We start from the raw sequence: 72,089 nt of genomic DNA, 5'->3' as shown, positions 1-72,089 counted from the left end.
ATGACCAAAATACCCCTGAACGGAGCATTGCAACCTTCACTCAATGCTATAATGCAAAGCTATAAGGCACTAAGCTCATATACAAGGCAGTGTCACAACGGTACCATTAGCATTGCAACGCTGCAAAGATTAACGGAATGCAAATGCATCCGCGCGTGCGCTCGCTGCAAGTAAGCTTCACACCTAGCATTGTGCCTCTACCCCAACGCTCAAGGGCTAGATCAAAAAGAGCGTCGCAATGCTCCTACTAGCCTTGCAAGACTGCAACTTCAATATAAATTGTTTATTTCTAAATTAGGTAAAAGGGAGAGGAGAGTTAGACTGTCTTAGAGAGTATGTTGCTCGGTTTTGGCTATCTTAGGCCAAAACTCATGAGATTTCCTTTATTTTTTAGTTGTAATTGTAAATCTTGACATCGTGAGTCGGATTTGATGAATGATTGAAGGCCACAACGTCAGCTTGTTAGATTAATAAGGATTTTCTTGAATTTTATGACATTTGTTATGGATTTTTTATTGGATCTTTATGTTTCTTTACGATTTTCATTCTTTGATTCAATATCTAGCATAAGCATATAAGATTGATGAATTGATGACTCAAATTTCTTATATGTTTGTATTTGTTATGTGTGTTTTTTATGTCCGTAATTGCATTGAAAGCATGCTTAATTAAGTGGCAAAAGTTTTTAATTTGAATTATGGCATGATTTTTAGGCTATCTAGGATCATCTAATTGATAATAAAACCCAAAGATTGGAAATACATTATGATAGAATTGGCCATTCTTGTTAAATTTCTTAATCAATCGAACAACGTAATACAATTAATTAAGTAAATTGCCTTTATAACGAGTTTAGTCAAATTAGGGATTAACGGCATGTTGATTCTCATTAGGGAGTTTGTATGGGTTGTCCCTACATTTGTTTAGACTTGAGAAATAGTTAATTCGTGATTGTTTTTTTAATTAATTGATTATTTGATTCATAGAAATCCCTATGATCTCTAAACTAATGAAGGTAATCTTGTGTTCGATCTCTCTCTTTTTCAGCCTATCTTACTTTGCTGCATTTAGTTTTCCTGTCAATCAAACCAAAACCCCCGTTTTTACTGCTTTCTATAGTCAAATTTAGCATAGGAGATACCTAATTCTTGGCCTTTATGTGGTTTGACCCCGTGCTTGCCATTTGTGCTACCTAGTAGTATAAGTAGTGCTTCGGTGATTTTATAAATTTATTTGTTTGGATTTGGGTTTATTGACGACATAAATCTGGCCTGACAAAATGAAAAAGAAAGAAGAACCAAATTGAAGTGAGTGGCAGCCTACCCACCACCTCGTGCACGAGAACGTTTACAGGGGAGTTTTTTTGTTCCCTTGTCTTTTTTTTTTTTTTTTTCATAGATCATAGAGTAAAGATACATTGAGGCAATGTATCAACTTAAGTTGGGGGTGGGGTACCCATTGGGTAGTGTTTATATATTAGCTTGGGGACCTTGAGTGTTGTGCTCGGACAATGTTGTGAGCTTAATTGTTTTCTTACTCTGTTGCTTAGTTTGTTATGATGATGGTTTATGATGCACTTTTCCTATGATAAATTTGTTGGGATTGGTGTCCTAATTCTCCTGGAGTTTCGTAGTTTGTAAACTTTACACATTGTTATGAATAAAATAAGAGTTATTTTACTTGGCATTTACTCATATCCAATAAACAAAGCTCCAAAGTTATTATATGAATACTTAAGCATATATGAGATATACAAGTGGATCATGCCTTAAGTGATAACCTAAACAGGTCTGTAGTATAAGGATTAAAGTGGGATACCTGATCCTTGTGACACTACGGATACGACCCGTTTTATAGAGGTTTGCAAGTGTTGCAAACTACTATAAATGGTAGATCCTGACCATTCATGTGGAGACATGCGAGTAGGGGTGTCCTATACAAAGAGTTTGCATAAGACCGGACCACGAGATGACTAGTCTTTATATATAACACCGTTGATACTGGAGACTTACATCTCACCTAAACGACCATAGGTGACATGATCTCAATCCTTAGTGTTTTGGGAACTTCTGCCTTTGAGGGCGGTCTTTTGATTAGTATGGGTGAGAGTGGCCAAATTGCCAACTCAACATACCTACCTTTTTGGGCACTTGTCTGATTTGGGAGTTGGAAACTCAGTTACACAAGATAGAATTCACTCCATCCCCGAAGCAGGGGTAAATAGATAGATTGCTCCTTTAAGGGCTGATTCCGGGTCTTGAACATAGTGGCCACAACTTTTCTTTGGAAGAGAGGACAGTCATAGTAGGACTATGACTTATGTTCATTAGAGGGATCAGTGGTACTTAAGAAGTTAGATGTAACTACAGGGGCATAACGGTTATTGGCTCAGCTGTACTTACGAGCGATCTATGAAGGGTTATCGCACTGCTGATTGGTTGATATGGACACATAATATGTAACGCCCTGAAATCTAGGTAAGATTTGAATTAATCTGTGCAATTGATCGTTTCTTTTATTTAAAGGGAAAAGTTTAGGTTTTTCTTAATATTTTAGTAGTGGTTGGAGTTTTTGGCAAAAGAAGTTGGGGGTTATATTTATCTATTTAGTTGTTTATATCTATTTACTTTTGGGTTGTTTTACCTTTTCCTAAAAGAAGTAGGGTTAAGGGTTTGTATTTTTTTAAATAGGGTGCCTCAGAAAGCGTGTAGTAGAGAAAAAAAAAAGAATTTTCTTCTTCTTCTTCTCTTCCTCCCAGTAGTTGCCGCCTCTCCAAATTTTTCTTTTCTTCCCAGCCGATCTTCTTAGTCCAGCTGCACGAGGAGTCCACCGCAAGTCCAGCCACTCGCAGTCGCGCTTCGTTTCGTCCGACATACGCCACAAGTCTAACTGCTCGCAGTCGCACCTCCTTTCGTTCGACGACCATCGCGCGTCAGGAAACTCCTTCTTTTTAATTTCGTGCATCCCGCTGTAGGTTTGAGCTGCTTGGCCGCTTAGGACAGCGCTGCTCGCACTCAGCTTCCATCTTCTCCAGTCGCGCCCTGCCAAGTTCGCCAACCGCCAGCCCAGTCCAAGCGTCATCCGCCTGTCCTAACACAGACAGTTCCAGTTGTCGTCGAATCGGGGTTGGTTCTGCCCGACCTTCTAGTTTGGGTTTGAGTTTCGGATTCTTTTGGTAGCCCTTTGTCATCGGTTGTTTTGGGCCAAAGCTATCCTTACCCCTAAACTTTTTCTTCTTTTGATGGTTGATTTCAGAATCTAGTAGTGGTGAAGGTGGCTACTAGGCAAAGTGAAAGTCCGTTCGGACAGTTCGGTATCCTTAGGTAAGTGGATGCAGTTTCAAAGCTTTTGAAGGTTGGGTTATGCTATTGTGTTTTGTGTCAAACTGTTGTTTTATTTGTGTGGCCAGGTTGGACGATTTTTTTTTTTGGTGTTGGGAGATTGTTCGAGTGTGTGGGTTTTGTTGCTTTTGTTCTTGCATTGAATTGCTCGTTGGGTCAAACTTAGGTAAGTGGTTTACTACCAGTTTTCCCTCAATCCCAAGCATGTGTTACTTATTGGTTCCTTAGTTGAAATAAAATATTTTGATATGCCTGTTGGTCAGATGAAAATTTTAAAAGCTTACGCTTATGTCACAGTATGTCAATGTTGTATGTCGCTGCAAAGTTTGATGGATGGATAAATTGTGAACTATTGGATGATCTTGGCATGATTTATGACCTTGTTTTCATGCTTATGTCTGTTTGAGATTTCAGTGACTGTTAGTGTTGCCATTGGGCTATGCACATCGCATGTTGTGAGCCTTCAGGCCACACCCTATGCTTATGTACGGTGTCCTTTTGGGATCACCACTTATGTTTATGTTTGTGACCTCTGGGGTCACTACTTATGAAAGCGTGCCTTCGGGTTCGCCCCTTATGCCTTTGCCTATGCCTACGCCTATGATGCCCTTGTGCACTTTGGTCCAATGGAAAGACTAACAGATCACTAGTGAGCCCAGTAGTAGGCCACCTCAGCCTTTTCTTTTCATTTTTTTCAGGTAAGGGTAACCATAGATTGGCGCATGACAAGAGAGATCTGTGACCTGGCCATTTGGACTGTTTACTGCTTCCGCACTTAGGTTTCATGTACTAGAGTCTAGTTTAGGAGTTAGGCATTTTAAAATCTTATGAAATATTCATTGATTTTATTTATTGATTTATTTAATTGTTATTCATTTTAAAGTTGGGTTAGGGGTACCCCAAACGGTATAATTTTTTTTAGGATTTCTTACGTTTGCTTATTTGAGCATTATTTAATTAAATAAAAATTGTATCTCTTTTATTTTATTATTCTTTAAAAAAATGTTTTGCCAAACCTATGCATGCATAAAGTAGCATACTAGAAACATATTAGAAATTTGGGTCGTTACAGTAATATATCTGTAGTAAGGAGAGTTCAGCTGTCGGTCTTTAGTGGAGTGTCTAGCAGTTCATGGATGGTAGATCTCGTGACTAAAGAGTTTAGTCAGTTATTCACGTACCGTTGGAGCTTCGAGCTACAAGTCCATAAGGTCCCCTTGGTGGCTCAATAGATTCAAGTTGAGAATCAGTTCTTGGTGTTGATTTGAAATGTTCAAAGTGACAAGAGGTAATTCAATTATATATGATATGATCGATGTGATGTATGAGATACATCAAGTGGAGGATTAATGTAAATGAGATTTACATTAAGTACCATAAAATAGAAAAAGAGTTATGGTTTATATGTTTCATGAGATGAAATATTAAAACTATAGGTTATAAATATACTATGGTAAGTTGGTTATCATATATATTTATAATAATATTAATTATTGGATAATTATCTCTTTTCTTTAATAACCAATTAAGTGGGAGGTTATTGGTAGTTTCATAATAACCGTGAGATAAAAGAAAAAATATTTTCCTAAATTTAGTAGTTGTTGTGAGAGTTTCCATTCTCGGATAGACTCACGATATCGTTGTCAAGTGAATAGGATTCACTAAACGATAGCTGAAGAGAGACTAAACGATCGTGGAATGACACTACACGATAGTTCACTCAGTTGACCATTTTCTAAACGATCGCAGAGCATTTGTTAAATGATTGGGCATTCGTCTATACGAGAGACCTTGTCATCTCCCACTTGCTCAATCGTTTATACGATTGTTATTTCTCCGACCTCTTCCTCTAACCAAGTCCATACAGAGCCCACACTTCTGGATTCTCACACTGAGAATACCAAGGTAGCCATTATGGCGGTGTCGTACTCAACTCAACTAAGTTGAGGTTTTTGGAGGTCGTTCGCTGTGTTCGTGATCTTGGAGATCACTGTGTTCGAGTTCGCTGTTAATCGTGCTGTGTTCGAGCGTTCATGTGTTGCTGGCTTGGAGTCGTAACGAGTGTTCATGATCAAGGGAGTTTGAAGATGAGTCTTCAAAGGTATGATACTTTATCCCTTGATCTTATTGAAAGCATGCTGTAATTTCGTATTGTGCATGATCAATTAGTTTCCGTTTGTGACCGTAATTGTTTATGTTCAAATACGAATGTAATTTGGAACGATCATTTCGCTGCTCATGGAAATCTTCATGTCTGATTTCCTTCAAATTTTGCATGAAATAATGTTAGGAGAGCATAATCATGATTTTTAGCCCAATTTTTTTATCATGCATTTTTAAGTTATTGCTCTTGCAAAATTGTGCTTAGAATTGTATTATCTGGTTTATATTTCTGTTGTCACCCCGAAAGGCTCACCTTTGACTTTGGAGTAATTCTACTTGTTTTAGAGCAAAACAAAATAAAGTAGATAAAAAAGAGCCTAGTGTGAATAAAAAAAAGAGAGAAAGTGCAAATTAGTTGCTGAAAAAAATATAAAAATATATATAAAAAAAATGAGGCAATCGCTAGCTTGTCTGCAAAAAAATATATAGCGAGTGTGTGTGCATGGATAGAGGTGAAAAGAACTACCTTCGTCATATCTAGTTAGAGCCCAGCGAGAAAAGAGTGGATAGATTCTCTACAGTTTAGTGTGAAAGCTAGTCCTCTAGGTAAAACAAATGTCTTCTATGTTTTGTGTGTGAGAGTTTAGGCATCATTATCTTAGTGTTGCCCTTTTTTGCAAGTTTGGCATGTCCAAGGTTGATAATCGAACCAGAATAGGGAGAAAACGAATTGAAAACCTTATAAAATCTTTCCGGGTTGTGCGAGCCTAACTAGCAAAGCTTTAGGTTCACTCATGAATGAATAGATTTAGAATCATTCTTAAAAATGTGCTTCATTGATTGGTTGTAATCGAATTTCATTCTTGATTGCAAATTTTATTCTAATTGAATGTTGAGACTATAGTAACAACCTTAGCAATTTGAGCAAGCATGTTTTTGTGAGAATGAATATATTTGCTTGAATGTATGCTTTTACCTTGCTCGGGATGAGCAAGAATTAAGTTGGGGGTGTTTGTTAGAGCTATAAAAGTACTATTTTCCTAAGCTTAATTTAGGCTCGTTAAATGATTTTACATGTTAATTATGCTATTTTGTAAGTATTGAGCAACAAAGAGGTATAATCGAGCTTAAGATATCAAACGGGGTTAATTTAAAACAATTTTGAGGTGATTTGAGCATTAGGGCTTCAAAGGAGAAGAAATGATCAAAATACCCCTGACTGGAGCGTTGCGAGCGTTGCAACCCTCACTCGATGTTATAACGCAACATTGTAAGGTAATAGGCTCGTACACAAAGTAGCGTCGCAACACTACTCTTAAAGTTGCAACGCTGCGAAGATTAACAGAACGCCAACGCATTCGCGCACGTGCACTCTCGCTACAAGCAAGTGTCACACACAACGTCATGCCTCTACCCCAATGCTCGAGGGCTGGATGGACAAAAGCATCACGACGCTTCTAATAGCATTGCAATGCTGCAACTGTAATATAAATTGTTTCTTTCCAAATTAGGTAAGGGAGAGAGAAGAGTTAGACCATCTTATAAAGCATGTTGCTCGGTTTTTGTCATTCTAGGCCAAAACCCATGAGATTTCCTTTAATTTTGAGTTGTAATTATTAAATCTTGGCATCCTGAGTCAGATTTGATGAACGATTGAAGGCCATGACATCAATTTTTTAGGTTTGTAAGGATTTCTTGAATTCTATGAGATTTGTTATGGATTTTTTTATTGAATCTTTCTATTTCTTTAGGATTTCTACTCTTTGATTCAATTTATAGCACAAGCATATAGGATTGATGAATTGATGACTCAAATTTCTTATATGTTTGTCTTTGCTATGTGTGTTTTTTATGTCCATAATTGCATTGAAAGTATGCTTAATTCAGTGGCAATAGGTTTTAGTTTGAATCATTCCATGATTTCTAAGCTATCTAGAATCACATAATTTGTAACAAACCTAAAGATTGAGAATGCATTAGGATAGAATTGGTAATTAATCAATCCAAGAACGTAATACAATTAACTAAGTAAATTACTTTTGTAACGAGCTTAGTTAACTTAGGGATTAACGGTATGTTGATTCTCATTAGGGAGTTTGTATGGGTTGTCCCTATATTCAATTAGGCTTAAGAAATAATTAGTTCATGATTATTTTCATAATTAATCAATTATTAGATTCATAGAAAATTCTACGATCTCTAAACTGATGAAAGTAATCTTGTGTTCGATCTCTCTTTTTCTCAATCTATCTTACTTTTCCGCATTTAGTTTTCCTGTCAACCAACAAAAAAAACCTCATTTTTATCGCTTTCACAGTCAAATTAAGCTTATCAGAGATTTAATTCTTGATCTTTCTATGCTAGATAAGATTTGCTCTTGAGTGTTGGTTTTGACTCCTTGTGGGCTGCAAGTTTGTTCCATTTATTTTAGTTTAGAAAAGTCAGGTCAATTTAATTGTTATTTGAATTCTGAATCTGTTGGAGATAAAACCCAAACACAAACCCACTTACCCATTCAATTTTCCTTCAAACTCAAATCCCCACTACTTTTTATTTCATGCCTTTTTCTATTATATTTGTTGGTGTATTAGAAACTCTTGAGCTAGATGTAATGATTTTGAACCTTACAATCAAATCATCAGGCCAACCTGACATTATTCTTCCAATTCTTGAGAGTAGGAATCCTTAAAGGTCTCTGGTTTTCTTTTTCATTTTGTTAAAGATAAGATGCCATTTTATTTGAAATATGATATACTTAAATAAATCGTTTGTGTTGTGCTTTAGTTTAGATGTGTTTTGCACTGAGGTTCTCTTTCTTTTCCTTTTCATTTTTCCCTGTCAACTTCTGGAATCTAGTATGATTTATTAAGTTAGTTGTAGTAGCACATTCGTGTATGCATAACTTGATGCATCAAACTACTGTTGGGTCTAGTTCTTTTCATCTCTAGTTTTAAACCTTTTTATGGTGTTGTCTTGATTTAAATTTGTTCTTACATGGGATAACTTGATGCAGCAAACTATGTCGCTCTTGCAAGTTAAGGATCCACTAGGATAGGAGTGTCTAGATCGACTCATTTTACAATTGATGGTATCTCTACCTACTTCCTCACATTTTTTTCTCACATGAACGGGTTATAGCTTGTCTCATACCTCTATTTACTGTTGTATGACCAGTGGATAAAGTCAAATTATGTAAGAAAATTTATTTACTACTTTATTTAGTTCATTGGCTAATCTATTATGTTGGAGTTAGATCATGATGATTTAAAAAGCTATTTTATTTTTATTTTTTGTTAGGTGATTGAAATGACGACAAAGATTGGAGCTACATTCATATTTTGTGGGAAAATTTTCGTATCACTATACTGTAAACATCTCTTTCGATTATTATATCAACTTTTTGGGATTATATATGTACTCATTTTATTTTGGATTAATAATTTGCAACTTGTTCTATTAGGTAAGACTTTTGTTAGAACCTATTTCTGGTGATTTTATCAAACCTTTTGGATGAATATAGTGCTTTATTTATTTTTTATTTTTTTTTTGCATGCTAGAATGTTATTTATAATTATGATTGTAGATTGGACGAAATGTTATTGATTACATCTTTCTTCGTCTAAATAAATATATGGCCGAGCGACATCTATATATATATATATATATATATTTATAATTTGATTTTACAATAATATTTGAAACTAATGGTAAAATCAAGAAAAAAAATAGTGACATTAAAAGTGCTATTAAAGATCAATTATAGCATTTTTTTTACTACTAAAATTCTATAGAAAGTTCAAGAACATTAGAATTATGCAATAGAACATGGGGTATTTATAACATTTTTCTATTACGGTAAAAAAATGCTATTAAAAAGTTAAGGACTTTCAATAACACGTCTAAAATGTTATAGAAAGTTTTTTACAACGTTCTTTTGTTAGTATAAAAAATTTCGATAGCATCTTTTCTAACACTATGAAACGTTTTCATAACAAAATTAAAGCTATCGAATATCAACTTTCTATAACGTTATTTATAGCCGTAAAAAAAAGCTATGGAAAGTCGAGGGCTTTCAATAACATCGGCTATGACAACGTCTCTAAAATGCTATGAAAACACTTTTGTAGCTTTTTTACAACTCTTTAAAAAATGTTATTGAAAGTATTTTATCGCGTTTTTGTGCAGCTATCAAAATCGTTGTAAAAGACTTTCTATAGCGTTTTTTTCTTCACGCAATGAAAAGTTCTCATAATAGTAATTTTGTGTTACCGAAAATGGACTTTTTATAGTATTTTTTTTATAGCGGTGAAAAAACGCTATGTAAAGTCAAAAACTTTCAATAACATGGGTTGTGGTCGCGTTTCAAAAACGTTATGGAAAGTCTACGATAGCGTTTTTTAATACTATCGTAAGGAATATTTGTTGTAGTGTTTGAAGCATTACAGGATGACATCTCCAAAAAATCATAGAATTAATTCAACGTACATAACCAAAAAATAAAAATAAATAAATAAACCAAAATATGGAAAAAAAAAAAACACACAAATATATGACCCCGATTTCTTAAATATCTAAGACAACTTCTCAAAACCTTAACAAACATTAAATTAAAACTAAATGATTTAATTAAACGGAAGAAATAGTGAAATTTCTCTACAAAACGAGGCTTAAGGATGTAGATAACCGTGTTAAGAATGCAAATAATAGGGAGATGAGCTAAATGTGAAAGTGAGTGAAGTGAGAACTCGAGAGAAGTAAGGACATAAATGGTTTCCATAAAGATGAAGGGTTTTTTCAATCAGGGATATTTTTGTCATTTCACAAGATTGCATCATTTGAATTCCTAACTTCAAAATAAAATCTCAGGCTCGATCTCACTCAAGAAGGTCCGAGAAAAATCCTTAAACGACTTTACCAAAAGTATGTTATATTGGCAATATGAAAACTTAAGGGGGTTATTTTGGACAATTTTCCTAAATTTTAACCATGGTATAATAATAACAATAATTATCCTCAAATAAAGGCTAGCATAGTGTATGAAATTTCCTTTCAAATTTTTTGTTTTGGTCCAATTTTAACAAATGTCTTATTTATTTTATTTTTTAGTACAATAAATGAAGTTATAAGGATTTGAACCTCTTATGTTGACGAAAAGAGTGTAATTTATGTATGTAATTTATCATTGAGTTATGCTCACTCTAACTCTAAAAAGTTTTCCTTTTTAAAAAGGTATTAGAAAGTTTCTTATAAGTATTAAAACTTTCAATTTTGTATTTAAGAAAACTTTAAAAGTGTATAATAAGTATTTAAATTTTCAATATCATGTTTAATACGTAGTTAACTTTTGATTTCATATCTAATATGTCCTTCATAAAATTCACTAACCTATTGGATACAAAAATGAAAGCTTAGTATTCTATTAGATACAAAATTATATTTTATGTCTAATAGATTTGTTAAAAAAAAAAAAAAAAAAACCGAATATGTTAGGGTTTATTAAACAAAAAATTAAAATTTTATGGATCTATGATTAGCTTATAAATTATTTAAATTTCAAAACGACACAAAATGATAATCGTTAGATTTTTTTATTTTTTTTTTTTGTTAACTTGCAAACACCATTCCTATCTATTGACCATTCCTATCTATTGATTTTTTTTATTTGTTATCGCATTTTATAAATATTTTCGGAATTCAAGAGCTAGTTCTTGTTTTCTTGAATTTTGTTATGAATTTTTCTAATATTTACCAATGAAAGATTGAAAACTATTTTTAAAATTGTGACAAAACAACTCCAAAAAATAAATAAAAACCACAATAATTACCAAAAGTAGCTTTAGAATAAGGGGTTAATAATTGAAAATTTTGATTTTTCAATCACAAACCATCACTTTTCACGTGTTGGGAAAAAAAAAAACATTTTTCACGTGTCCTTGCCACCTCTTACACGTGTCTAGTTTCTCACAAAAACAAAAATAACTAAATTTGATTTTTTTTTCCCTCCCTCTTATTCTTAAATTATAATTTGCAGTATAGTATAAATTTATAATAATGTTAAGGTTAACTTTAGGATATTATTTCAAATTCTTGATCATAGTAAAGTATAAACATTTTAGTATTTTTTTAAAAAAAAATTACTCCGAAATATATACTTTTTCCTTTGCTAGGAATTACTTTCATATTCAATAATTTAAAGTATTTAGTGTAAAAAGCCAAAAGTATTTACACTACTCTACAAGTACTCTTAACTTTTTAACTAAACTTTGTGAAAATCAAGAACAAACAATGCAAATTATTTGTTATTAATAAGAACTTCTAACCCCTAAAAAATAGAAATTCTTTTAAAATCTGTTTACCTCATCAAAGTATATGTATGTTTTTAAGAAAAAAATTACTTTTAACTCTAGCCAATTCAATTTAAAAAATAGTTAAATATAACAAATTTAAACCATTTTGAAGTACTTTCAAATCAAAGCATTTATGAAACTCACTTTACAAATTACATTCTGACCCAACACTTTAGAGAAGTTTTTAGACAAATGAATCTAATGAAGAAGGAGGTTTACATTATATCTTTTCAAATCATGTTTATTTTATTGGATTATTTTTAAATACAGAAAAATAAACTAAAATATTTATAAAATATAGTAAAATTTTAGAATTATCAATGATAAATGATAATATCAATGTCTATCATTGATAGTTCTAAAATTTTCCTATATCTTGTAAATTCACCAGTTTTACCATTTGAAATAATTTCTCTATTTTAAAGTTATAAAAAATATATATATTATGAGAAATGCTGACCAATATTTTAAAAAATGAAGAGCATAGCTCAACTAACACAAAGCTTGTTCTATCAAACTTGAGATTAGATGTTTGATCTCCCACTCCACATATTGTAAAGAAATAAAAATAAATAATAATAATAATAATTGTATCAATTTAAATCATAAATTTGCGTAAATGTACCGGTATATATATATATATATATATTCATTTTCATTTGAAAAGCATATGTGAGACTTGTAATTATATCAATTCAACTCTTAAATATAACTATGTAGATCGATACAAAGACTAAATCGTTATATAATAAATTTTGACATTTAATATTAATGAACTTTTACATAATATGAATTAAATTGTTGCAAAAATTAAAATAAAAAATTAAATTATTATTTATTTAAAATGACTAAATCGTTAGATTTGAATGTATAAATATCAAATAGTTAACAAAAAAATTGTGACCTTTACTAAAGTTTAAGGCAAAAAGTTGTTTTTTAAAAATATTAGTTATTTATTACCGATTCATGGGCTTTCAGCCTATTTATTTGTTTTGGGCCCAACAAAGGCCCAATTCCCACGTGCTAAAAGACTTTGGAGAACATGAGGCAAGTGGTCCGTACTGCCATACATAATTTAGATACGTAATTTGGATGTGTTAATTTTTTTTTATTATTATTATTATTACTAGTGATAGAGATCAAATTTTTTACTAAAAAAAAGTATATGTTATTTATATGCTCACTTTGGCAATTAATATGTACTATTACTATATTTTATGCGAAATTTTTTCTATAATAATTAACTTGTCATGTTTAACGAAAGGTTTGTCTAATTTGCTATCAAAATTGTAAATAAAAAGTATTATAATATTTTTCACATATTTGTTATTTGAGTTTCTACATCTAGACTCAAAAGTATAATACGATAAAAATATGAAAAATAATACAAGAACAAGATTGTGAAATTTGAAATTTGTCTTAGAAAATTGCAAATGGCAAGAATAAAATATAAACAATAAATTTAGCTCAGTCAAAATAATGGAAGAATTTTTAATTAGTTCAAGCCATGGTCAACGGTCAATGCCATACCATTTCAAACTCTTGAGGGCATCTAAAGCAAAATATTATTTATTTTATATTCAAATATATATATATGTGTGTGTGTGGCTCTTTGACCATAATCACATGAATCATGAAGTATCAATTAAATGTATGAATGAATCATATGTCAAGTGATCTACCAACCCTTAAATTTTTGGCCTTTTTCAAAAATCATTATATATATTCAAATAAATAATAAATTATAGATATTATAGGATTTTCCATTCCCATTTGTCAAAAAAAAAAGGAGGAAAAAAGAGAGAGAGAGAGACATGCAATTGGTGTATTTTACATTTCATATTATTAAGTAAACCAAAGTTACACTCTCAATTTTAGGTAATAAAGTTTGTTTTTTTTCTTTATTTATTTTTTTGTTTCTAATCATTCCATTTTTATTGCCAAAAAACTAATATCTATCCATTTGGCAAATTTCTTCTTATTCGTTCAAAAGTATAACTTTAAAAAGATTATTTACCTAAAAGTATTTTTTAAAAAAATAAAATATTCACAATTATAATGTTATATTAATTATTTCTAGCAGTTTTATGTGAGTTATATATATATTTATATTTACAACGCTCCTCTTTTAGATATCTATTATATGTAAAATAGATATGCCTCCATAAAAAATTTATTGAAAACTTTTAATGGAAAAAGATTCTAGTGAATAAAAAATAGTACATTATTTTATATATATTAAAGATTATTTTGTTAAGAACCCTACTACGAAAACTTAGTAGGAAAAACCATTAAAAGGAAAAAAGTGCAATACTCTCCTCTTGAGATTTCTGAATCATCAAATTTTAGTATTGTGTACTAACTTTTCAAATGTTGAATCTATTTAATGTTGAATTACTATTCTTATAATATTTTGTCAAACCCAATCTTTCTCCTTAAAAAATAGTTAACAATCCTTAAGTATAAATTAATGTCAATGTGACATTTATCTCCCCTACAAGGATGGGCTACTATTCCCAAGTCTTGCAATATCTCAACTTGGTCAATCAAAGTTTTTAATGTCGATGTCAACAGAAGTATTGTGGTTTCAATTTTATGAAAATGTCGATGAAAATATCTCTGGAATTTCAATATCGATGAATATTTGTGAAAAATAATCTTAAATTTAAAAAATTCATGAAAATAACTAAATTAAACATTAAACATTTCCCCTTTTCTAAATAAGTATACATTTTTATTATTAGTACTAGTCCTAGATCCACATTAAAGATACTTTAATGATATTTTAATTATACCTTATTGATTTTTCTATGATATATCTGGATATACCAATTTACATATCCTGTCGATCTAGGAGGTGTTTAAGCCCTCAACTTCAAGTGGATGGAGTAGACTATTATAATCTACCCCATGTTCGAGACTCCAATTATAATAGTTGGTGTTTCCAACTATTATAACCTACCATTAACTACAATATTACTATTTCAATTTATTATAATTCAAACTAAAATAATTCGTATTCTAAATATAGACTATTATAACTAATAGACATTATAATTTATAGACTATAATAATCAACTTAGTTATTCAAATGCCGATGCTCAACTAAATTGGAATTATTTAAAAGAGATAGACCACATTTAAAGATGATGGTCAAATCATGAAATAGTGACGTAGGTAGTTAGTAATAATAATTATTATCCTAAAATAAAGGCTACCAAATGAAATGCCCTTAAACTATGTGTTCGAGAAAGTTTTTTTTTTTTTTTTTTTTTGCTAATTTTTCCTATATAAATAAAAAAAGAAATCCAAACTTTAAAAAAATGGAGAATTTTTTTAATCTATTTTTCTCATGTTTCTTTTTTTATCACAATCAACACACAAATTAAAGTTATTTAATCAAAATAAGTATATTATATTATCAATCTCGAAATTAGAGATTTGTATTTTTCTTGTTTCACATATTGTCAAACGAAAAAATAGGCTAATAATTTATAAGGTTTAAAAAAATTAAAAGTAGCAAATTTGCTAGTGTAGGTGAAAGAGGCTTTTTTTTTTTAGACAAATGACACTTTTAAAATGATAGCTCATAAGCATATAATTTAAACCAACCCAAGTTTAGAAATCATTTCATATAGTTTGATTAACCTTAAATAAATTAACTTCCCTCTTTTATTTCTATGATCAATTAAACTTTAGTCCATAAGCTATCAAATAACAAGTGAAGTAACACATAAATATTAAATAAAGGTTAAATCATAAGTTTCGTCCCTCAGTTTTTAGATTGATATGTCCATTTTTAAAATATTTAAATAGGTCATTAACTTTTCAATTTTGTGTCTAGTTGATCTCTAAACTTTAAGAATATCTAATAGGTAGGTCTTAATATATTTCAATTTCAATTTTGTATCTAGTATGGGTGTTCAAATAACCTGACAACTCAAACAACTTAGATTATTCAACCCAAACCAACGATTGTTTTAGCGTTAGTTTTGATATCGAGTTTAGTTGGGTTAATTTTTTCTATTTTGTCGAATTGAGTTAGGTTGGCTTTCGGGTTGAATAGATTTTTTTTCTTTTTGTTAACCCAACTCAAGCAAAATTATATATAAGATTAATTTTCAAGTTTGGCTTTCAATTGAATTTTAATGTTTTTTTAAGGATTATTACAATATTTATCTTTGTCTAAAATTTGTAATTAGATATCGTAGATATTTGGTATTTAACATTTGAGTTTCTTGAGATTTTCGTTATTAGTCATGTGTTGTAGATAAAGTTAAGTATTTTAAATTATAAGAAAATAATAATAATCCAACAACCCAACCCGGTTTGAATTTTAAGGGTTTGATTGGAAACTTTGTTCGGGTCTTTCAGGCAGCACCTAACCTGACCAACTCGAAAAAAGGAACCCCTAACTTAATCCATGTACACTCCTATCAAGTAGATTCATATTTTTTTTTAACAAAATGTGGATTAGAAAAATCGAACCTCTAACATTAAGATCAATAGTACAAATGCTCATATCAGCGGTGTGCGGTCGTTTGAATGATAATATTATAGGGAAAAAAATATAAAATAGTGAAATTAAATAGTGAAGGAAAACGACAGCGGAAGAAAGGGGTAATCTTAAAAACAACTAACCGAACTGAACGGCGAACGCCAACAAGGAATTCAAGTAAATATAACAAAGTTTGTTTGAAATTTCTTACGTTGTACATTTACTATTTTGCCCTTCTTTTACCAACCCTCTAATGCGTCCAAACCGAACAATTTTGCTGTCCGGTTCGGTCCAACCGGCTACCCACCTTCACCTACTTTTTTTTTTTCTTAAAAAGAAAATATGTTTTTTTTTATATAGCAAATCAATTTTTGTAAGCTAAAGGATTATTAAAATTAGATACTATTTGATAATCTTCCAAGATTTTAGTTGGTGTTCATTTTTTATATTTTTTTAAAAAATAAAACATTAATGATTGATTGTGACTTGTGAGGTGTAACTCTTAAAAATTGATCATCGATTTGGACAGTTTTATTTTTTATTTTTATTGAATTTTCACATTATTAATTAATCAATCAATAATTTTGAAATTTTCTACTTCAAATATATTATTAGATTGGTGGGAATAGTTTTTGAATTTAAGAATCAATGATATGAATTAATACTATTACAAAACAGTATTACATGATGTTTGCAACTTTAAATTACTTGATGTTTTTATGAAAAGCAATGTCAAATAATAGATAATTTTAAAGAAAAAAAGTCAAGAAAATGTAAAAAAAAAAAAAAAAAAATCAAAGTTTGGTGGATTTTTTCGGATTTTTTTCAATCGACACGATACTTGATATTGAAAAAACGTCAAGTGTAATTTTTGTTTTCTTTTCATTTTTAAAACGTTAAGTAATTTATGTTTTTTTAGTTTTCAATATGATTACTTAAATTCCTTCGTCGCGTGTGTTTCACCTTTTACGGACCCAAAACCCTTCTACGCGTAAATCAATCATCTTCTTCTCCCACATCCATAGCATGAGTGGTTAAAGCAAGTTAATGATTTGAAATTCGAGTTATTTCACGAAATAACACTCATATATATTGAGCTTGTAATGGTACCTCGCAATTCAAAAGTCTCTCTACAGCTGAAGAATGAGCGTGTTCTTGGGCCATCATAGAAACATAGATAGGGTCGACGACGGAACGAAGAACTCACTTTCCTACAGCTTTTTCGTACACTTCACTTGCATCACATATACAAGTGCTCTTTGAACCGTGCAATAAGGTCACTCATAACACGGTTCTTCCACTTAAGTTACCTTAGCCCCAACCATGCTTCCCTCTAGGGTTCCTTTCGTGGTTCCTCTTCTTCGTTGTGCCTTTATGATTTTTAATTTCCTCATGTTCTTCTTCTCTCTATGGTTCCTCGCTCTCTTCTTCTTGGTGCCTTCATGCTGCCGTCGGTGGTTCCTCGCTGCCATTGGTGGATTTTCTGTGCAATTTTCAGGCTTTCTCGATCCATCCTTCAGGTATATATTTGCTTTTTCTTCTTCTTCCTCTTCTTTTTGCTGATTGTGAATTTATGAGTACTTTTTACTTAGTTTTTACACTCTCATTTTTGCCTCTTTCTTCTCTTTGTTAGAGTTTATGTCCTAAATCTCATGTATCTTGTGGTTTGTAAAGAAAATTACATATCTAATAAAATAAGAGGTATTTTATTGACGTTTAAACTGCACTAATCAATCCAATAAACTAAGATTCAAGGTTATCTGTTGAAACTTAAACATGTATGTGGAGACATACAAGTGGATCATGTTTAAATGATAACCTAAATGGTCTATAGTATATGGATAAGGTTGAGTACCTTATCCTGATGAAACTACGAATACGATACGCTTTGTAGATGTTACAATTGTTGTAAAGTGCTATAAATGATTTGATCCTAATTATTCATATGGAGGCATGCGAGAGGGTGTATTATATACAAAGAGTTTATATAAGACCGGATCGTGAAATGAATAGTCCCTCTTTATAACATCGTTGCTAGAAGAAACTTACATTTCACTATGATAACTATAGGCGACTTTACCTTGATCTTGAGTGAGTTGTGAACTCTTATCTATGAGGGTGATACTTTGATTTGTATTGGTGAGAGTGGTCAGATTAGCCGACTCAACAAGCCTACTATTTTGGAAATTTGTCCAAGTAGGGAGGTGAGAACACAACTACATAAGATGGAACTGACTTCTTCCCATCTTTAGGGGAAATAGATAAATTGCTCCCTTAATAGCTGATTTTGGGTCTTGAGTATTGACACCTCAACCTCTCACTGGCCCAAGAGGTGTTAGTTTATAGTTGGACTATAAACTATTTGTTCATTAAAGGGATCGGTGATACTTAAGGAGTTAGATATAACTACAGAAGTAAAACGATAATTTGACCTAGCTGTAATTATGAGTGATTTGTGAAGGGTTGACTCACTGTTGAATGGTTATATTCGTGAATATATAAATATATCTACAGTGTGAAGAGTGTAACTATCGACCTTTAGTGGAGTGATTGGTAGTTAATGAATATTGATTAATTTGATTAAAGAAGTTTATCAATTAATCTCATATCATTGGAGCTTCTAATCTGTTGGTCCATAAGGTCCCCTTATTAGCTTACTTAAGGATAGAAATGAGGAATGATTTAAATTGTTCAAATCAAGTGAGAAAATTTTATATTAATGAGATTAATATATAATGGTTAATTATAGATATAATCTATAATCCAAATTATGTAAGAGAGATATTTAAATAAGATTCAAATATTAGATTTATATGAATTGGATTCATAAAGAAATGTATACATATAAATATGTGATATTTATATGTTAATTAACTTCATATTAATATGATATAATATAGTTATTTAATTGATTAATTAATGGTCAATTAATTGATTAAGAAATAATTAAGATTGGATGTTAGTATAAATATATGATATTTATGATAATTATTAAATGTATTTTAAATGAGATTTAATATATGGTTATTTAATTAACGTGCCAATTAATTAAATAAAGGCTATTTAATTAAGGTCATCAAATTAAGGTCATTAATAATAAATAATGAAAAAATATGTGGCCTACTTGGTTTCTAGTTTGGTCTTCCTGGAATGTGGCAGCTATCATGAAATTGTTATGGGTTTTGTTGGTGCGGCCTGGGTCCTTATGGGTTGCTTAGATAGAGGTGTATTTGCTTCGGGGGTGATCTTTATGGGCAATTTGCTCAGAGGTGGAGCGGTCGTGGTGTCTGAGGGCGATATTACGTTGGCTTAAGCAACTAGTCAGGATGCAGGTTGGTAATGGGAGGAGATGTTTTGCTTGGTGTGATCTATGATTGCTTATGGTGTCTATCTAAGAGAATTATGAAGAAGGGGTGGTCTATACTGTTGCGAGCTGTCGTGATGCTAGACTCTCAAATTTCTTATCTGATGATGATTGTTGGCATTGGTCTTTGTTATCTTGGGAATTGTGTGATTTGTGGGGTTTGGTTCAGGATGTGGTTCCGAGGGTGGGTGAGGTAGATAGTTGGGTTTGTGTTCCGAGTGGTAATGATCGTTTAACAGTTGCCAGTGCGTGGAAGAGTTTGCGTCCTAGGGTGGCTTGGGCTTGTTTGCTTTGGTCTGGAGGTAATATTCAAAGACATTCATTTTGTGCCTGGTTGGCGGTGAAGAATAGGTTAAGCACTCGGGATTGGTTGAGGAGATGGGATTAGTCGATGGATAATGCTTGTCTGCTCTGTTTGGGTGAGATTGAGTCTAGGAATCATCTGTTCTTTGACTGTGTGTTTGGGCGTGAAATTTGGGAGGGTTTGGTACGCTTGTTGGGTTCGTCTCATCGTGTTGCTGGGTGGGATGTGAAGTTGAGTTGGGTGTGTCAGGTGGGGTCTGGTAAGGGTGTGAGGAGTAAGTTATTTAGAGTCTTCTGGTGTATTTCGATTTACTATATTTTGCAAGAAAGGAACCTTCGATTACACGACTGTCAGCCGAGATTGATGTCTACTATGTTTTAGTTTATTGTATGTATGGTTTGTGCGCATGCTGCTTCGTGGCAAATAGATCTTCATGGATTTATCTAATTTGTCTGATTTCTTCGTTCTTTGTTTGGATTTTTTTAACCCTGTTTGTCTAGTTTCTGAGGTCCCCGAATTGTGGGGTGTTTTTTGTTTTTCTAGATGTTTGGTTATTTGTTTGTATTGGCCTTTTTGTTGGTTCATGGGTGGTGCATCTTTGTAGGTGCTCTCTTTGCGTTGATGCCTTGATCCTGGGCTGTGGAATCCCTCTTGTTGTTGTATAATAATATTCTATTTTTTTTTTAAAAAAAAAAAAAAACTATCTATGATTACGACTCAATAACCTCAACTTCAATTTCTTAATTCTCACACAATTATTGATTGTCTTAACCTTTATAATGGTCAAATGTAACGAAATCAATGAACTATGTATACGTCTTTGTCAACATGAATATAGCCCATCGAAAATTGGTATGTGTATATACTTCGTCTTTTTGAGGTCAAACGTTGAAATCTCTCCGTATCTCACATGTACTTTTAGTTAGTTTTTACTAAAAAAAATTATGAATGTCTTTGCTTATTTCAAAGCCCAAATCGATCATCTCAATCAAGCACCATATAAACATACACAACATACGGTAGTACTAAAGTCTTACAAACATCTCTTCTTCATCCCAACCTAGATCGAAGAATCACATCTCTAATACTCCTCGTTCAAATATAGTCAACAAACTTCTCTATCATACAATTAAATATGAGACTCCACCCTTCTAACACTTAGTCATACAAACAACCAACTAACTCATAAATATCGCTTTCACTCCAATTACAAGTATCCCAACTAATTTTTTATTTATTACTGTATCCCAAAAGTCATTCCCCTTCAATGGTGATCACATCCTTTCACCATCTACAAATCTTATAAGTCTCATTTTCTTAAAAAAATTGAAATGGGATTTCCTTAAATAAAATGAAAATGAGATTATAATTTTTTTTTAAAAAAAATTAAACAAAACTTTTTTGGGGGGAAATACAATTAATAAGTAAATAGCCAACGTGAAGTACAGTGCAGTGCAGGTTGAGGGATGACGTGGCACCTTTTATAAGGCAAACGGTTGAAAAAAGTAGGTGAGATGAGATTCGGTTTTTTTTTTTTTTTGCCGTCGGATCTACACCTTACACGTGGCAGAAGGATTCCATGTCAGAAATTGGATTTAATAATTTTCCTAAAAGAGAAGGTTTTATTATTTACTGAGAGTAAATGTTTTTTCTTTAAGAAAAAAAGTACAGATAGTAAATGAAAGTGCGTGCATGGGTTGTGTTATATCTTGGTACGCTTAAAATGTAAAAAATCTGTTGTTCCAAAACTTTTACTTCGAAGAAAATGACTACAGCCCAGCTGATAAATAATATGGATTAATGGTTGTGTTGGGTGAAAATTTAATTTTCAAAATAAAGAGGAAATTTAACTTTCAAAATAAAGAGGGAATCAACTTTTTTTTTATTGGAGAATCCCATATTAGAAAATTTGGTGTTGAAGTATCCTTTATGTACTCCAATCTTGTGTTTTGAGTTTAGACCCCAAGGGGTACTCATATTTTAGAGGGAATGAGGAGATAGACCAATATGGGTTCGGTGGACATCTCGGGGTGGCACGTGTGTGATTATTTTTAATAAAAAATATTATTTTATTATTATTATTATTTTTAATTGAAAAAAGGGGGAAACGGATCATTCGTCCGCCCATCCCATTCCATTTCATCCGCCATCCGTAAAGTCCGCACACGTTTCGCTCCCTATCGTTCGACCCTGAAAGCCTATAAAAGGTGAGACATTCTACAGTTCGTAAGACACATAATTCATTTTCTTAATTCCCCACTTCATTTTCCTCTCCTCCTCCATCTTAGCTTTCCAAGTAGTTAGTTTAGAAAGGGTGTACGTTCCGATCGGTAATGGTGCATTTTCGATTGATTTTCATTTGGTTATTTTATCCTGGAGACGGTACGCAATTTTCAGACCTGCTTGCACACTTGGGCAGAGCCGCAAAACATCCTAAAGAGAGCGAACTTCGCGACTCAGCCTATAACGAGTTTCTGTTTAGTAAGTTTTGCTCTTCGTTTGACTGTCGTGCCTTGACGGATTACAGTTCGTAGTTCTAAGGGCCCTACCATTTTCAACAGATTGCGAGATTTATAGTTCAAATTTTTTTTTCTCGTATTGTACTAAAAAAAAATCTTTATATTTTGAAAGAAAATAAATGATATTATATTTTAGTCCTTATAATTTGAGTTTCAATCAACTTTAGTTGCGTTATTTTAGTTATTGAAATGTAATTTATATATTTTCAATAAATAATAATATATTAACCGAAATTAATATATGTTTTGGACTTTAATAGTCATTAGTGTTTTTCTATAAATATATATTGGAGAGAAGGGATCATCTCCTATATATATATATATCTGGTTGGTCTTATCCCTTGATTAGTAAGTAAAGTGTAGATCGGATAATCTTGTATCAAAGTTTAACTACATGCATCATAATACTCGAATATGATTAAAAAGTGTTAGTCGTCCTCTTATTAAAAATAAAGAGAACAATTTTCTTTTGCAACATGTCATTCTCATTTTTATTACTGGTTTCAATTTAATAATTTATTTTTAACGTTTTTCAGTTATGAAATTTATTTTATAATGTTACAATTGGCTTAGGGTAGTTGGGCAAACTATACTTAAAGAAAATTTTCAACATAAACGTGTTTGGGAAACAAAAAAATCATTATTAAAGAAATTTTTATTTCATTTCAAGAAAAATAAATTTAAAACATTTTTCATGAACATCTTTTAAAGAATAAACGACTTAGAATGATACGAAAAATATTTATCTTTTTTTCGAAAAAAAAATTAAAATGATTTTAAAAACGAGTCAATTTTCATCTCTTTATTTGTTGAGTTGATTTTAGTTTCAAATACTTTGGTTGATCAAATTTACCTTTAAATTTAAATAAAATAATTTTTTTGTTAATTCGATTTAAGGTGAGAATTTAAATCTTTGATTTTTTTTTAATTAAATTGAGTTATATTTAAATTGACAAACTGTTTTTTTAATATTTCTATTTTGTTAGATATTTTTCGCTAGAATTGAGACGTTTTGTTAGATATTTGTAGCTTGATTGAGACATTTTGTTTATGAGTTTAGACATTTTCCTTAATCCGTTTCAATTGATCTTGTCAATAATTGGAGTGTTGTTTTATTATTTTAGTTAAATTACAAGTTTAATTTATGAACTTTGATTTTTGAATTTTTAAAGTAAATAAATATTTAAATTTTTAATTTTGTAATTAATATATTTATACAATTTTGATAATTTTAAAAATTGATTGATCTATTAGATAGAAATTTTAGTTTTATGTTTAATGAAACCATAAATTTTCAATCTTGTGTCTAGTAGATCTATGGATTTAAAAAAATATTAAATTTAAAGACTAAATTTATAAATTTGAAAATTTAAAGACTAAAGAGACCTAAATCTCAAAATTTAAGGACTAAATTTATAATTTAATTTTTTATTATTTTCATAACTTTTTAATGAAAGTTTGAACTAATTATGTTTTTTTCTTTAATTTTTCTTAAAGATTTTACAACTTTTATATTGAAAAAAAAAATAATTATACTCATAAACTTTGGGGTTACATTAATTAAAAATCTAAAATAATAATTGTATCAATTTAGATAACTTTCATAGGTGAATCAATTTAGACCATCTATTGTTGATTTATAACTATTTTCTAGAGATGAGGTATAGGCATTCATCCCCTATGAAATTTTCAGTTTAATTTTGCGATGATCAGAATAGGGATTCCCTAAAAAAATTTGCAGGGTCTGGTTCTCGATCCATGGGAAATTATTTTCTACTTAATTTTTATTTTTCTCGCTATGAATCCTCGTTTAAATTATTAATTATTTTGTATGAATTCTCCTTTAAATAATGGTTAATTTCTTATGAAAATTCTTAAAATAAAATTTCATATTAAATTATTTAATATCCATACATGACACTCTACAAATGGTTAAAACATATTAAATTATTCATAAAGCATCGATATTCATATATAAGAGTTTTAAACGATTCTAACACATACATCTCTTTATATGTGTATATATATTTGAAAAATGATAATAAAAATAAATGGGATGGAAACGAGAAAAATAATGAGAAGAAAGTCACGCATTAACAATCTTAAACCAAAATTCTAAAAGAAAGTCAAAATCGATTCACTTGTGAAAATTTAAACTCATAGATCTGTACTTTATATAATAATCATAATCATCGGTATAAGTTTTATTTATTTTTTTCTTTTTTCTTTTTTAATTACCTACATACCAAACATTGTGCCTTCCAGAATGAGGTATACATAGGTGGAGGAAGTCTAACAAAAAAAAAAGTTATTATTATTATTTAATTTCTGTTGACTTAGTTAGGGACTAAGTTGTGCAATTAATTATTGTATATAAACAAGTGTGACAAATATTTAATATTATTTTTCAAAAATTGCTTAATTTTAAATAACCAATATTTGTAGAACACTTCATGGTGTAGCATGTTTCCTCGTTTATGAAGCGTTTTAGATATTTAATTTGGACCTTTCTCTACCTAACAAATTTATTTGACTATTGAGTTCGTTTTTTTTTTCTTTTAAAATATTTAATTTCAATGATATTAAAAAAAATCATTTGGAGGTGAGAAAAGATTCTAATTAACCTAATTATTATAGCGAATAGAGTGATTTCATGTAAGATTTAAATATATAATTAAAAGATACTCTATAATTTGAAAATACTTAAATTTATAATTTAGTCTCTAATAATTGAATCGTTTTCTAATTTCGTTCATAAGTTTTTAAGAGTTTGATATTCTGTTTTGTGTATTGATTAAATTAATTTTTAATCAAGTTTTTACTGTTTCTTTAATACAATAATTATGGGTGGGGATTAAATCTGCGACCTTTTGAATTGGAGTACACATGCCAATACTACTAAGCTAAACTCACTTTGACAAGTTTTTTTTACCGTTAATGTACATTAGGTTAAAAATCATTAACAATGTAATATTAATTAAAATAGAAATTTTATTTTTTAAAATTGAAGTAAACCAAGTTATGACTCGTGATAACCCTTTTTTTAATATAACAATTGAGGAAATGAAAAATTGAACCTTTGACCTCTAAGAAGGAGGAAGGTCATGCTAAATATCATTGAACCTTGTTCATTTTGATTGACTGAGATAGATTCTTTATACAGGAAATGAACAAGTAAAAATAAGATAAAATATCATTTTCATCCCTATATTTTTTGTAGCTTATTCAACTTTAAGTCTTTGTACTCTCAAATGTTTAGTTTCACCCTTGTACTTTCGATAAATCTTAAATTTGTACTTATTTATTGTTATTTTCATCCCTTGTACTTTCGATTAAATCTTAAATTTAGACATACTGCTTATTTATTGTTATTTTTTTCCAAAAAAATTATCTATTAAAAGTTTCAAGTATAAATTTTGAAAACAAATTCATATATAATTGCATAAAAAATATTATTATTATTTAGCTTAATTTCTATAAAAATTAACGTTGAGAGACTGAATTTAAGATTTATTAAAAGTATAGAGACTAAAATTGAACAAATGTTAAAGTATAAGGACCAAAATGGTATTTTATAACTAATTAAAAAAAATCTAAACTTTTTACCTCTGTTTCAAAAATATATCTATGATTTCAAAAGTTTTCGTATAATCCTTGATATTTTATAAATGTTTCATTATTGCTTTGAAATAGAAATCTATTAGAATGTTGGACGAAAACTAAAATCTTTTTGTGTGAAGTGACTTAGAATGGAAATTGAGTCTCAAATATCTACGATTATGTTCTAGGTTAGTGTTCCACATACCCATTCAAGTCCCCGTTTCCTTCCAAAGTTCTAACATATTTATATTCCAAAGGTAATTTTGTAACATTAATGAAAATAAAGGGTATTAATGTAATTTTTTTTGTTTTTTTGTAACGTAGCCTAAAAACACTATAGGTTCAATTACAGTTTCATCCCTGCACTTTGAGTTTTTGTATCGATTTGGTTCTTGAACTTTTAGATGTGTCAAATAAGTCTTTGGACTTTCGATTTTGTGTCTAATAAGTCCCTAAAAGAATTCAATATTTTTTAAAGTTAAATTTTTATATATTAGGCATTAAATTATGAATTTATGTCTAGAACTCTAACCCTTTAATATGTCTACTAAATCTCTTAATTTTAAAAAATTCAAGCTGCACCGGATAAATTTTTAATTTTAAAAATCTAGAGATTAAATATACATAAATTTTAAAATTTAGAGTAAATGTGTAACTTAACTTAAATATATTTTTCGATAACGATAACGTTTATGATAAATTAAATACTGCTACATTGACAACCTTGCAAAAGGAATACTCTTTTTTAGTTTACAAAGTTCTTGTAGTGGCAGACATGATTTGATTGGAAAAAATGTTTACACAAAAATAAAAATACAAATATTAATACTATAAAACATTATGGAAAAAGAAGAAAATAATGAATAAACAGTAAGGTTTGACATTATATCTAAGATTGAAATACCTTTTATTCTTGTATTTTTAGTTTTTTTTTTAAATTTAGTTTATATATTTTTCATTTAATTTTAGTTTTTATACTTTAGATAGACCTTCAAATTAGTTTTTGTATTTTTAATAAATTTTAAATTTAATTTTTTTCGAATTTTGTTTAACGATAATAATAATAATTTTGATTTAAAAAGTTAATGTGTGAAAAGACATATATAAATACAATCTCAACTTTTATAAAGGACACTTTCATAAAGACTATTTTTTATTAAAAGAGAGGGAAAACAAAATAATGACAATAATTAGTTTTAATATTTATTGAAAATACATGAACTAGTATTAAAAGTCTAAGACCAAAATGAAACAAAAATACACGAATCAAAATAATATTTTACCTTTTATTTTAAGGAAAATTATTTTAATTTATATTTAAAGTTGGTTTTTAAATATAGAAAAACAAACTATTATATTTATAGAATTTAACAAAATTTTGGAACTATCAATAATAGAAGTTGATAGATACCGATAGATCTATCATTGTCGTCTATCATTGATAGTTTGAAAAATTTGCTATATCTTATAAATATTTTATACAGTTTTATCATTTGAAATAATTTTCCTATATTTAACTAAAATTTGTAAACTTTAAAATAAAGAATCTTAGGTTCCTTTTTCTTTTATCTATCTTTCGAAGAATCAAATTTTATCTTATATATGGAATTTCAAATATTGGAGGATAAATAGTAATTTAATGATTTTTTTAAGTTAATATTAATTTAAATGTTACACTCCGTAATAATAATAAGAAAAATATCTATTTATATTCCTAAACTTTGAGGGTTATATTAATTTAAATCTTAGAGTGATAATTATATCAATTTAAACCTTAAACTTTGGGGTTGTACAAATTTAAACTTCAAACTAATAATTATATCAATTTCAATTCTGAACTTTCATAAGTGTATCTAAATAAAATATGGTGGAGGATTTAAAACAATACAATTATAAAAGTTCAGATTTTTAATTGATACACTTATCACTACAAGAAATCAAACTTTTCCCGACGTCACAATTCGTCGGGAAAGGGTGGAAAATGCGTCGAGAGAGGAACTCTCGACGCATGAAAGGAAGGCGTCGGGAGTTAGTCGAGGAACACCTAACACTGAGAGTTCCTCGACTAACTCCCGATGCCTTGTTCTATGCGTCGGGAGTCCTCAAACTTCCGACGATTTGTTTCATGCGTCGGGAGTGCTCGAACTCCCGACGATTTGTTTTATGCATTGGGAGTTACAGGAACTTCCGACGCAATAATATATGTGTGGGGAGTTCCTTCATTAGTTGAAAATTGTCTTTCAAATATTTTTAATTTACAGTTTGTAATTTTTTAAAATTTGATCTGAATAACCTGTAAAACAAAATTAACCAACTAAACAGATTCACATAATAAATAAAACAACGAAAACGAAGTCCATACTATAACAAATAAATCAAAAATTACAATATCTTAAAATAAAACAAAGTTGATATTAAATAAAAAAAAAATTGTTTTCACAAATACATAGAAGAAATAAAATGAAAACAACATCTAGAACACGTCTAGAACACAACATCTTGAACAATCGTCCAACCTCCTCTTCGAACAGCATTCTACAATAAAACAAAAACATTCAAATGTCATCATCTTTAAACATCCATAACACGTTCAAACTTCATAAACAAAACATCTACAAATACATTAGAACTTCGTAAACATTCATAAACACATAAGAACTCCAAGTTCAATGACAAAACGAGTATAATCAAACTCTACCCACCCCCCACGACAAACATGAAACCTCTCGAACATAAAAAAAAAACATACAAAAACACACAAATTTCATAAACAAGAACGAACACACATAAAACTCAAACTTTGTCCCCAAAATGGTTTAAACCAATCTCAACCCACTCCCCACAATACATTAGAACTTCATAAACATTCATAAGCACACAATAACTCCAAGTTTAACGACAAAACGAGTACAATCAAACTCTACCCACCCCTACGACAAACATGAAGCCTCTCAAACATAAAAAAAATACACAAATTTCATAAACAAGAACGAACACACATAAAACTCAAATGTTGTCCCCAAAATGGTTTAAACCAATCGCAACTCACCCCCACAATACATTAGAACTTCATAAACACACAAGAACTCCAAGTTCAACGACAAAACGAGTATAATCAAACTCTACCCACCCCCACGACAAACATGAAACCTCATGAACATAAAAAAATACACAGAATGAACACACCTAGAACTCAAACTTTGTTCCCAAAATGGTTTAAATCAATCTCAACTCACCCCCACACCACATTAGAACTTCATAAACACATAAGAACTCCAAGTTCAACGAAAAAATGAGTGTAATCAAACTCTACCCACCCCTCACGATAAACATGAAACCTCCCAAACATCAAAAAATACACAAATTTCATAACTGCAAGATAGCACATCAAAAGACACACAAAACAACAAAAAGCACATCAAAATCCAGTTGTTTGGCTACCATAACTGCAGGATAGCCAACAGTTCTTTGCCATAAAACTACTTAAGACATAACTACTTTGCTACCATAACTGTAGGATAGCAACATATTAAACAACAAAATAATGTAGTAATCATACCTAATTCGATGGGTTTCCTCTCTGTGATCGTATCATGTCTTTAATCATTTTTTTCATTTCTTCCATTTGTCTTGCATGATCCTCTTTCATTTGTTTCTAAACATCTTCAAGTTCGTTAATAATAATAATAAAAAAAACCCAATCCATAATAACATGCTAGAAATTAAAATAATGGTTTTAATTAATATACAAAATAAGAGAAAATAAAGGGGGAAGATTACCGGTGGGCGGCGGCTGGACAGAGGTGGCGACAGCTTGAAGGAGACGCATGCGGGTTGAAGTTGGGGAATGGCGGATGTTGAGCGAAACGCGAGGGAGAGGGAGTGATGGCAAGGGAGACCGATGGAGGAGAGGGCGCGGCGAGGAAGAGGGAAAAAATTGGGGGGGGGGGGGGTTAGGTTAAAATTTGGGGAAGAAGGAGAAAAATGAAGAATATCCCATCTCTCGACGGTTAGGGTAAGACGTCAGGAGTTCTTATTCGTTGGGAGTTCCTTGGGAACTTCCGAAGGCTCTTTATCCCGACGATGTTTTACTTCGTCGGGAGACATCTTATCTCCCGACTACCGATTTAGGCATCGGGGGAGCTCATTTTTCTTGTAGTGTATAAAAGTTTAAGGTTTAAATTGATATAATAATTAGTTTAATGTTTAAATTGATACAACCCACAAAATTCATGAGTATAAATTGATATTTACAACAACAACAACAATAATAATAATGTTGCACCTTTGCAAAAAAAAAAAAAGTTAAACCATTTCTTTTTCCTTTTTTAATTTATTTTATTCTAAATTTTAGAAAGTACAGTTTTTAATAAGGAGATTTTCAAAAATAGAAAAATAAACAAAACTATTTACATAAAGTAGTAAAATTTAATTTTCTTTGATAGAGATCGATAGAATCTTATAGAAATCTATAATTGATATTATGTGATAGACGTTGATAGTATTGTGTCTTTCTTTTATTAATTTTGTAAATAGTTTACCACCTTTCTTTTATCCGTAAAAATTTTCCTTTTAATAATTTAAATTTTATTTTGTTTAAACCTCACCTTCTTCTCGTGGTTTTATTTTATTTGATTTGACTAATTCATAAATTATATGTCGAGCTGTTCTCAAAAGATGCAAGTATAATTCATATCCCATTTTCTTTTTTGAGAAAAAAATTCATATCTTATTTAAATATTTCAAATTGTTTGTATTATTAAATATATAACTATAAAGTCCCTTAAAAGATTATATAACTACCCACAAAAATATATTATAAATAACTATAAGGTAATCGTAATGGCACGCATTAAAATACTATTCCAATATAAAATTTCTTTACGTATGTAGGGTGTCTCTCTTCACAAATACTATATCAAATAAAATAAATATCACTCTTCAAAAAAAAAAAAAAAAAAAAAAGCCTTTAAATATTTTTAGATATTTCAATTGATATTTATATAAAACTTTTCCTTCATGTTGCTTTATGTTTAGGCCATGTGACATTAAGTAACGACACAGAGTAATTTTAGAATTATTTTATCATTTTTAAAATAATGTAATTATCAAATATGTTTATAATAATTTAAAATAATTTTATGAAATGAAAATTACATTTAAAGATATAAAATTAAACAGTAAATCAATTTCCAGACATTAAAAGCACGTCAAAATAATTATGGATATGATAAAAGTGATTCTATAAATATCAAAATCACTCTTAAACATGTTTTTTTCTTAACTTTTTCAATAAATTTCTTTTTGTTGATATTTATTATCTAATTTTTAACCATTTTTTTAAACCTTAAGTCGCAATAATTTAACCATCAATTTCGTCACAAAAAATAATCATACAAATCGTCTAAATTATATAAAAGGTATGAAATGTCAACTATAGAGTCAACGTCAATTATACTTCATTATTTTACTGCAAGAAAACTGTGATTTTACTACATTTAGGGTCTGTTTGATAACGTTTCTCCTTCTTTTTTCTTGTTTCTTGTTTCCGTTTCTCATTTTTTAAGAAACTGACCTGATTGATAATCATTCATGTTTTTTGTTCCTAAAATTTTAAAAACGTTCCTAAAAATGGGATCCAAATTCAACTACAAAAATAGTTTCTTATATTTAGTTTCTATTATATAGAAAGTTGTTTTTGAAATAGCCAAGTTGTGAGAAAGCTTGCCCAAAACACTGCTTACCTTTTGGGATCAAATCTCATGTGAGACTTTTTTATTTTATTTTATTTTTCTTTCTTTCTTTTTATTTTATTTTTTTCTATATATTTTTATTTTTCTTTCTTTTATAATTATTTCTTTCTTTTATTTGAATTTATTTTCTTTATTATTTTTTTATATCTATATGTTAATTTAATTTTGAATTTTGAAATTTTCAAACATTTAGATTTATATATTATTTTGATTTTCAAATTTCAAATTCTCAATAGAAATGTTTTCAAATATAGAAAAATGAACCAAAATATTTACAAATATAGCAAATCTAATTTTGAATTTTCAAATTTCAAATTTTAAATAGAGTTGTTTTCAGATATAAGAAAATGAACAAAAAAATATGTACAAATATAACAAAATTTCCTTGTCTATCTACTATAAACCATGACAGACTAGTATTTGTGTCTATCAGTGTCATGATAAACACATATAGTAGTCTATTGCAGATAGAGATAACTATGATATTTTGCTATTATTCGTAAATATTTTCAGCAGTTTTGTCGTTTAAAATAATTTTCCTTTTCAATGTATATATATAAATATATTTTTTAAAATTATGAATTTTAAATTTTGCAATATGATTTTTTTTATATATATTTTTTAATTTATTTATTTTACTTATTTTATTTTTCTTACATATGAAACCAATGATAATTTTACAACATATAAATTTTGTTTACTAAGATATTTATATAGGTTCATTTTAATATTTTTACAACCATGACATTTACATAATAACATAATTGAGTTAGATTTGAGTCTACATCATTTAAAATTTAAAAGAAATGACTTGAGTGAGAAATAATATTGTAAATCAAATTTCAGCAACATATGAATGATAGAAACAATTGTATTATTGTTATTAATTTTACATCGGGATTTATGTGTATTTGATAATTATTTTTTATATTATAATGGCTATATATTTTTTATTTTATATAATTAGATTATATTTTAACTATAAAATATGGAAAAAATGTAAAGAAAAAAATACAAAAAACGGGAAACAAGTATAGTTATCAAACAAGTTTATATTCTTGTTTCCTTTTTCTAAGAAATAGAAAACAAAAATAGTTATCAAATATATTTTTGTTTCTTATTCTAAAAAAAGAGGAAACAACGAACAAGAAATAGGGAAATAGAAAGCAGGAAATGAAAAACAGAAACGTTATCAAACTAGTCTTAAAAAATATCATGTGACAGTTATTTTGAACCATTATATTGCACATTAAAGTAAGGCAATTAATGGCATTTTAGAAAAATGACAATTAACTTTTTAATGACAAATATACTACTGTGAAGGATAAACATTGTTAACTCTCAAATTTCAATTATACTTCATTGTAATTTCTATTACTCTCAATTTTTTTTTTTTGTAGACTTGAATTTTCAAACTAGAACTAAAAAAACACCCAAACTTCTACTTTTCTCACAAGAAAATTGAAAGAAAAAACTTCACTAGCCCTACAATTAAAATCAAATCAAAATTCTAACATCATAGTTGAGCTGTTGATTACAAATTTAAGATTTGATGAAGAAAAGAAAGTACACGAGACTATTAATTTTAGTTAAATATGAATTTGGTCTCTATAATTTAAAAAGTTAAATTAAATTTAGTGCGTACATGTTTTAAAGTTAGAATTTCATCTTGATCGTTAGAGATTTGGTGTTAACAATATTTTTTAAGGATGTTGCGGTAGTTGTCCCCTGAAATGTTTGTCATTTTATCTCATGGATTGTCCTTCAGGTGTATCTACAAAGAGGGTTCCACACAAAATATATTTTTTCCTTATTTAGAAAATTTTGGATAATTTTTCTCAAGGATTTATTTCTTTTTTTGAGGTTTGTAGATTATGGTTTGGGTTTGGTTATCCTTTTCTACTGTGCATATTTAAGTGAATGTTGTACTCTTTTTAGAATTGCTGTTTTTAAGAATATTTGAGCATTGTCTTGTGTTTATGTTGTAAAACACAACTGTGTCAATCCCTGAGATTGTGGAAGTTTGTTGCTGTTGTTGATCTTGAGTGTTTCTCTTGATCTTAATGACTCGTCTACTACAATTTGAGAAGAGATTTTCATACTTAGGGGGAGCTTAAGTTTTTCAAGTGAAGTGGTCTTAATTTAAAGGTGGAAAAATATAAATTCTTGTTGAAAGGGAGCCCCACACTTAAGGGGAGCCTAAATGGTCATTCACTAAGTTAGGCTTATAGTAGATAATTGTAATCATTGTTCATTTATAAATAAGTACAATATTGTAATCAATTGACTTTATATTAGTCAAATTATCTTTCTTAGGCACACTGCCCCACGAACGTAGGTAAAATTGTATCGTATTGGGTCACAAAACCTTATGTGTTTTGTCTCTTAGTATTTTTTATTTGTGCTTTACTAATTGTCTTTGAGATTGTTGTAACATTGTATGTAATGTATTCGTTGTGTGTAGGAGAACCCTTCTTTCACTTATAATTTGAATTTCATTTCTAAATATTTTTAAAAAGTGTTTCTAAGTGGAATTTTCTTTGAAGTGTACGCTTAGAAAGTCAAAATCCACACCTTCTAAATATCTCATCAAATGAAACTAAAATTTAGAAAAAAAAATTGAATATTTGTCGTAAAATCGAAGATCACGACGGAAACGCAGATATAGAGAAAATATGATGTAATAATATATTTATATAATAATAATAAATAAAATAAAATAAAATAACTAAAAATCATAAAATAACTAAAATTATAGAATTGGATAATATGAAAATTAATATAATTTTAAAGTGGATTTCTCACCAATGTGCATTATATTGAGATCCACCAAATGCTACTATTTATGGACAAAGTGACAAGTAGGATGTAGACTTACATAGACACCAAACATGAATTATTATAAGACACTTGGACAATATGAAAAATGACACATGACTTTTAGGACACTAGGCATTAGACATCAATTTTTATGATATTTATAATACTCCCCTTAGATGCCCATATATATATGAAATATGCCTTATTAAAAATCTTACTAGGAAAAAGCCAATGGAAAAAACGCTATTGAAGGAAAAATAGTACATATTTCATATAATACATACTCCTAAAAGAATACAATATATTTACTCTCCTCACAAAAACTCTTAAGATCTCTGAGTCGCATTCCAATATTGTGCACCAAGTTTTTAAAAGTTGTGGTTGGTAATGCCTTTGTAAATAAGTCAGTCAGGTTATCCTTCGAACAAATTTGTTGTATAGTGATGACGCCATTTTCTTCAAGATCGTGAGTGTAGAAAAGCTTCGGTGAAATATGTTTTGTTCTATTTCCTTTAATATATCCTCATTTGATTTGGGCTATGCAAGTTGTGTTGCCTTCGTATAATATTGTTGGAAGATTTTTATTAAAAGACAAGTCACATGTTTCACAAATGTGCTAAGTCATCGACCTTAGCCATACACATTCTTGACTGGCCTCGTGAATTGCAAGAACTTCAGCATGATTTGAGGAAGTGGTCGTTATGGTCTGTTTCACCAATCGTCATGTCCAGAATCTGCACAACCAACTAGATCAAAATTTGATTTATTTAAATAAAATAAACCCATATCGATTATTCCTCAGAGATAATGTAGTATATGCTTAATTCCATTCTACTGTCTTTTTGTTGGAAAAGAACTATATCTTGCTAATAAATTTACTGAAAATGCAATATCTGATCTTGTTTTATTAGTAAGATATATAAGTGCACCAATTGCACTAAGATATAGTACTTCAGGACCAAGAAGTTCTTCATTATCTTCTCGAGATCGAAATATATCTTTCTTTATATCCAATGAATGGACTTCCATTGAAATATATTTTTTTTCTTGTATAAGTTGACTGATAAATAAATATTTCATCTACTAAATGCTCAATTTGCAAACCAAAATAAAATTTTGTTTTTCCGAGATATTTCATATTAATTTCTTTCTTAAGACATTCTATTGCCTTTGAAATCTCTTCAGGAGTTCCAATTATATCTAAGTCATCAACATACACAGTTATAATAGCAAATCCTGATTGTGATTTCTTTATAAAAAAAACACAAACATATTGAATTATTTTGATATCATTCTTTCAATAAATATCCACTCAGGCGATTGTACCACATTCGACCTAATTGTTTCAATCCATATAATGATCTTTGTAATTTTATTGAATAACATTCTTGAGAATTTGATGTATATGTTTTAGGTACCTTAAATCATTATGGGATTCTCATATAAATATCATTATCAAAAGATCCATATAAATATGTTGTGACTATATCTATAAGATGCATATCCAGACTTTAATACACAGTCAAGCCAATTAAATATCTTAGTCTAATTGCATCAACTACTGGAGAATATGCCTCTTCATAATCAATATCAGGTCTTTGTGAAAAACCTTATGCAACTAGTCTTGCTTTGTATCTTGGGACCTCATTATTTTTATTTCCTTTCCTCACAAAACCCATTTGTATCTCACAGGTTGAATACCTTTTGATGTTCGGACTACTGGTCCAAAAACCTGATGTTTTGAAAGTGAGTTTAATTCTGCCTCGATTGCTTCTTTTCACTGATGCCATTTTTTTCTATGTCGACATTCTTCAACAAATTTTGGTTCAGGATTCTCATTTTCAGATACAATATCAAGAGCAATATTATATGCAAAAGTGTTGTCAATAATTATAGTAGTTCGATTCTCTCTTTTCCTGTCATGACATAGTTTATTGAAATCTCATTATTATTTTTAGGTATTTCATTTTCTTCACTAGTCATGTCAAGGATTTCTTCATGGGTATTTATATCCTCAACCAAGTCTTTTTTACTATTAATTATTTTTCGTTTTTGAGGATTTTTATCTTTGAAACCCATTGGTCTACTATGCTTCTGCCGTGTTCCAGACTCTTTAGTGACAACTCGTTGTGTTGGGATATCAATTTTTTTTTGGAACATTTGCAGCTGGTATATGTGATTTAATTACTTTTTTTGCATCTATAAATGCATCTGATTTTCTATATTTTGCAAATAAATTATTTTTTGAATTTCAAGTTAATAATAATTTGTACAGGGATCAAAATGAGACAATAAAAATGCACTCCATGTAATTTCTTTTTCTAATTTCTTAATTCCTCTCCCTAACGTTGGAAATTTTGTCTCACTAAAAGGACAATCAACAAATCGGTGCAGTAAATATATCACCTGTTAGAGGTTCCATATATTTAATAATTGATGGGGAATCATATCTAACATATATTCTTAATCTCTTTTGAGGACCCATCTTACTGCGTTGTGGTGGAGCAATTGAAACATATATTACACACCTAAAAATTATTAGATGGAAGATATTTGACTTATGACCATAAGCTAATTGTAATGGTGAGTATTTATGATAAGCTATTGGCCTAATACGTACAAGTGACGTTGCATGCAAAATAGCGTGTCCCTATACAGACGAAGAAAACTTAACTCTCATAAGTAATGGTCTTGCAATTAATTACAGATATTTTATGAATGATTCTGCTAAACTATTTTGTATATAAATATGAGTTATAGAATATTCAACACTTGAATATTCAAAAATAATAATTTGAATATTCTAATTACTTCCTAAAGATAATTTAGGAATGGTATGAAAAACTCAACCTCCCATTTCCATGGATATATGTTCGGTTTTATTGATTAAAAACTTGAGGAAATGTCTTAAACCCTCACCATGAATTTTTGAGTATGATTTCTCACCTCACTTAAATGAAACCTCTCTCATTTTACTTCCATGATGCTTCAATAATTGAATTATACTCATCAACATTTTAAAAATTCTTGGGTATAACAGCTGAACTATATTGACTTATCCTAAAAAACAAAAAACAAAAAACAAACAATATATATATATTTGTCCTTAAATTTTGGGTATAATTTCAATTTGGTCCCTAGATTTTAAAATTCTACACATTTAGTTCTTCAAATTTTGAATTTGGTTTCAATTTAGTCCATAAATTTCAAAATATTACAATTTTACTTTTGACATTTGAGTTTTATTTCAATTTGATCCCTAGATTTCATGATTTACGTTTTTAACCTTAATTTTTCAATAAATTAATTAAATTATTTCACTATTTTCCACAACTTTTATAATTAAATTTAAAATTTTATTTCATAATTATTTTAAGGACATATTGCAAAAACCACCCTAAGGCAAATTGCAAAAACCACCCCTAAAATATGTTGGTGATTGCTATTATACCTTTAAACTTTTACTTTAAAAAATTGAGTCCTCAAACCTATACAAGTGTTAAAATTAAGTTACATTGGATCTTCAAACTTACACAATTGTATAAATTGTAGTATTTGTATAAATTTGAGGGTTCAATTTCTATTATTTGTTGGTCTAACTTTTACTATTATTGTAAATTTGAGGGTCCAATTTTAACAATTATTGAAGTTTAGGGGTCCAATTTATAACATTGAAAGTTTGAAGGTGTAATTGTAACTGTCATCGTACTTCAGGGGTGATTTTTGTAATTTATCATTTTTTAAATTAATTAATAGGCATCGACGTCGACGATTGAAAGTGAACATTTGATGAAAAATAAAGGTTAAAAATGCAAAATCTTCAAACCTAGGGACCAAAGTAAAACAAAACTCAAATCTCAAGGATAAATTTGTAACATTTTGAAATTTAAGGACTAAATTAAAACCAAACTCAAAACTTAAGTACTTAATGTGTAACATTTTGAGAAGCCAAATAGTAAGTAAACCAAAAACTTAGGGATGGAAATGGTATTTTTCAAAAAAAAAAAAAAACCTCCTATTATATGTTTATCATCCTATCACGATATATCATATGCTTTAAAATCATAATTGACAAGCGAAAGTGAGTTTAGTTGAATGGTAATTAACATATCATTCTTTCATAATTACTCGAAAGTTTAATTTCTCATCTCTGCAATTGTTGTACTAAGAAAGATCATACTCGAAGATCTTTGAGTAATTTTTTTAACAACATGTTGGATGGAAAAATCAAATCTTTGATCTTGAGATTCATAATACAAACTTTATGTCAATCGTAATTAAAACATCACATATTGTGGTTGCCTGCACCATTCCGTATTATAAACTACACAGTTCATTATTAAAGTTAGGTAGTAATAGCATTAAATTATCAAACATTGGGTACCTATTATATCTAATATTCAATATTCATTTCATCCGTGAAAATTAGTCTCTACATCGATATAGAAATTATTACAAGTAACATAATTTAATATTCCTTTGCAAAGTAAAAAAAGCATAATTTAATATTATGGCATTATAAATTCAATTGTCGTTTTTTTAATAGTTTTTGAATATTTAATTTTCAAACAATTTTATGTAATTTTTTTAAATATTAAATTTAAGAGAACAAAAAAAAAAACATAATTAGAAAAAAACTTTGAATAATTACTACGTCATTTATAATCTTTACATTATTAATTTGAAATAACAGCGTAACAAACAACAAACTAGGAACAGTTAACAAACATATTTCTATTTTTTCATATGAAGGAAGAGAAAACAAAAAAATAGTAAATAAAAAAACGAACGGATACATTACCAATATATGTATATGAATATTTTCTTTTAGAATGATAATGTGAAGATTAGAAATGATGTATAAAAAAGGAAAATAGTAATTTGATGAATATTTTATATAACATTTTGAATATTCTTCTTTTAATTTAACAATGAAAAATAATATGTTAGATGAGATTTAAACTTTTGATACTCAGATCGAAATATATGTCATTACGAATTGAGCTAGATTTACCACGAAAAAAATGATAATAGAAAGAATAATTCAATATTTGTTTGTGGAAGAAAACAAAATTCAATAATCAACTCATATAGAAATTAACATTAAACTAATAATGAGGCCGTTTCTAAGATTTATTAAAAATACACCCATGAGAATCAGATTTTATTTATTTTTGAAATTCAACTTGGAAAGTCTAAACGACTAATGAAATTTGAATTAAAAATTATAAAAACTATTGTTGTACTTTATTATTATTTTTAAAAAAATATCTCTAATACTTTGAAAGTTACGATATGGTCGTTGAACGCAATATTATCATTGGACTTTCATAATATTAAAATATCTTTAAAGTAGAAATTCTTAAAAATTGTGTATGAAAATTGAGATATTAAATAGTGTGACAATGACTTAGAATAAAAATTTGGATTACGACATCGTTTTAGGTCATTGTCACACGGTTCTAAGTTCTAATTTTATGTCACGTTTATCAAACCATAGTGAAAATTGGTGTAATCGGAATGAGATTTCATTGATGGATGAATCATAATAGGTCTAAATCACAAACTGGATTGCTTTTGATCACGTTCATCTAGAATTATGAATCTGTCATATTTTATTGTTACCATTACCGTTAGTGTTTGACCCTAACGATAATGATAACGGTAATGATAATAGTAACAATAACAATAAATATGACAAATTCATAATTTTCATATTATTACTTTAACAATATCTATAATGGTAATGATAACAATAACGGTAATAGTAGTGGGTCCCACATAATTTTCAACTGCTTTATTCTTCCATCAGATTACACGATTTGATTACAAATTTCAAGACGAGACCCATATCTCATTACGATTATAGCTAGCAGGTAAATAACAACAAAAGTAATCAATTGGTGCCACCTTTTTGTATTACCACTGATGAATTGCTTTTCAACCGATGTAAACGGGACCTTAATTCGCATATTTTTTGTTAATAGAAATTATGAAATAACATCTTTAACTATATATTTCATAAATATCAAATTTGAAGAAAAATTTCAGCTTGAGTGGCTTAAAATTCTGCATATTTTTTATTCTAAATTTACCATTCAGTTGCTAAGTTTTATATTTTAGTAATAATTGTATTTGATTTTTTCCATATTTAGGTATTCATTAAATGTGTATTAATTTAGTATTTAACTATAATAATGGATTTCCCCCTAATCTTCTCTTGTTGTGTAATTTTATACAAATATTTTTTTAATCTTGTGTAATTTATGTATATTATTTCTCTAAATTACTGACCTTTTAGGTAATTTGCAATGGATAGCAAACCCAAAATATATAATTAGGGATGTACCTTCAACATATAGAAAATTGTAGATACGACAAAATTCTTAAATTTAAATTTTTGTTTATTTCATATTCCAATTTTTCCATTTTATACAAACTCATGGTTCTTGAGTCAACTAATATACCACATTTAAAATATATCAGTTGTGTATTTTTTTTCAATTGATTTGTGTACTTTTTGTACATTTTGTTTGTAGCAATATGTGTTATTACTCGCTTTAATTTTTATATTTACTACATTTTTTTCTATCCTACATTTTTTCTATCCATTTTGTAGTTTTTTTTCTCCTTTTTAAGTGATGTTGTTTCTTTCATTTTTAAGTACAAATTAGGGTTGGCAACAGGACGGGACGGGTCAGGATGTACTATTAGGGTTAGGGTCGGAAAATCCCCGTTTAGGGATCGGGTCCCCGCGGGGAAAAATTCCCCGTCCATTAGTTTTTCTTTTTAATTTTTTTTATTTAAAATCACTAATTTTTTGTATTTCCATTGAAATGATACACTTTTTAGGTAACAAGTTAGTATTATTATTGTTTTATTTATTTAATTTAATAATTAAAAATATTTTAACCCTTCTTTATTTTAAAATTTAATAAAAAGTTTTTTTTTTATATTCTTTTGAACTTTATTTCATAATATATATATATATAATTGGGGCGGGGTCGGGGATGGGGCGGGGATATGCTCCCCATCCCCGGTTTGGGGACCTGTTTTAGGTCCCTGGTTTGACCCCGTCCCCGGTCAAACTGGAGATTTTCCGTCCCGATCGGGGCTGGTACCCGTGGGGACCCGACCCCGCAAGGATTTTTGCCGACCTTAGTACAAATGTACAATAGGTCAGGCAGATTCAATCTAAAGCTCAATAATACTCAGTTTAATATACTCATTTTGACAATTTGGGCGTGTTTGGAATAATTAGAAAAAAAAGTGCTTAAAAAAATCATTTTACACTTAGATAACTAGTCATTTTCAATCGTGTATATCAAGTGTATCAAATGTCTATCAATAGTGTACCGACAATGTATGAGTGTATCATGCATATACTAATAGTGTATCAAGGATATATCAATAGCGTATCAAATGTATCAAAGGTATCAAGTGTATGAATTGTATCACATGGGTTGAGTTTTTTTTTTGCTATTTTTGCAAAAGTAAAGTATGAACTATGGACTTAATTTTTAAATTTTATTTTGCCAAATTTGCAAGAAACTTTTTTTTTATTAGAATAATATATGCTTTTGTCTTTGTGGCATAGGTATAATTAAATATAGTTAACAATCTTTTAGTGAACAAATATCTTGGGATCCATTTCACATTAATATTTAAGTCCATTTAAAGTTGAATATTCAAAATGCTGGCACATATTTCATTGTTTTATATATATTTTCCATAATATTGATTAAGCTAAAGTGAGATATTGAATGTCCAATCGTATAATTCCTGCAATTTTTTTTATATATGTTGAAATTAAAATTTTTAATTTTGATCCATTTTTTCTCATACCCTTTTTCTTCTTTGCATATCTTTTTATTCCAAAAAATATATATATATAATTAGAATTATATATCTCATATTATCAAGTATACCCTACATTTATGAAACGTAAATATGTAATAAAACAATAATATATATCTTATATATAAACGTAGAAGGTAATAAATATATAAAAATAAACCGATATAAACCTAGTAACTCTTGTAAAATTAAGGGGAAAATGTAAACAAATAAAGGAAAAAGGAAAAATAGATTAAAATTTAAAGCTTCCTCACATTCAATCGTTGGTATCACTCGAGAAAATAGCAAAATCGTAGTCAGAGAAGACAAGCACACTCGTTGTCAAAGAAGACAATCATCTCTATAGCCGTTCTTACCGTCATCATTTCTTCAATTACACTGGAGAAAATAATATAGCTTTGAATATGGCAAGATATTCAACAACGCCTCTTTAATTACGTTAGAGAGAAATATTTGAAAGGATATTCGAGTACCAATTGTAAAAAAGATCGCATCTTAATTTTAATTTTACATAACGCACAAAGTGATGGATTAAACATGCATAAGGCGGAAGAAAACAAAGTCATTAAGCACTCCAATTACACTTAATTTGAATTAAAAGCATGCTGAAAAAGAGTTTCACAGAATAAGGTTTGAGAAATATACAACCTTTGTTGATTTCCTCTTGTTTCTAACTTAATCCACGAAATTGAATCTTCAAATCTTCAGTAGACCACTAAGAATATCTTCTCTACTATTCTCAACATTGGATTGAGTGGTGAAAACTCTAAATTGAGATGGATTAAAGTGGAAATGGAGAGGTTTGATGACAAAATAGTTTTGCTGAAACCTTTTCAAAGTTCAGTTTGCATGAGCTTCAAATTTCTGAAAAAAATGATTTTTTTTTTTTTTTTTAATCAAGTTCAAGCATGCAAGCACTCATACATTCAGTTAATTGACACTTCAATCAGCACTAAGTGAGTGGACAAGATGTTGAATTATGGAATAATCCACTAAACCATTTGAAAACTTGGATAGTTCCACTATCAAATCAAAATTCAAATTTAATTTATTTTTTAAATATAATTAATTTTACTTTAAAATTAATTTAGATTAAAATTAAAATTCAATTCTAAAAATTGAATTTTATAAATTAAAATTGATTTATTTAAATAAATAAATAATTAAATATATTTAATTAATTAAATAATAATTTAATATCAAATATTAAATTAATAAAACACCTAATTCAAACATGAATCTTATTCATGTAATCAATATTTAAATATTTTAAACTCTCAAATTTCGTTTAATTTTAACAAAATTAAACGTTTAATTATATCGAATATAATTATCTAAACTCTAAACTGAATTTAAACATTTCAAATTCAAACCCTGATTCTGAATTTGAATACTTTGAATTTGCTCAATATTCTAATACAAGGTGTAATGATTTATGAGCTAGTAGAGGAACCTTATAAACCTATAAATCATGAACTCCAACGATTTGAGATTAATTGGCTAAACTCTTTAAATCGAATTAATCAATATTCGTTAACTATCGAGACATACCACTATAGCTTGATAGTTGAACTCTCCTTACTGTAAATATATTTCTGTTTACTTGATTTAACCATAATCAGTAAGTCGATCCTTCATAGGTTGTTCGTAATTACGCCTGTGTCTAAAGCTGTTTTACCCTCAAAATTACATCTTGCTCCTTAAGTCTCACTGGTCCTCTAAAGAACAATTGATTTGTGATCCAATCACTAAACTAAACCGAGTCCCTGTCAGGCTAATGAGAGGGTTGGACCCCTTGTTCAAGACTTGGAATCAATACTTAAGAGAACAACCTCTCTACTATCTCTAAATCAGGTAGGAGTGAATTCCATCTTGTACCATATGTCCTTAGCTATCTACCCGGTCTTACCCATGAAATGGAAGGCTTATTGAGCCGGTGTTGTTAAGCCAACCTTCATCTATGCAAATCTAAGGATAATCCTGAACAACACGAGTTCATAGTTAACTCAAGATTTAGGTCGAGTTACCTAGGTCATAGATTTGAAACAGTTAGTCTTAAACAGTAAACAACGTTATAAAGTAAGGGTGACTTATTTCTTGTTCATCGTCTTATACAAACTCATTATATAGGACACTCTCACTCGCATATCTCTACATAAACTATTCAGGATCACATCGTTTGTACTATCTATAAAGTGGGCCGCGTCCGATAGTGTTACCAGAATAAGATACCTAACCTTATTCATACACTATAGACCATTTTGGCTATTTACTCGAACTTGATCCATCTTTATTTCTCCACATAAAGTTCAAGTATTCATGTAATAGTCATGGATCTTAGTTTATTCGATTTAGTCTACACAAGTACAATTTACTTATTCAACAACAGTTTTATTGAATAAATGTCAATAACATCTTTATTGATAATCGAAAATGTTTAACATTACAACCCGCGAGTTTTAGGACATACAACTCAACACAAAGAATATATGTGATGGAAATAGAATATACATGATCAATTAAGCATACACACACACACACACATATAGAAATTAAGAAGAAGAAAAGATTCAGAAAATGTACCCTTGAAGACTAATCTCTTCACAATTTCCTCTCCAAAAACTTCGAACACGAACAATAAAAACACACAACAACAAGTGTTAAAAAACAATAGAACCACCATGTGGAGACCTAGTTATTCTTTGAGTTTGTAGGATTCTTTGAATAATTTGGAGAGGGAATGATTATGTTTTGAGAGGAAAAACTTTTTTCCAAAACTGTCAATAACTTCAATATTTTCAACACCTTACAACTCCAACACATTTTGGAGTATTTATAATAGTACAAGTGGAAGATGAAAGAACCTTTCTTTTCTATGTTCCAAACAATAATGAGAGAATTTATTGAAGAAAATGAAAGGTTTATAAGTTATATGAAGAAAATGAAAGATTTATGTAATTAAAATATACATGTATAATTAAATAAAACTAATTTTCATTTAATTAATATGCACTTTAATTAACAACCTATTTTATGTAACTTAAAAACATACATGTAATTAAATAAAACTAATTTTTATTTAATTTATTTTAATATTATAAAAATAAATTCTCTTAATTATTTATTATGAAACAAATCCATATTAAGTTTGATATTTTCTCTCAAATATCTCATATAATTTGTATAAATAATTCACTTTATTAATTTGAACAATTCAAATTAATTCGAATTAATTCGATTCTCATTTTATCTCAATTGAGCTAATAAGGGGACCGTATGGATCTATAGTTTGAAGCTCCAATAATACTCGCTTAATTAATCAAACTCTTTGATTAAATTAATCAACTTTCATTATCTGTCAGTCACTCTACTAATAACTGACATTTACACTGTTCGCACTATATATATATTTTTGTGTCCATTGGATATAGCCAATCAATGGTATGTTAACCTTTCAGAAATTGCTCGTAAGTATAGCTGGGCCAAAATTACCGTTTTATCCATATAGTTACATCTAACTTCTTACCATTGATCTCTTTAATGAATAATAAGTCATAGTCCAACTATGACCAAACCCCTTTGGAGCCAAGAGAAGGTGTGGTGCCACATTGTTCAAGCCCTAAAATTAGCTCTTAAGCGAACAATTTATCTACCGTCTCTAACTATAGAGAATGAGTGAATTTTTTCTTCTGTAGTTGTATTCCCGACTCCCTAATAAGACGAATCCCTAAAATGGTAGGCATATTGAGTCGGCGAAATTAATCAAAGGACCGCCTTCATAGACGTGCATAACTCACTCAGGATTTAGGTCGAGTCACTTATGGTCATTTTGATGAAATGTAAGTCTCATCTATCAACGGTGTTATATAGAGAGACTATACATTTCGAGGCCTGGTCCTATACAAACTTTTTGCATAAAACGCCTCTACTCACATGTTTACACATGAATGATTAGGATTAGATCATTTGTAGCACCTTACAACAATTGTAACAACTACAAAGTTTTATCAGGATAAGGTACCCAACCTTATCGATCTACTATAGACCGTTTAGGTTATAACTTAAATATGATTATGTCTTTACATATATGTTTAAGTTTCAGAAAAAAAACCTGGATCTTAATTTATTAGTTTTTGTGGATAAATGTAACTAAATAATAAATAGAATATCTCTTTATTTTATTAACTAAATAAATTATTTATACAATATAATTACAACTACAAGACTCATGAGATTTAAGGTATAACTCCAACAATAATTACAGTCGCTGTCTATGTCAATTGGTGAAGCAATCGGTTGGAGAGTTACAACAGATTGTCAATTGGAATCCTCAAATCCTTGCCGTTATCGTTGTTTGGTTATTGTAAAAGAAAACTTAGGAAATCTTTTAATAATAATAATAATAATACTAATAATAATAATAATAATAATGGATATATGGGAAGAGGAAGAGCGGTGGAGGGAAAATCAATGGTATTGGAAAATATAACCTTTTTTTTTTAATTTTCAAATCTTAATTGCAAAAATATCACTAAGGGCAAACTAGTAATTTGAATAATAGTTTGAGCATCAAATAACTTTGCCATTAATAAAGCTATATTTTCTTTAAGATTCTTGTCATCTTTAAAAAATATAGGAGTTAATCAAATCGTTAACTCTACTTCTTATTTGGTTCCAAAATTTTTTAACTCCAATGTGAGATCCACAATTAAAATATATCAATTTCAAGACTTATTAATTTATAATACTGTGAATTCTATAATTATAACTCTCTAAATTTAACAACTCTATGTATCATAGTATTTTTACTTTAAAAGTAGTTTTGAGACATTGATAATTTTTTTATATTATAACTTTGGAAACTATAGAGGTTTTTTTTTTTTTTTTTTTAGAGAAACATCAAAATTCAAAGTATTTTTTAATAAATTTACAATATAATAATAATAATAATAATAAAAGGGCAAAGAAAGTAAATAGAAGGAAGACGGAGGAGCAAAAGGGAAATTAAACCTGTAGTTTACAAAATATTTGGCAGGAGGCTCATGTAGAGTGCATTCTATTTAAGACCCGCCCCCATGTGAGCCTCACCATCTTTCTCTGCTACTTTCAAGGATTTCCTCTCTCTTCTCTCCCAATTTTCTTCTCTCCGTTTCTTCGTTTTCACAGCAAAACGAGGTACATAACAACTTCTTCATACAATACTTTGCTTCTTTATTGCTTTCGATCCGTTTAATTTGAATTCAAACCCATTAACAGGCTCCAGAAATGGCAAACAATGTCGGAATTCTCGCTCTAGATATCTACTTCCCTCCTACCTACGTTCAGCAGGTGAAGATCTCTCACTTTCAGCTCATTTTTAAGTTTTTCTCTACTTTGGATTGTGTTTTGGTAGTGTTTTGACAAATTCGTCAACTGGGGGTAGCTTTTTTGTTCTTGTTTCGTTGAATTTGTTTTTGAATTTTGTGTTTCTCGCAACTAATCTTGGACTTGTACTGTTTTCTCGCGATCTTAGATGATTATTCTCTGTTTTTTCGTTTTCTGAATGTGTCGAAATGTTTTCCCCCTTTTTTGTTTGGTCGTTTTCGATCGACGATTGATTTTAAATTATGCATTTTCACATGTATAATTATAATGTCTGTTTGTGTGTGTGTATGAGTTGGCTCCATTTCAGCTTTTGAGCTCATTTCTGGGCTGAGGGACCGGACCCAATTGTTTGGTGGCAGCTTTTTAGCTCATATCTAGCACATATCATGTGCATGTTGTCTTTCATTAACGATTCTCCTAGATTAAATTTTGTTTGTTGTTCTGTTTTCTTTTTCTTGGGATTTCTTGGATCTGCATCAAGTTTTGTTAGGAAAAGTCATTTGACATTACTGTAGTATGAATAAAGAATTGCATCTCCATGGCTCCTATTTGGTTCTTGCACTTACATGTATGGTTGCTACTGAAATTAATATACCTTCTGTTTTGGGAACATAGGAAGCATTGGAAGCTCATGATGGCGCAAGCAAGGGGAAATACACTATTGGGCTTGGACAGGATTGCATGGCATTCTGTACTGAGGTTGAAGATGTCATCTCTATGAGGTAGTGACCATGTTTCATCCTCTTTTGTTCAATAGTTTTTGCTGATTTTTTTTTGGGCTAAAATATATTTGGTTTTGTATCCGGACACAGCTGTTAGTTTCAATATCTTTGTTCTGTATTTGAAAGAATATTCTTGACATCTAAGTTCTTGGATTTTCAGCTTGACAGCTGTCACTTCCCTTCTTGAAAAGTATGGAATTGATCCAAAACAAATTGGCCGGCTAGAAGTAGGCAGTGAGACTGTTATAGATAAAAGCAAATCAATTAAGACTTTCCTGATGCAAATATTTGAGGTAAAATTTTTGGGTCCCCAATGGACTCTAATTCTCTTGCACTTTTTTAAAATGAAAAACCAAGGGCCACCAAGAGTGAGGGTGACCAGAACTAAAAGTGGGATTTTTGTTTTCCTTCTTCTATTTGATTGAAATTATTATCATCTACCAAAAGGGTTGTCATTGAAGTATGCTGTTAAGTATTTTAATGGTAATTTTTTGTTGATTTGGACCAATTGTATAACTTTTAAGAACATTAAAGGCCGATTCTTTTGATGCAAGGGTGGATGTCATTTTAATGGAGTGTGAAGATTGAAAGTTAATTTTGAATAACTGTGATGATTTTTATCAGTGGTTCGGTTCATTAACTTAAGAGTTCATTTAGAGAAGCCAAAAACTAGTAGTCTTGTCAACAACTATTTTTTATTCCTTTTTTTTTCCTCCCCCTTTTCAGTAGTTAATTTACTAGTTATAGAAGAAAAGTATGGATCACTAACTAACATTACGTATTTTATATTTAAGCTCTATAATACTTAAATACATAACATACATACATACATATATGTATAAGACAAGAATAGCTGAAGTGGCTAGTAGTTTTAAAGGTGCAAATCTCAATTTTTGTCTACTGCACTGTTTGAATGAAATCCTTTTCTTGATATAATAAATGTTGGTTCATTGATGGGCACTTTACTGAATGTTCTTATCTTTTCATCTAAGCAGAAACATGGAAATACCGATATTGAAGGTGTTGATTCAACTAATGCATGCTATGGGGGTACAGCTGCCCTATTCAACTGTGTCAACTGGGTAGAGAGCAGCTCCTGGGATGGGCGTTATGGTCTTGTGGTGTGCACAGATAGTGCGGTATGATATAAACCGGTCTATCTATTTATATTTTAATTTGTTTCGGTGTACATCTATAATTTTGCAAAATGGAAGATAAGACATATTTGACTCTGTTCTGTTGAAACATATTATATCATTATTTTCTTGGAATCTTTGCTGTCAAAATCTGCATTATTGACTGGTCTATTTTGTTAGGTCTATGCTGAAGGACCTGCTCGTCCTACTGGTGGGGCTGCAGCTATTGCCATGCTGATTGGACCTGATGCTCCTATTGCTTTTGAAAGCAAGTTGAGGGGAAGCCATATGTCTCATGTTTATGATTTTTACAAGCCTAACCTAGCCAGTGAATACCCGGTAATCTTTAACAGAATAAATTGTAATTCATTGGTTGTTTCCAACTTTTTGAATAATCCATATGTCATCATGTTATGCTCCAGGGTCTGTTGTACTAAAGACATTTGTCGTTTGTATTAATATATATTTTTTTCTTTTGATTCTGTTTAACATGGTTTTAATAATTTATATAGCTTCTGGCTACATCTACTTAGTCGCTATAACAATATGCTTGCAGGTTGTTGATGGTAAGCTCTCTCAAACATGTTACCTCATGGCCTTGGATTCATGCTACAAACAATTATGTCACAAGTAAGTTCATATTTCGAATAAATTAATCTTCCTTTGGAGACTAGGTTTTTTTATCTTACCTGTCATTGCACTTTTATTAGGTACGAGAAACTGGAGGGCAAACAATTTTCCATTTCCAATGCTGACTATTTTGTATTTCATTCTCCCTATAATAAGGTAACATATGTAAAAAATTGATTATGGCTAGTCTTATTACTAAAATTTCTCTAACTTATTCAGTATTTCTGTGTTTTCCAAGTAAGTGCTTGGGAAGTGTTTGCCTAATGATTCAATTTCCTTTCATGTCCGGCAGCTTGTGCAGAAGAGCTTTGCTCGATTGCTCTTTAATGACTTCAAGAGAAATGCCAGGTATATGCTACCTCTGCTCAAGATTTATTACTTCTCAAATTCAAAACATCTGGTTGTTTCTGGTTGCTGTAGTGGATGTTAAAGTTCTCTCTGGTCTTTATAGCTCAATCGATGAACCTGCTAAAGAAAAGCTGGCCCCATTTTCAAACTTGTCTAACGATGAAAGTTACCAGAGTCGGGATCTCGAAAAGGTCTTATACCTTATAGCAGACATCCTTTTATTGGTCATTTGTTCTTCACTTTTTACAACTAATATAATTGATTTGCAGATAACTCAACAACTTGCAAAGCCTCTTTATGATGCAAAGGTGCAACCCTCCACTTTGATACCAAAGCAAGTTGGAAACATGTATACTGCTTCTCTCTATGCAGCATTTATATCACTTCTTCACAACAAGAATAACTCATTGGTATACATCGTCTCTATCAGCTACATACACATCTGGCTGCTTTGTTTTCACCTGTCTAAATGGTTTGTTTCCATACCAGGTAGGAAATAGGGTGATATTGTTCTCTTATGGAAGTGGGTCAACTGCAACGATGTTCTCATTGAAACTCAATGAAGGTCAAAATCCCTTTAGTTTGTCCAACATTTCAGCTATCTTGAACGTGGATAAAAAGTTGAAATCGAGACATGAGGTAATAATTTCTCAGCTTTTCTGTGCACTTAACTAATTTCGCAGAAGTTTAGGCAGTAATTAGGTCATCATCTGAACAATCGTCTCAAATGTAATTGAATTAGAACTTAACTTTAAGCTGATGCTACAATTCTATTTTTAGCCTGAATGCTACCTGTCCGATAGTCTGGACAGTTCAAACTTTAAACGAACTAGCTGAAAAGTCGTCCAAAAAGCATTTTGTATCCTAGAATATATGATAATTGATATTGATATCAAGTTGGATTTGTTAAATTGCCTTTAAACTCAATAACTTCAAGCTGATGATAATTGATACAGATTGATACAGTTACATAATTGATTGATTTTTTTTCGATGCTTAGGTTCTTATAAAAACACTTGCACAATCAACCTCCATAGATCTGTGGTTCTTAGATCCTTTTGTCTTTAGCATTTATGGTTGTGCACTGTTGTCCTTGGAAAAATTGAACATTAAGATGCTTTTATTAATCCATGGATTTGGACATTTAATTTTTGTGCAGTTGGTACCCGAGAAATTTGTCGAAATAATGCAGCTGATGGAGCATCGATATGGGGCCAAGGACTTCGTGACAAGCAAGGATTGCAGCCTGCTATCACCAGGCACCTACTATCTCACTGAAGTTGATTCATTATACAGGAGATTCTACGCCAAGAAGGATGGCGAAAGTGAAAAGATTGAGAATGGTGTGGTTGCTAATGGCCACTGAAATAAAAACGAGAATAAACAAGTGGACTGAAGCCAAATGCTGTGCTCTTCATTTAGTTATTGTAAGTGTCAACTAGAAATTTTCTTTTCATAAGTTATTTACAAGCTAAGCTAAGCTATAGAAGGCAGTACGTTCACACTAGTTTTCTGTTGTTCTTTCTTCCTTTTTTTTCCCCTTCCTGTTAGGAAAATTGTCTCAATAATTGGTTGGCTTTATTTATTCACAAGATAAAATGTAATGTTGTTGTTGATGATGATATAATGTAGACTCCTTCCCCCATTTTTCACTTCCATTGGTAATTATCATCAAATTTGTTTGTTCATAGAACCGTTGATACGAACAGGTGTAATGTGGATGACAGTTTTGTACCGTTAAACCCGAAATAGTGTTGGATTTTCTGAGATATGTGCATGCATTGCACTGATGTTATTTTGGTTTTGTGGGAAATTTTGGTGACAGAAAATGGGGTTCATTCTGACTTCTAGTTCTGCCACTGTTTTTCATGCACCACCAGCAAAATCTTGATGCAAATCTGTCCTCATTGAACCATCGTCCTGTCACTTGCTACTATCTTTCAGTTTCTTTTTCGAGATACTTTTGGCTTTCTAGTTTTTAGTTTTTTTAAATTATAAAAAATACACTGAACATTATCATTTGTTTTGAAAATGTTCATATATTTTCAAAAATTGCAAGATCATCCTTGATTTGAATTCGATGGTTGAACTATGGAAAAAACTTGAGGCAATATACCTAGAGTAAATTTGTATGTAAGAACTAAAAGAAAGGGTATTAAGTTATTGAATGGATCTTGTGAAATCTCCATACGGGAGAATTCATCAATATATACAGATATATCAATCAAGGTTTTACAAAACTTTTTTATAGAAAAATCAATAAAAATGTCAATGGATATTTCTAAAAAAAATTATAAGAATATAAAATTTAAAAAATAAATTTATATTAGTAAATAAATATTTTTTTTATGATTTTTAGATAAATTAAAATGTCTATTTTTTATATTATATTTACATTAGTGACATTTTATTGTTTATCTTTTAAGTTTCGTGGATTTTCTATGATATAATAGAAATATTGATTTACCTTCATGTTGATATTGAACCATAGAAACATAGAATTATCGACATGTTGACGGAAATTTGATATTATCAATTATAACACGAAATTAATAATTTCAGTTTTGTTACATGTTATTGTTGGGGTTGATGTCTTAAATCTCATAGGGTCTTATAATTCGTAATTGTATTGTACAAACATTTTATTTATGTAATAAAATATGTGAGGTTTTATTTCAAAGTTAGTTGCATTAACCACAAATCAATAAAATAACATCCAAGGTTGTCTTGTAACTTAAACATGTATGTAGAGACATACAGGTGGATCATATTTAAGTGATAACCTAAATGGTCTATAGTAGATGGATAAGTCTGAATACCTTATCCTAGTGACACTACGAGTATGTCCCGTTTTGTAGAGGTTACAATTCTTGTAAAGTGCTACAAATGATCTGCATCTGATCCTGATAATTCATATGGAGACATGTGAGTGGGGATATTCTATGCAAAGGAGTTTGTATAAGACCGGACCACGAAATGTTTAGTCTCATTATATAATGTCGTTCATAATAGAGACTTACATTTCACCAGGATGACCATAGGTAATATGACCTGAATCTTGAGTGAGTCGTGAACTCCTATCTATGAAAGCGGTTCTTTGATTTGTATGGATGAGAGTGGCCAAATCATTGACTCAACAAGTCTACCATTTTGGGGATTCGTCTGATTGGGGAGCTGGGAATACAACTATACAAGAAGGAATTCACTCCTTCTCCAACGTTGAGGTAAGTAGATACATTGCTCCTATAAAGGCTGATTCCGAGGCTTGAACAATGTGGCGACACACCTTTTCCTGGCCTGAGTGGAGTCTACTCATAGTTGGATTATGATTTATTGTTTATTAGAAGGATTTGTGGTACTTAAGAAGTTAGATGTAACTATAGGGGTAAAATGATGATTTTGGTCCAGCTGTACTTACAAGCAATTTGTGAAGAACCATCGCATTGTTGATTGGTTATATCCAATGGATACAGAAATATATCTATAATGCGAAGAGTGTAACTGTCAGTCTTTAGTGGAGTGCTCGTGTTGGGATTGATGTCCTAATTCTCTTAGAATTTCGTTGTTTTGTAAAGATACACATTGTTCAATGAATAAAAAAAGCATTATTTAATTCTAACATTTACTCATATCTAATAAACAAAGCTCCTTGGTTATCTTATGTGAACTTAAGCATGTATATGTAATATACAAGTGGATCATGCCTTAAGTGATAACCTAAATAGGTCTGTAGTATAAAGATCCAGGTGACACTACGGATACGACCCGCTTTGTATAGGTTTGCAAGTGTTTTAAACTACTACAGATGATTGATCCTGACCATTCATGTAGAGACGTGGAGCGGGGGTGTCCTATACAAAGAGTTTGTATAAGACCTGGACCACAAGATGACTAGACTCTGTATATAACGCCATTGATACTAAAGACTTGCATCTCACCTAAACGACCATAGGTGACACGACCTCAATCCTGAGTGTTTTGGGAACTCCTGTCTTTGAGGGCGATCCTTTGATCAGTATGGGTGAGAGTGGCCAGATTTCCAACTCAACATGCCTACCTTTTTAGGGACTTTTCTGATCTGAAAGCTGGGAACTCAATCCACAAGATGGAATTCACTTCTTTCCCGAAGCAGGGATAAGTAGAGAGATTGCTCCCTTAAGAGCTGATTTCGGGGCTTGAATATAGTGGCCACAGCTTCTCTTTGGAAGAGAAGACTTAGTCATAGTAGGACTATGACTTATGTTTATTAGAAGGATCAGTGGTACTTAAGGAGACAGATATAACTACAGGGGCATAACGATTATTGGCCTAGTTGTACTTACGAGCGATCTGTGAAGGGTTGTCGCACTGCTGATTGGTTAAGATGGACATATAATATATCCGTGGTAAGGAGAGTTCAGCTGTCGGTCTTTAGTGGAGTGCCTGACAGTTAATGGATGGTGGATCCCATGACTAAAGAGTTTAGTCAGTTATTCACGTACCGTTGGAGCTTCGAGCTACAGGTCCATGAGGTCCCCTTGGTTGCTCAATGGATTCAGTTGAGAATCAGTTCTTGGTGTTGATTTGAAATGTTCAAATTGACAATAGGTATTTTGATTATATATGATATAATCGGTTTGATGTATGAGATACATCTAGTGGAGGATTGATGTAAATGAGATTTACATTAAGTACCATGGAATAGAAAAAGAACTATGGTTTATATATTTCATGAGATGAAATATTAAAATTATAGGTTATAAATATAGTATGATAAGTTGGTTATCATTTATGTTTATAATAATATCAATTATTGGACTATTAATTCTTTTTCTTTTAAATAACCAAAGTAGTAGGTGGTTATTGGATCATGATAACCGTGAGTTTAAAAGGAAAAAGGTTTTCCTATTTTAAAAAGAAGTTTTTACAAAAGATTGAAAAGGTTTATGAGTTTTCTCTCTCGTGCAAAAGAACTCACATAGTCGTCAAGTAAATTTGGATTTACTAAATGACGGCTGGGTGAGCTAAACGATCGTGTAGAGTAGAGCTAAACAATCATGCAGTATTTACTAAACGATCACATAGTTTTGCTAGACGATCGCTGGACCAAGGTAAACGATCATGTAGAGTTTGTAGTTGACAGACCGAGCTAGACGATGAGCTAAACGATCGCATAGCTTTTGTTAGACGATCGTTTAGCTTTATCTATACGATTGGGCATCGACCTCTACGATAGGTCTCCGCCATCTCCCACTTGTCCAGTCGTGTAGGCGATCGTTGTTTCCTCCTTTGTCTGTCTCATACCAAGTCCGAACAGAGCTTGCCCTCTGAATTCTCATACCGAGAATACCAAGGTAACCTTGTTGGTGGTGTCAGACTCAACTCGACACTGTCGAGGTTTATTGGAGGCCGTTCGTGGTGCTGTGGAGGTTGTTCGCTATTGTTGAAGAGATCGTGACCGAGGAAATCGCTGAGGACGAGTGCGAAGTTTCATGCGGTGTTCGTGCTGTGTTGTGGTCGTGTATCTCGAACGCTCGTGGTTGCTGTTGTTCGATCAGAGTCGCGCAACGGAACGTGGAGACGAATCCTCATATGTGCGTAGAGCAGCTCTCAGCTCATACTATGGTGGAGGAGGTGCCGTGAAGATCTAGGAGTGTGAGCAGTACGAGCTGAAAGGCTCCCATACTGTTTGGAGGGCAGGGGGCATAGATGCCAAACAAACCTGACCCCTATCTATCGTCGTAGAAGCAGTTCCTAGGAAAGATTATGGTTCTCGGGTATCCAATCAATTAATCCCCCAAACCGGGGAAGCTTAAGCGGAAATGAAAGGGTATGGTGAGGGATAAGGGGGGAAGCCTCTAAATTGAAGGCTTCGCTCGCTCGCTCTAATGCTCCCCATCGAAAGAGACTGCGCTAGGAAATAGAGTAGGCTCCGACCTAAGATATGGTAGTAAAGTCAGTCTAAAGCCTTTGATGTTTGATCTCTGTTCATTTGAGTTTATTCATGCTGTAATTTCTCTGTATGAATTGTATGACCGTTTGTATTGAAGTCGACTGTAAATGCATTGTTTATTCACGATTGTAATTTGGAATAATCTTGTTCCGCTGCTCATGGAAATCTCGTTTCCGATTTTCTTTAGCTCGACAGTTAATGAATGTTGAATAATTTAATTAAAGATTTAATTAATTATTCAAGTACCATTGAAGCTTCAATCTACAGGTCTATGAGGTTCCTCTATAGCTCAACCAGGATTAAATGAGAATCAATTTTGGATTAATTTGAAATGTTCAAATTAATTAAGGGAATTAATTATATGTGATATAATTAATTCTACTTAATTATATATGATAAATTACTATAATGTATTTGATACATTACTTAAGAGAAAATAAATATTTGAATTTGATTCAAATATTACTTATATGAGTTGGATTCATATAATTAAGTTTAATATAAATAGGATTTATATTAAATATCATGCATTGTTGAGAGAATGAAAACTATAAGTAATATTATATTTGATACAACATGAAACTATAGGTTATGTGTTATATTAGATATAACATATAGTTTAATATATATTGTATGATAAGATAGTTATTATATATTTATATGTTAAATTATTTTAATTTATTTTGAAAATGGTTTTGGGAGGGAGTTGTAACTCCCTTCCCCTTATTCCTCCCTATTTTAGTGCATGTGTGGGAACTTATAGAATTCCAAAAAGAGGTAGAAGTTTTTCTCTGAAAAAACAGTTTTTCCTCTCAATCACTTCCTCTCTTCCAAAAACCTAAGAGGCCACAACTCCTCAGTGATTCTCATCCCATTAGAGAATACAGATGCTCTTTTCGTGGTGGTGACCATTTGGATCGAGTTTGTTCGTGACAGATTTGGAGAAAGGAAATACGTGAAAAAGGTTCTTCAAGGGTAAGTTTTCTCTCACCTTAATTCTCTCGTTTCCTTTTTATCTGCATGCTGTAAATTTTATGATTATGCATAACATTTGTAATCTGTAATTTTGATTATGTGAAAATAAATTTTGGATCGATCTCCACGCTTTCGCTCCAGGACCTTCAAAGGTTCCTTCAGTTATAATATTTAATTTACCTTCACCCATCGACTTAAGCTTTTGAGTCAATTGATGATTTAACATGGTATCAGAGTATGTGATCCAAGAGGTCTTATGCAATGTTATTTCCTCCCCAATTAATATTGATTTCCATTGGTTAGATCTCTACATATTTCAAGCTCACAAGTGAGGAGTATTAGTAAAATTTAGTTACAACTTGAAAAGTCTATAAGTGATAGACTCTACCGCTAATAGGAGCTTATCAATGGTAGAATCTATCATGGATAGATTTTTCTATATTTGCAGTTTTTTTAAAATGTTGCTATACACTTAATTACTATACCCTAAAAGTGTTATCCAATGCAATTACCCATATTAGAATTTACTTTCACCCATCAGTTAAAACCATAAACTTTAATACATAAATCAATTTAGACTCTAGTCATCTATATTGTAAAACAAAAAATTTGAAGAAGTCTACAGTGTGAGAATTAATGCATGAATGATTTTCAAAGGTAATTGTAATGAATAGTCTAAATTGATTTGCTTAGGAAAATTTTGGAGTTTAATTGATACAAATTATAAGTTCCACACAATATTTATCAAGTGGAACGTGAAAGAGTGTAAATCTATATACTTGTGAAAGTTCAAGGTTTAAATTGATATATTGTATGTCTCTGATTACCGTCGTTAGTCAAGTTGTGGGTAGGTTTTTTTTTTTTTTTTTTTTTTTTTTTTTTTTTTTTTTAATAAATGATCTTGAACAACACAGGGCTAAATTTATACACCCACGATTTTCTTCAGCCTTACCCTCGGATTTGTGGAGGTAAGTTACGATCAGTTTGAGATTTTAATTGATATAAGCCTTAAAGTTTAAAGGGTAAATACTACTAATGTTTTTTTAGATCAATATATACCGATATTTCCCTTTGAGTAACCATCTATAATGCTAAAAAGAACATAGCGGATACTCTGAATGGTCCCCAAAGATGAGAATGGGTATTGTCTAAAATTAATTTAGTTGGATGTTTGGATCTCTACAAAATTTTCCTACAATTCAATCAATATTCACAAAAAGGCACACATTGTTTTATTCTTCCCAGAAGATCTTGCTGATTATTCCTTGATTTAATCCCCAATTTTCTAGATCATAATGTAACAAGTTCAAAGTTCAAAAGCAATGATCCTTATACTATTTGATTGCTGTCTTGGTCCTTTTATAACATTCTAGAAATGAATTAAGGAGACTGAATTTATATACCCATGATTTTCTTTGGCTTTACTTTAGGAATCGACCTTTATGGTTCTGTTGATCTTATGACGTGATCTTTAGCTCTTATGGTTGACTCTATGAGTTGGCTACCGTACTTAGCCAAATATAACACTCATCTTGAATTCTAAGAAAATCTTGTATGCCCAAGTCATCCATATTTTCAGAATAATTTTTCTTTATATAAAGATCTTAAGTGATTGACATTTACTTAGCTACATTGTCTCAAGTTTCTTCAATAGTTCATCTGCCACATTCATTTTCGTTAACTTGGCGAAGGACCCAACCGAATAGATACAAAATCATTGTACAAAAAACAATTTCGTCCATCTCTTATAATCTTTTTGTTGTTGTTGTTTGTCATCCACATGTTGATGTTAGGATCAATGCTCTTTGACAAAGTTTTCCCTTTTAACATTTGATTGTTAAATAAGGAAGCCATATGAGAGATCAGAATACCTCCTAATCAAATAAAGAACCTTTTGCATGTGGTTATGATATTATCACTATGGAAAGAGGAACAAGTTTTGTTGATATCAAAAATTGGTACAAATGAGTGAATTTGTAATATTTGGGAGGAATCAAATAATTACCTGCACATCAATGAAAACCATGCACTGGTGTATTTTCATAATCGACACTCATATTATCAAGTTAGTTACTATTTTGATAGGGAACTATAGAATAATGTTGGGCTAAAGACCCTTTACAAGTCCTAAATACTCAAGATCACCGTTGAAGAGATGAAGAAATGACTCAAATCAATTATGTCAAATCCTCGATACTTGGAACTCGACGCTCGACACCTTGCTACTCGATCCTCGATCAGAATTCCTTTCTTCGTCTGACTAGTCTCTGTTAATTCCTCGATGAAACTTGATGATAACAGAGTTAATACTCGATCGTACTCGATGGTTCTTGAACGATGCTTGGTGCAACTCAAAGGTGAAAATGGTGTACTCGGACCTACTCGATAGCAATAATTCGACGCACGATTGACTCGATGAAATTTGTAATGTAAACAATTGGCATGCAATTTGCAATGAAGTATTACTCAATTGAAACAAGAAAGATAAGGAAGAAGAAATAGACACAGTGATTTACGTGGTTCGATAAGGTTGCCTATGTCCACGGGAAGATCTGAAATCCTTTACTAACTGAAGATTGTTTACAGATTTTAGTTTGCAAGAAAACTAAGAAAAAATGATAAAACTCTCTTTTTATTCTATGTTTTTTCTCTCCTTTTGAATTTGGAATCAGTGGTATTTATAATGATATACCAGTTGACTGTTACAAAAAAATTAGTTATAAACAAACTGAAAATCTGAGGTATTTGAGTCAAACTTCTTCAAATTCTCCATCTCGACTCCAATGCCTGCAATCTTCATGATCTTCTTGATTCTGACCGGTTTCTCTACCTTGTGTCTGGAAGCTTAAAACCAACATGTTCTAACATTTAAACAATTTAAGCTTTGTAATAGGTATAGTTAGCATATAAGTTGCATTGTCAAAAGTATGGACTTTTAAGATTTCTATCTCTCTTGTCTCAATTTTATCTCTAATGAAGTGATATTTGATATCAATGTGCTTTGTTCTAGTATGGAATTGTGGATTTTGGGACAGATGGATAACATTTTGGTTATCACAATAGAGTTTCACTATTGTTTAATCTATTCAAAAGTCTTTTAGCAGTCCCTTAAGCCACAAAGCCTCTTTTATTTCTTCAGTTAGAGCAATATATTCAGATTCAGTTGTAGATAGGGCTACTATAGGCTAAAGAGATACTTTCCAGCTGATTAGATTAGGACCAAATAGGAAAAAGTAACCTGTTAAGGACCTCCTTTTGTCCAAATCACCAACATAATTAGCACAACATATCCATAAAGTTCTAGTTTTGGTTTAGCTGACCTTTGATAGACTAACTTAGAGTTTTTAGACCAAACTAGATATCTTAGGACCTATTTAGTAGCTTCCCAGTATTTCTTACCGGGATTAGACATATATCTACTAACTAAGTTTGCTGAATATGAGAGATCAGGTCTAGTAGAAATCATCAAATACATAATGCTTCCGACAGCTTGACTATAGGGTATGACAACCATCTGTTTCTGGTGTTCTTGGTCAGAATCCTTAGGAGAGTTAGCTGAGGAAAGCTTAAAGGGCTGGGCAATGGGTAAACTCACAGGTTTGACATCAATCATGTTAAACCTTTTAAGGATTTTTGCACAATAGTTGGACTGACTAATGCTTAGAATATACTCCTCTTTGCTCCTATGTGTTGAGATTGGTGTCCTAATTCTCCCGGAGTCTCGTAGTTTATAAACTTTGTACACATTGTTATGAATAAAATAAGAGTTATTTTATTTTCATTTACTCATATCCAATAAAAAAAATCCGTGGTTATTTTATGTAAACTTAAGCATATATATACGATATACAAATGAATCATGCCTTAAGTAATAACCTAAAAGGTTTGTAGTATACGAATTAAGGAGGAATACCTTATCCTGGTGACACTACAGATACAACCTGTTTTGTAGAGGTTTAGAAGTGTTGTGAACTACTACAAATGGTCTGATCCTGACCATTAATGTGGAAACATGCGAGCAAAGGTGTCCTATACAAAGAGTTTGCATAAGACCAAACCACGAGATGATTCGTCTATTTATATAACACCATTGATAATTAAGACTTACATCTCACTAAAACGATCATAGGTCACATGATCTTAATCCTGAGTGTTTTGGGAATTCCTGCCTATGAGGGTGATCCTTTGATTAGTATGGGTGAGAGTGGCCAGATTGCCAACTCAACAAGCCTACCTTTTTGGGGATTTGTCTGATTGAGAAGCTAGGAACTCAGTTACACAAGACGAAATTCACTTCTTTCCCGAAACAAGGGTAAGTAGATAGATTTCTCTCTTAAGGGCTGATTCCAGGTCTTGAACATAGTGGCCACATCCTCTCTTTAGAAGAGAGGACTCAATCATAGTAGGACTATAACTTATTATTCATTAGAGGAATCAGTGGTACTTAAAGAGTTAGATGTAACTATAGGGGCAAAACGGTAAATTGACCCAATTGTACTTACGAGCGATCTGTGAAGGGTTATCGCACTATTGATTGGTTGATATGGACATAGAAATATATCTGTAGTGAGAAGAGTGCAGTTGTCGGTCTTTAGTAGAGTGCTCGATAGTTAACGAATGGTGGATCCCGTGACTAAAGAGTTTAGTCAGTTATTTACATACCGTTGGAACTTCAAGTTACAGGTCCATAAGGTCCTTTTGGTAGCTCAATGGGTTCAAGTTGAGAATCAGTTCTTGGGGTTAGTTTGAAGTGTTCAAATTAACAAGAGAAAATTCAATTATATATGATATAATTGGTGTAATGTATGAGATACATCAAGTGGAGGGATTAATGTAAATATGATTTACATTAAGTACCATAAAATAGAAAAAGAACTATGGTTTATATGTTTTATGAGATGAAATATTAAAACTATAGGTTATAAATATAATATGGTAAGTTGGTTATCATATTTACTTATAATATATTAATTATATGATAATTAATTTTTTTTTCTCTAATAACCGATTGAGTGGGAGGTTATTGGTGGTTTCTATGGTAACCGTGAGATAAAAGAAAAATTGTTTTCCTAAATTTGAAAGTTACTTGATTTGGAAAGAACTCACGGATAAGCTATCAAGTGAAAGAGTTTCACTAAGCGATAACTGTGCAGAGACTAAACGATCGCTTGCCTTTTACTATACGATAGTCACTTAGCTGATCGTAACTAAACGATCGAGTGGCTAAGTCTATATGATAGGCTGCCGTTTGCTACACGATTGAGCATATCGTCTATATAATAGACAGTGTAATATCTCCCATTTGCTCGATCGTCAACTCGATCGTAGTCCTTCAGTCTCTTTCTCAAGCCAAGATCACACAGAACCTACAACTCTTGGATTTTCATACCGAGAATACCAAGGTAACCATTGTGATGGTGTCCTCACTCAGTTTGTGGATCGAGTGAGACTTGATTGGTTTCGTGGAGGCTGTGTTCGTTGAGTTCGTGTTGTTTATCGATCATTGCATTCAAGTGTGCTATTCTTGGACGCTTGGAGATTGATCGAGGGAGTCTGGAAGAATGGTTCTTGTCACACCCCACCCTAGACCACCTTCTTAGCCTAGAGAAAGGCGTGACTGCAGCAGTTACAAATCTTTGGGCTGACACTTACTGCCTAATAGTTCTTGTAGAATAACTTTGATACCAAGTAATTCATACGCAACGGGACGTCTTTAGGCCCACAGTTTATTAACTTAGAAACTTAATATGTTTAAAGTCATTACAACACTAGATTTATAAGTCCCAAAACCCACAAACCTTAGTCTCTATATGAACAATAGTAACATGTGTACAATATTAATAGTAACCACCTAGCAAATGGTTACAAGTCTTTTGGTCATTCAGTGGAAAAGCAGACGCAGAGCTATCTTCAGAGGATTTGACCGCTACCTGTTGGGGGAAAAACAAAATATTTGAAAACGGGGTGAGCTTACACCTAGTGAGTGACCGAGAAAACATAGTAAATTCTCATGCATAATTTTAGAAGATAGTTTTATCTGAAATATAATTTAATGCATATACAATTTCCAAATGTAATGTATATAAAACTGTTTTAAACATAAAACAGTAAAATCATTTCTCAAATCAAAGTACTGTATAACTAGTAAAATAATCCCAACACCAATTATTAGTCCAGAGAGAACCCTTTTGCTCAATCTCTGACTTTATTCACTTTTGACCACACTAGGTACTACTACTCAAATACTTTCTCCTTGTACTTCAGTATCGAGCTACTAGGATACCTTCTCCAACGTACTTCAGTATCTCGTTGGCTTGGTACCTTTTCAAATGTACTTCAGTACCAATAGATACCTTCTCCTTGTACTTTAGTATCTAGTTGGGTGGATGCCTTCTTCTTGTACTTCGGCATCGCATTTTATCAAAACTATTTATAAACAACTTTTCTCTTTAAAGCATGTACATTATAACACATATACAACATGGCTTTAAAGATGGTAATGCATGCTGGATAAAATCAATACATATACATATGTAAATAGTTTTTCAACAATATGCATGCGTTCAAATCACAAATCAAACTTGCTTGGAAACCACTTTATAAAACTAGTAGGCATGAGAATATTTTCGCAAACATGCTTTCTGTAAAATGTTTGTAATCAAACCAGTTTAAAATGTTTTAGTTATTAAACATTTTAGCCACTCACCTCGATCTCTTAGGAACTTTTCCCTATAGTAGCTCCTCGGGTCCCTTTTTCACCCCTAGAATCCAGATTCAACTTTCAACTTAGATTACTCATAGTTCCAAATCTTATTTGGAAATACTTCCTTCTACAAACGTATTCTAAAATGTCTTAGGAATCTTACCCTAAACTTTCAGCTCATAATTCCTCGTGGTTTGGCTGGAATCTCAAATACTTCAAGACTGGCTCAGACTGATTCGACAGTCTGACCCTTCTGCCTTCTTCTCAACCTCTAGCCCAGTTCCTTTGAGCTTTTTCCTCTAATAGCTATACTTTGAAAACTAGACTTTTAGAGCTTTCAGATGGCTTTGGAATCACTCCAAACGCACAAGTATATTGGAAGATCTCCTCGTCCAAATTTAACATATTCCTTGGAACCCTCACTGCCCTCTACTTTCTCTACGAAATTTATGATTTTTATGTGATTTGAAAATGAAATTCCAACTCCCTATTTATAGGCGTTCAAATTGCTCGTGGGATTGATAGCACCTATTTGGCTGCATTGCCAAATGTTTAATCCTCATTTTATCAACGTAAACTGACTTCACCTTGGTTCAATGTGTTCTTCCCAAATGCATCTAACACAATTTCTTAGGGTTTAAGAATTTCTCTTAATCGGACACCTAAATTTTAATTGATGTTTGCCCTTACGTCTTCAAGCTTTGTTTGTATTCAAATTAGGGTTTTTAAATGCATAATCCACCCCAACGCATCCAAATACATCGCCCAGAAGCTTGCTCGGCCGTTTAATGTATAGGCGAGGCGTGGGCGTGACGTTCGAATCAAACAAAGCAAGGCTAACGCATAAGCGCTCTCGCTCTTTCCGCTCTCGACAGTGTCGCTCTCTCTACTCTTGGTAGTGTCGCTCTCTCCAACTTTCTCTCCAATCTCGCTCTCTCCCAGTTTCTCTCCAACTTTTTTCTCCACTCTCGCTTTCTCCAGCTTTCTCGCTGGTCTTGCTCTCTCCAATCTTGCTCTCTCTTTCTCTCTCTCTCCAGCTTTCTCTCCAACTTTTCTCTCCACTCTCGCTCTCTCTACTCTCACTCTTTCCCTCCTTCTCGCTCTTAGCTACTGCGAATTGTTTGTCTCCGTGCAACTTCTACACTTTTTTTCTAGATTTTCCCCAAAATAATTTTCCATATTTTTCTTAGTTCTTCAATCTTTTCTTCAGCCATAACGCATTTCACATAACTTCTCTATACTTAGCCAAAATTTTCCAAACTCAATTTCCATATTTTTCTTTTCAAATCCCCATTCCTTCTTCACCATTCCACAATAACTTTCTCATCAACCTACTTATTATACAAATTTTATCACAATTTCACCAATTAAAACTCAACTTATTTATACAAATTTAAATAGGAACACACAATTAAATGGAAAATTAAGACAATTTAAATAAGAAAACACACTTAAGTGTAAAATTGGGATTCGGGGTTCACAGTTCTTCAAAGGTATGCATCCTCTATCCCTTGTTCCTTGTTTAGCATGCTGTAATTTTGTTTTGTGCATGACCTGTTAGTTTTCGTTTAGACTGTAATTGTTTGTGTTCAATTCGAATGGAATTTGGAACGATCTCTTCCGCTGCTCATGGAAATCCTCATATCAGATTTCCTTCACTATGGATCTCTATTCCTAGGACCTTGCTTGCTTCTCCTAAGTCATTCATATCAAACTTTCTTTTTAAGAGGTTTTTAATATAGGTTAGATTTTCTGTAGACTTACTTGCCAACAACATGTCATCTACATATATGAGTAGGTAAACTTTGTCCTTATAAGAACCTATGTTTACATAAGCACATATGTCAAATAAGTTTCTTTTGAACCCAATGTTAGAAATATAATAATTGAATCTCTTATACCAGCATCTAGGTGATTGTTTTAACCCATATATAGACTTATTTAGTAAGCAGAAGAGATTTTCTTTTCCTTTAACTTCCAATCCTTTAGATTGCGTCATATAGATTGTCTCCTCTAGATGTCCATGAAGAAAAGTAGTTTTGACATCTAGTTGATACAATTCTAGATTATTTTAAGCAACTAAGGATATAAGAAATCTTATTGAAGTTTGTTTTACAACATGAGAGAAAGTCTCAGCATAATCTATACCTTCTCTTTGAGTGAACCCCTTAGCAACCAATCTACCTTTGAACCTAGGCTTTTGATCACATGATGTTCCTTCTTTAAGTTTAAAAATCCATTTAGAAGCAACGTGTTTATACCCTTTTGGTAGAGGAACCAAGGACCAAGTGTCATTTACTTTTAATGAATGCATCTTCTCATTCATTGCCTCAATCCAATCCCTTGCATTAGCACAACTTGTTACTTCCTTAAAGGTAGTTGGTTCTTGGCTAGTAGGAGCTACTACAACATTTAAAACCAGATTCATGTAATTTATTTAAGTATATCTAGCTGGAGGTGTGATAGTTCTTCTTTGTCTATCCCTAGCTAAGACATATTGACTTAAATCAGGTTGTTCACATGTTCCTCTACATTTTCCTCTATTTCTCCTGCGTTACTAGGCTGGCTAGACTCATTCGACCTTTTTCTCCTTTTGCATAAATATCTCATCTTCTCTAATGATGATGTCTCTGCTCATAGGAACTTCCTCTCAATAGAATGCCACATTTTGAACCCCTTGACACCCTTTGTAAAGCCTACAAACATACACTTGACTTCTTTGGCCTTTAACTTTCCCTTATTTTGGTGTACAAACCCTACACAACCAAGGACCTTGAGGTTATCTAGGTTATGAGGATGTTTAGTCCACTTTTCCTCAGGTGTAAGCAAATCTAAAGATGTGTGAGGGCATCTATTTAAGGTATACATAGTATAGGATACAACTTTTGCCCTAAAACTTTCCCCTAAGATAGCATCAGAGAGCAAACACCTAACCCTTTCCATTATGGTTCTATTTAACCTCTCAGCAACCCCAATTTGTCGAGGTGTATACCTCACTGTCCTATGCCTAATTATACTATTCTCACTACAAAATTTATCAAAGTGTTCATTGCAGAATTCAAGTCCATTATCGGTTCTAAAGTATTTTAACCTTTTAGATGTTTGATTTTCTATCATGGCTTTCCATTCTTTAAACTTCCCAAATACTTGGTCCTTAGTTTTAAGAATATATATCCAACCTTTCCTAGAAAAATCATCAATAAAGGTTAGAAAATACCTTGAGCCACTAAAGCTTGGTGTAGGAGATGATCCCCATAGGTCAGAATGGACATAGTCCAATACTTCTTTGGTGGTGTGCTGAGATTTTTTGAAGCTTTGCCTGGTTGTTTTACCTAAAATGCAATGCTCACAAAAGGAAAGGTGTTCACCGATACCTTTGGGAAAGATCCTCGCTTGGATAGAGCTTGCATCCCTTTCTCACTAATATGGGAGAGTCTTTTATGCCACAAGTCAACCTCTGTTAAGTTTGATGTTGAAGCTGTGTAGGCAATTGTCATCATCTTTACTCCTCTCACAATGTAAAAGTCATTGACCTTCTCACCAACCAACACAACTTTGGAATCCTTGATCACTTCAAGAACTCTACCTCTTCCTCTGCATTCACATCCAATGGAGTCCAACATGCCCAGAGATATCAAGTTTCACTTGAGTAAAGGTATATGTCTAACATTTCTTAGAAGTTTGATTGATCCGTCCTTTAGCTTCAAGGACATTGAACTAATCTCTTTTATCTTGCAGGCTTCGTTGTTGGCCATGTACACTGATTCTCCATTTATTTCCTTGTAGGTATTAAACCAAGGTCTGAAAGGTGTCATGTGATAGGTGCATTCGGAGTCTAGCACCCAATCATGCTTCCCAAGAGGACTGATTTGGTTGGTTTGATTTCTGATGGAGGCTAAGACATCAGAGTAAAAGTAGGAACCTTCAACCACAGATGCTTCTGGTTGTTTCCCCTTTTGATCCTTCTCTTTTTCTTGTTTTTTTTTTTCTTTTTAGACTGTAGCAATCTCTCATTAGGTGACCTTTCTTCTTGTAGTAATTGCATCTCAACTTGGTCTTTAGCTTGTGCACTTCACCTGACTGGTTTTTGTTCCCCTTAGACTGGTCCTACTTGTTCTTCCCCTTGGCAAACAACCCTTTTGCATTAGGCTGCTCCTTCTTGATTGACTGAAGCTCTAGCTCTCTTGTTCTTAACGTTGAGATGATGACATCAGTTGTGGCTGATTATCTGCCATACTTCAGAGCATTCTTCACCTCTTTATAAGCTTCGGGTAGAAAGTTTAATAGCACAAAAGCCTCATCCTTGTCGCCAATTTTCTCACCAAGGCTCTTGAACTCTGAGACTATCCTCTTAAATTCATCCAAATTTTCTGAAAGAGGCTTGGCAGAATCCATCTTGAACGTGAAGAACTTCTCCCTTAGATACATCTTGTTGAGGAGATCATTTGTAGCAAACAGACCTTCTAGCTTGACCCACATCTTATAGGCTGTCTTGATCAATTACTTGCCTCAGAACACTGTCACTAAGATTCAGAACCAGAGTCCCATATGCTGTGAGCTCCATGTCTTCTCTTTCTTGTGCTGATATGGTAGTTGGCAGTGTTAATGGGCCCAAAAGGACCTTGTGTGCTCTTTGCTGTCCAAGAATTGTTTTGATTTTGAATCGAACGAGTATTGAGTCTTGATTTCTTGATAATTTTGAAGCTCCAAGAAAGATGACCTTGATGGTCTTTAAGCGCTCTGATACCAATAATTATTGGGTTGAAGACCCTTTACAAGTCCCAAATACTCAAGATCACCATTGAAGAGATGAAAAAATGACTCAAATCAATTCTACCAAATCCTCGATAATTAGAACTCGATGCTCGGCACCTTGCTACTCGATCCTCGATTAGAATTCCCTTCTTCGTCTGACTGGTTTCTGTTAATTCCTCGATGCAACTCGATGATAACAGAGTTAATACTTGATTGTACTCGATGGTTCGTGAACGATGCTCGGTGCAACTTGAAGGTGAAAACGGTGTACTCGGATCTACTCGATAGCAATAATTCAAGATTGACTCGATAACTTGATACTCGATGCGATTTGTAATGTAAACGATTGGCACGCGATTTGCAATGAAGTATTACTCGATTGAAACGAGAAAGAAGAAAGAGACACAGTGATTTACGTAGTTTGGCAAGGTTGCCTACGTCCACGGGAAGATCTGAAATCCTTTACTAACTGAAGTTTGCTTACAAATTTTAGTTTGCAAGAAAACTAAGAAAAGACAACACTCTCTTTTTGTTCTATGTTTTTTCTCTCTTTTTGAATTCGAAATCAGTGGCATTTATAATGGCAAACCAGCTGACCGTTACAAAAAAATTAGTTATAAACAAATTGAAAATCTGAGGTATTTGAGTCAAACTTCTTCAAATAAAGAATTCAAAGTTTTTTCAGCGTACTTTCAGTGTCACAAGCCCTTTTAGTTATATAAAGAGAGTTTTGTAACAATATTTGGTAGTTAATTCCTAGGATAATGAATTTGTTACTTAACCATTGCAATTATCATAATTATTTCACTAGCGGACTCAAGCACATGTGGAAGTTAAACACATAGACATAATTTTGGCTTAATGGTCGACCCTATGGGTCAACCTCTATACTTAGACATTATTTTCTCAGTGTAGCTTAAAAGTAGGGTGCAACGATAATAGTCCTTGTAGATTACCAATAGATTGCCCAAGGCAGTTTTTATACAAAATTTATCCCAATGAAAAGAGAAACAAGACTCAATTATGGAGTTCCTAACTAAAAGCAAACAATTAATAAGAAACTGGACTTAGATTTCAGACATCAATAGTTGACACTAATCATTACAGAGAATTTCCTAGGAACAAAAAGAAATTTAGTGGGAATCAAATTGTAAGATTTTCTTGTATGACTGTGAATGTTCCTAATATGTTGCCACCAAGGTCAGGGAAGGTTTCAGAACCAGGAAGATGGGTCACTTTACCAGTAGGATCAACTTGCAATGGATATTTAAGAAGATGACTTCTCATTTCAGTCACTTCCTCAGCTGCATATTGTCTCCAATTTCTCTCACCCAATGACCTGATTCTTCTTACACATTCAATACTCTCTGGTCTTTCAAAACATTCCTCCATTGTTCCTGTGTGTTCTGCCCATAAAGACATTCTATATCCATAGACCTGCAAAAGATACATTCGTCATCGTTAATGATTCTATTTCTGAATGAATGATGAATTATGTTCTGTTAAAATTTTGTTTCAGGAAGGATTTTAGCAAAACTACTTTGATTGTAAACATTTTCCATAACTAAAGTGTTCGATGTCAAATCATTTTGATGGTTGATTTTACACTCTTAAAAGTGCTGCTCCAATAAACACTATGATGAGAAATAAACTACAAGTACTCTTAAAAGTCCAAAAGCACTTAGAAATCAGTCCAAACATGATGACTCTCAATTGGAGGTGCTTTTAGTCATGGAAAAATTGTTCTTGTTTGTACCAAAAGCAGACCCAAATATAGCAGAATCATTTTCAATTGGGAAAGATTTTAGAAAGCATAATCGAATTTAGTTTCTTTGGGCTGATTTTGTGATCTTCCCAATTCTTGCAGCCAGTAATGACTTGAAATAAAAGATCATGATTTTCTAATACATACCTGACCATGTGGGCTCGAGCGTTTTCTCGACGACCATGTATGACGAGGCTGATATGCACCCATTGCTATTTCAGTGTCTCTGGTACCTTCAAGGGACCGTTGATTGATATTTGCCGATCCCAATAAGACGTACTCATCATCTACTATCATTCCTTTTGAATGAACATAGATCATAAAGCGCCGACTCTTACGAACAAGTGACTGTATAACCAAAAAATAATACATTAACAACATAAAATGTACAATTGAAGTACATTGTCAAAGTAAAGTCAAATTAAAAGCTTCACTCAGGAGGGTAAGGGCTATGTACTTGAGCATTCTTTTCTCCATTCCCAGTGTTGCCGTCTCTGACATCGAGCACCTCACGGTTTCCAAGGCAAAAGAAATTTAGGTAGTCTTGAGGCTCATATGTTTTGTGAAGTCCAACCTCCTCTAACGCCTTATATATCATTTCATACATCATTTGCATTGTCCTACTCTGAAGAAAACAAAGAAGCACTAGTGAGAGAGAATAAGAAAAAAAAAATTTCTGTATTCATACAATGGGAGTTGTGATTGGCATTGTTAAGTTTTTCCTTGAAAAGTATGGCTCGTAATAAACTTAGCACTAACTATAGATTCCAAAGAAGAAAGTGATAAGCATCATCTATGTTCTCAGGAAAACTGGATCACCTAGATCTTGTTTGGTAACCATTTGGTTTTTGGTTTCTAGTTTTTGAAAATTAAGCCCACTTTTTCCGTCTCTAATTTTCTGACTTTGCTATCTACTTTTTACCCATGTTTTAAAAAACCAAGCTAATTTTTGAAAACTAAAAAAAAAAGTTTTTAAAAACTTGTTTTTGTTTTTGGAATTTGGCTAAGAATTAACTCTTTTACTTAAGAAAGATGCAAACCATTGAAAAAAATTGAGAGGAAATAGGTTTAATTTTCAAAAACAAAAAACAAAAAACCAAATGATTACCAAACGGAGTCCTATTTTTTCTTAACAGTTGGGCTAGCAGAAGTTTGTTTTATTAATTTTTACAGTATAGAGTTTCAAAATTTCAATAGTTGGGGCATTTTCTGCTCCCTCTTTTGCAACAATTCAAACTTCATATATGGGTCCT

General features: G+C 31.3%; 2 protein-coding genes and 2 long non-coding RNA genes across 4 annotated transcripts in view; 3 read left to right on the top strand and 1 right to left on the bottom strand.

The window, feature by feature from the left end:
* Positions 1–2,660: 2,660 nt before the first annotated feature.
* Positions 2,661–3,716, top strand: LOC120091560 (uncharacterized). The gene is made up of 3 exons (XR_005485741.2): positions 2,661–3,125; positions 3,256–3,323; positions 3,410–3,716. It is a non-coding gene; the product is annotated as an uncharacterized LOC120091560 (long non-coding RNA).
* A 323-nt stretch (positions 3,717–4,039) lies between these two features.
* LOC150032384 (uncharacterized) lies at positions 4,040–7,178 on the top strand. The gene is made up of 2 exons (XR_016524235.1): positions 4,040–5,442; positions 6,627–7,178. It is a non-coding gene; the product is annotated as an uncharacterized LOC150032384 (long non-coding RNA).
* Positions 7,179–47,385: 40,207 nt separating this feature from the next.
* On the top strand, positions 47,386–52,358 carry HMGS (hydroxymethylglutaryl-CoA synthase / HMG-CoA synthase / 3-hydroxy-3-methylglutaryl coenzyme A synthase). Its single transcript, XM_039047100.2, has 13 exons — positions 47,386–47,681; positions 47,763–47,834; positions 48,486–48,592; positions 48,753–48,885; positions 49,588–49,731; positions 49,909–50,067; positions 50,285–50,358; positions 50,439–50,514; positions 50,651–50,706; positions 50,810–50,897; positions 50,976–51,116; positions 51,196–51,345; positions 51,866–52,358. Exons 2-13 carry the CDS (start codon positions 47,772–47,774, stop codon positions 52,070–52,072), a joined length of 1,398 nt encoding a protein of 465 aa, XP_038903028.1. The 5' UTR covers positions 47,386–47,681; positions 47,763–47,771; the 3' UTR covers positions 52,073–52,358.
* A 17,636-nt stretch (positions 52,359–69,994) lies between these two features.
* Positions 69,995–72,089, bottom strand: part of LOC120091110 (phospholipase D beta 1-like) — a 6,976-nt gene continuing 4,881 nt past the window's right edge. Inside the window, exons 8-10 of the mRNA XM_039048949.2 lie at positions 71,294–71,461; positions 70,984–71,184; positions 69,995–70,508 (exon numbers count right to left, since the gene is read on the bottom strand). Of these exons, the coding sequence (XP_038904877.2) occupies positions 70,215–70,508; positions 70,984–71,184; positions 71,294–71,461 (663 nt within the window). The 3' untranslated portion in view covers positions 69,995–70,214. The remainder of the gene's footprint in view (positions 70,509–70,983; positions 71,185–71,293; positions 71,462–72,089) is intronic.

This window comes from Benincasa hispida, chromosome 11 (assembly GCF_027475165.1).
Source record: "Benincasa hispida cultivar pf3 chromosome 11, pf3_genome.v1.1, whole genome shotgun sequence".
Taxonomy (NCBI): Eukaryota; Viridiplantae; Streptophyta; class Magnoliopsida; order Cucurbitales; family Cucurbitaceae; genus Benincasa; species Benincasa hispida.
This window is presented reverse-complemented; position numbering and strand designations above follow the sequence as displayed.

Bases quoted from the DNA above. Each gene is read 5' to 3' on its own strand.
- HMGS (XM_039047100.2), top strand. From the start codon at position 47,772: ATGGCAAACAATGTCGGAATTCTCGCTCTAGATATCTACTTCCCTCCT. The intron at 50,359-50,438 runs GTAAGTTCATAT...CACTTTTATTAG, and splicing joins TACAAACAATTATGTCACAA to GTACGAGAAACTGGAGGGCA. The intron at 50,515-50,650 runs GTAACATATGTA...CATGTCCGGCAG, and splicing joins TTCATTCTCCCTATAATAAG to CTTGTGCAGAAGAGCTTTGC.